The 72089-nt window shown below is 40.0% G+C and overlaps 1 protein-coding gene across 4 annotated transcripts; it reads right to left on the reverse strand.

Annotated features, from left to right (window-relative positions):
• Positions 1 to 27566: 27566 nt before the first annotated feature.
• SINHCAF (SIN3-HDAC complex associated factor) lies at positions 27567 to 55034 on the reverse strand. Of its 4 annotated transcripts, none has more exons than XM_010954117.3 (6): positions 54855 to 55034; positions 41415 to 41562; positions 39772 to 39871; positions 37918 to 38044; positions 32767 to 32917; positions 27567 to 29690 (listed from the first exon to the last, which is right to left on the reverse strand). In XM_010954117.3, the coding sequence occupies exons 2-6, from the start codon at positions 41540 to 41542 to the stop codon at positions 29531 to 29533; spliced, it is 666 nt and encodes a 221-aa protein (XP_010952419.1). In that variant the 5' UTR covers positions 41543 to 41562; positions 54855 to 55034; the 3' UTR covers positions 27567 to 29530. The 4 variants fall into 4 exon arrangements, with proteins under 4 accessions (XP_010952419.1, XP_010952418.1, XP_074214013.1 ...); XM_010954116.3 differs by lacking the exon at positions 54855 to 55034 and adding an exon at positions 53465 to 53611; XM_074357912.1 differs by lacking the exon at positions 54855 to 55034 and adding an exon at positions 52597 to 52736.
• Between the last annotated feature and the right edge of the window lie 17055 nt (positions 55035 to 72089).

Here is a 72089-nt window from a genome sequence, read left to right on the forward strand (position 1 = left end):
GGTTGAGGAAAAAAGAAAAAACCACACACATACAGTAACAATAACAAAACACAAGAATTGGAGCCTAGAATTTAAAACAAAAAGTGGAATTTCAAGCCATACTGAGCCCATGTGGTGTGACCCTCAGGTGGAGGTTGGGGGTGGGGAGGCGGTCCTGACCCATATCCGGTCACTTTGTGTTTACAGCCAATGTGCTCCCTGCTCCTTAGGGTAATTGCACCCACCTGCTTCTGGCGGTTGAGCTCGGCCACCTGGCCTCTGTTATTTCAGGACCCTGTTGCCCCCATGACCATCATGGAGCCCAGGCCTGTGACAGCGTCTCCCACCAGCAGCCCCAGGCCTGCGTCATCACTAAGGTCAATGGAGTGGCCTCTAGGCTCCCATGAAACGCAGTGGCTGGGGGTTTCCTGGTCTGTGTGGTGCCTTCAGTCTAGCAGGCCTGAAAGGGAGCAGGACCCTGTGTCCCCTACCCTCTGCCTCTTGTTTATAGAGAAACTGATGTCCCCTAGGCCTCCCTGAGTCACAGAAGAGCAGCTCAAGCCATTGGTTAGGACAAGCCTGCAGGCGCTGGGGGACAGTGACGACTCTGACCTCCTATCTCAACAATTAACTGAGATTACTCCTCCATTTTCCTTTAAGACTTTCATGGTTGAACAGAATTTTCGAGATTTTTCGGGGGGAGGGGGGATACTGGGTCCACCAGATTGCAGGCATTCTGGTTAAAAGCAACTTTCCTTTTTGGTACCAAGGCCGTTGCCCCCAGGATCAGACCCCGGGCCGCTCCCTCAAATAGAAACCAAGTACTCTTATCTAAGCCTCCAGAGGTAGTTGCAGAGAAGAAAGAAGAACTGGTTAGAACCAACTAAGCCCAAGATGGTGGAGGATACGACTTCCAGGGGGCCCTGAGCCTCATTATACGTTCCCTGTGATGTATTAGCTGCTAAGTGACACACCCACCAGCGCCATGACAGTTGACGGTTGCCATGACAACCAGAAAAGTCCATATGAGGACTTGAACAAGGACTGATTGGCTCCATCACGCCCGGAAGGAGGACATGATGGTGGAAGCCTCCCGTAGAAGTCCACGCAGCCCGACCCGGGCGGGAGCTGTCCCTGCCGCCCGGCTTGGCTGACGGCTCCCCGCAGGGGCCCCTCTCCCTGCTCCCTGCTCAAGCGCTTTCCTTCCTTTTCCTCTTTTGAGAAATAAATGTAGTTTTCACTCCGTCCCTCTGCTTCTGCTCTGCAAATGCTTTCACAGCTGGCAACAAGAACCCACACTTTAGTGGGCTCCCTAATTTAGGGGGTCCTGTCATCCCCTAGCAGGCCCACACCTCTGGATGTTTTATTCCTTATTTCTTTTCTTTTCTTTTTCATTTTTTTTCTGTTTCTCCTTCCCTGATTGCATTGCCCTGCCAGCCCCTGAAACTTTTCTTCTGGCTTGGATGTTTATTGTTTTTATGCACATTTTCATACTTCTCCTATATACGTACGAATCCTTAAATAAGACATGGTACTTATTGTTTTACATTGTTCACACTCTACAAAAATATCACCTTTCATAGATTATTCTGAATTGTTTGTTCATGCTTTTTTTTTGTTGAGTTACTCAGTTTACAATGTTGTGTCAATTTCCAGCGTACAGCACACATTTTCAGTCATACGTGAACATACGTATTTTCGTTGGCACATTGGTTTTCACCGAGAGCTACCGCAAGGTCCGCTGGCCACGGCCGTGCCTCCAGCTCTGCTTCACTTGATGCAGCTGAGACTTTCCCCAGTGACTAAGAGCCACACTCGCAGTGTATTAGCGCCGTCTCCTGGGGCCCTTGCCGAGGCATGAGTCCTAAACCAGGCGAGAATGCTCTCTCCCTTTTCCAAAGTTACATCCCGTGCCCCTTGATTCAGCACCCTCAGCATCCAGCCCCACACACACACACCCCCAATCCCCGAGGGGACACGTTGACCAGGTCCTACAACCACCAACGGAGCCCCTTCCTCCCAGCACTTCTCCAGCTGAGTTATGCTGTTACTTAACCCCAGTTATGGGTCTGATGGCCAAGAAAGGAGGTAGAGATGCAGCCTGAGCAGGGCACGGGTCCTGCCTTGCAAGACTGCATCCCCCACATCATCTGCCAATAAACAAGGGGCTCTAGCCCTTAACAGGGAGGAGTGAATCACTTCTCAGGTTCAGAGGGTCAAAGAGAATCATGGGTTGTTTTAGTGCATCCACCCAAACGGCCCACCCAACGTCTCAGACTCTCACTCCTTCCAAACCAGGGTGCTGACCTGGAAACAGCAGACCAGCTAGAGCTGAGAATTCAACGTTCTCCGCAGTTTGGCCACTCTCACCATGTAGAAGTCTTCAGTTCATTGCTTTCAGGCTGCAGGAGATGGGAATCAATTTTGTATGCAGCCAAGGATGCACTCTGGCTTCACATTTCACATTATACTGGTGAGTAATCTCCCTCAGCCTTTCACCGTCTCTCTCCAGGGCCATCTAATTCCTAACAGCAGTCATCTGCTTCCCAAATTCTTATATTCACTTCCTTTCCCCAGAAACTCTCAAACCCGAGATGTTGCACCTGCCAGTGCGTTGCCTCCCACCAGTATCCCATCTCAGTTTACCACCTGTGAAGGTTTTAGCCAAAGCACTGGATCTGCATGCCTGGGGCTATTAACTCTCCCCCTGCTACCTGCAATGGGGTCTTTGTTCCAGGCAGCCAGGACAGGCAACAAAATCCCGTTTCAGGACCACATTGGTTGGCTTCACCAGGAGACAGACTCTGAGACACTGAGGTTTCCGTGCAGAGGTTATCGGAGAGTCTTTGCAGAAATAACACCTGTGAGCAGTGAGGGACGAAAGACCCATCAGGGAAGTACAGCTGAGCTGCAACGTGCTCGTTGAAGATCCAACCGGGAGCTCTGAAGCTGGGGTGGCCCTTCTGTCATATCCCAGATTTAGGCAAGGTGGACAAGCCTTTGTCCCCCTCGTGAAGCAGTGGTTGAATGTGCACTGCCCCTGGGGAAGGAGCATAGCCTTGGGCAAAGTGTCTTTTTTCACTGAAGACAGTTCCAGAGAGCAGCCCAGCCAACAACCAGCCCGGCCACCGGAAGAACAAGCACCCCAGCCCCGGAGGGGAGTCCGGGCGGCACGTCACAGCATCCATGATGCTCTGCAGCCCTGGGCACATCACTTCACTTCCTGATTCTGTTTCCAGACCTGCAAGACAAGGGAATAATACCTAGCTCACAGAACACTCAGAAGATCAAATGAAAAAGCAAGTATAAGCAATTGGAAACTGTGAGCAAGGTTGTTCTTTTCAGCCTGAATTCTGTAGCAGTCTCGTCACCATCATTCTACTGGGCCCCACACTCTCTTGCCATCTCCAGAACAGTCAGTATTTTACTTATCCAGCGAGATTTATCTTGAAGATCAATTTTATTGTTTCTCCAAAAAGTTGAAATGATGGTGTTGAGACATGGAGAGTTTATTATGTGTGTCTTTGGATTGTTTTTCATCTTAAATTTCTAAAATAAGCCCTTTGATAACAAAAAAAATCTATTCACCTATAATCCAGGATTCTGTAGAGAATAAAATTCAAGAATTTAAAAATTTAAAACTGCTCTCAAAAAAATTTACCAGTTCAAAGGAGATTCAGAGATAAATTATGCAATTTTAATGAATTATCACTAGAGGGAGCTAGTTACAAATAAATTCACACGTAGCCTCAATTTCTGAGTTTAAATTTATTTCAGACTAATTGTGTATCTATCTGCATGGTCAATATGGGTGTATTTCTAAAACTCAGATAATTTCAATTGAAGGTAGAAGATTAGACCTTAAAAGTCTAAAGTGAGTATAAGAATCTTTTCTCTTTCCAAACATTTTGGAACATTTGAAATATCTGTGCACTAATTCTAGAGCATTCACAGACATGTCACTTTTTGTGTTTAGGAAGAAAAAAATCAACTCTAATGATCCGTAACTTCCCCTCCAATGTAACCTTCTATGACCTACAAAACGAGCATTTGGTATAGGAAATGTAACAGCATAGTTTGTATAGGAAATAACCAGAAATACATTAATTTGGAGATACTTTTAAATTATTTGGTAATAAATGGAGCTCCAACATGATGAACTATAGGGAATGTAGCATATCTAGATTTGATTTCACTTATTAAAACCAGGCAAAAATTTGAGAATCGAAGGCAGTAGCAATACTGTGTTGAAACATGATTTATCCTGTTGATTTCATGCCCTCAACAGCACATTAGCTACAAAAAGCCCTTGTTTTCAAAAAGGGACTGGGAGTGAGGGGTTGGAGTGGGCTGGGGACCTAGTTCCCAAATTTTTCCACATGGAACTTTGTATTTTTGCTGTTTTTCTGAACTATCTCAAACAGAATTATATCAGTTGCCTCTTCTCTGCCTCCTTTCTTCAAACTTCATTGACTTCTAAAATATGAAAATTTTCTACTCTTTCTCAGCTTTAGTTTCTTGACGTGGTAACGATTAGGATTAAAAATAATCCAGAAGAAAGCAGGAAATAAGACTCCACTGAAATGTGGTGCAAAATAGAAGCCTTTGACTCAGAAGTCAGGTTCACAAGGGTCTGAATTCAGTTATATTGGTTACCAGCTGTGTGATCTGGATAAATTTCATAACCTCTGGGAGCTTCCTTGTCCTCATCTGTAAAATGGAGACAACTTAAGATTCTTTGCAGGTCTTCGGTGTAGGGAAGCATGCAAAGCACTCAACTTTGTGCCTCACAAGCAAAAAGCCTTTGGAGCACGTTGGCCAGTTTGACATTGGGATGGGCAGGAAGGAAGGGCAGGATCCCAGGCTGCGTTCGTGAACCAAACTCTTGAAAACCTAACCAAGGATTTTGGATGAGGAAGAGACCTCAGAGATTCTCAAACCAAATCCTCTTTTTTTAAATGATGAAAACCAGGACCAGGGTGGGTACGTGGCTTTCACAAGTTCTCACAACAACGTGCTCACAGGATGAGGGCCACAGCGATAGAGCTGAGGCCTCCTCTCTCCTGGTTCCGTGGCTCTGTCAGGGGCTTTGGGTCCATGACCCAAGCCTCTTCTAGGAGGTGGGACGGCTCAGGACCCCGCCGAGCGCCAGAGGAGGGTGCAGCTTTCCTTGGGAACTGTGAAGACCTTGGCCACTTTCTCCAGCTTGTGGCTGAGGCCGGCCCATCATTTTTTTTTTTCCATGGTGGTTTCTGTGGGGCTCATCTCCTCATTCTTCCCTTCAGGTTGTGCGGTGGGAGCTGAACAGGGATGGGGCGGAAGCAAGGATACAGGACCTATGTACTTAAGGGTGGAGGTGTTTCGGAGATTTTGCTAGCTTCTTCTTTAGCAGGGCAGTGACCTTTCCCAGTCCTAAAACCCTGGCGCAGCCATACAGGAAAGGAAGCAGAGGACCTATTAAAGCTCTCGGCTGTGCCTCAGTCTAAAGGCGCCCGGAGTCCCTGTGACCCCGGGAGGCCTGCCCCGGTCGCTGCGGTAACTGGCCACGGCGGATCCGGAGCAGAGCTCCCGGCCAGCGGCAGGCGTGCATCCCCGGGCCCAGCGCTGGGGAGGCGCGAGGGGTCAACGCCTGGGGTCGCGGCTGCTTTCCTCCAGGTGGCGATGATCACGTGGCCGCCTCCTTCTCCTGGCTTTTTGTTCTATAACCTCCACCTGTACCTTTCCCCGACATCGTATGTGCTGCTGCTTTTGTGCTTTAAGCAAATGATAACAGCTGTGTCCGTTACGTTTCTGCCTTTGAGTCCCAGATCCGAGGTGTTTGCAGCACAAATCAGCTGGTGTCAAAAATATCCCTTTTCCTAAGTCTTTCACTTTACACGTTTCATTCAGTGGCAACGGCTTAAAATTGTATTCTCAAAGCCAGCTGGTGTGATGTGGGGCACGAGGGGGCAGCATCAAATAAGTGAACTAAATGACTCAAATTCAATGATTCCTATTGGTTTTCCTAAAATTCTTCTTTGGCATAATTTTGGAAAATTATTCTTAGGGAGGAAGAGGCCAAAAAAGAGTTATTCCACTTTTTTAAAACATAAATGGAGAGAGAGAGATTAGCGATTTGCTTCGTCAAGGCTTCATCTTTTTAAGTAAAATAACATTGAGTCAAAGAGGAAAACAGATATAACATCAAACTATTCACAAAATAACGAAAATTTTTTACATAGAGAACTTTCGGGGTTGTAACCAAGCTAGACTCAATGTTAAATAGCCTTAAGCCTTAAATGCTTTCCTTCTTAAAAGAGAATTTTTTCAACTATTTGACTCATAAGTTAGAATACCTAAAATAAATCCAAGAAAACAGAAAATCGGGATAATTAAAAGAAAGTAAAACTGAGAAACCCAATAACAGGTGTTTGGGGAGGGGGGTGGGAATGCAAACGTCTTCCTGTCAAATTCAATGCACACACACACAGCAGAGAAAAACAAAATAAGAAATGATCAATATACTGGAAATTCTTGTTTATAACAAACATCATGCAGATAAACAGAAATCTCAGTAAATTAGATGATTAGCAGAAAGTATAACGGCCAGAACTGAATCAAAAGAAAACCTGAAACTTACAATGGAAAAATAAAAAGTTATCAAAGGAATGTTTGCAGAAGCTTTCCAAGCTCAGTGAATTTTGAAGTTGCATTGTTTCAGACTTTCCATAGTTTGACAAAGATACACAAAAATATCAAACCAATTTATTGGCCAAACTTTTTTATGCAGCAGAACTCATTCAAATCCTTGCATTTGAGTCACATCCTGACCTCTTCCGTTTACTCAGGGAAGTCTGCAACTCTCACCAGGCTGCTAAAACACTTGATTGGATTTTTCATCTTTTTGGCTCTTAGAATGTTAAAATGTTTTTTCTAGCAAGCTCCACAGAGTCCTGATCTGGATGAAATTTTTCCCTCTTTCATATTCTTATGAGAAGGGCCACCCAACTCTTAAATGTTTCTACATGGTATCTGATTGCATTCTGCAAAGCTCTGTGGGTTTGAGAGACCATGAGGTCATACTTCTTAAGGTCATTCTACTAAACAGTCCTTCCAGTTATTAAAATATTATTAACCACAATAATTAAAACAGAATGATATTGATGCAAGAAGAGCTTTTCAGCGAAATAGAGAACAAAGAAACAGGCACAAGATCTAAAAAACTTAATTTACAGTAACCACTAATTAATAAGAAAGAGGAATATTATTCTATTTATTGAATAAATTGTGTTTTAAAATTAGCTGTATCTGGTGATATAAAAATACAAATTTCAAATGAATTGAAGTTTCAAATATAAAACAAAATAAAAAGCTATAATATGAACATTTATCTTCTCTTTGAGTAAGAAATTAGGACTTTCTAAGCTTAAACATTAAAGATACCACAGTCCATGTGACTGCATAAAAACTTAGAACATCTACATTTCATCAAACATAGACCCAAAAAAGAATAACCAGTGGAAAACATGACAAAGTTAACAAATGGTTAACATCCTTTACACATAAAGATTTCATACAAGTTGTTAAGGAAAACACAAAGACCTTAATAGGAAACTGAGCAAATCATATGTAAAGAGATTTCCCAGAAGAGGAAATACAAGTGGAAAAGACACATGAAAAAATTAACCTAGCACACCACCAGGCATGAAACTTATTGTAAACTATGGACGTTGGGTGGTTATGAGGTATCAACGTAGGTTCATCAGTTGTAAAAAAACATACCACTCTGGTGGGAAATGTTGATAAGGGGGAGGTTATGCACATGTGGAAACAGTGGGTATGTGGGAAATCTCTGTTCCTTTCTCTCAATTTTGCTATGAACCTAAAGTTGCTGGAAAAAAACTGCCTTAAAAAATTAATACAAAATATGTTATTAGTATATAATATATAATAATTATATAATATAATTATATACAACAGTTATTATATAATTATAATATATAATAATTAATATAAAATATTAGTATACAATATTAGCCTCACTAGAGATCAAATAAAAGCAAAATTTTTAAATGGCAAAATGCCTACTTTTTCTGTTGATCAGTATAACATTTCTGGAAAGCCATTTAATACTTTCAAGTATCTTTTTTTAATATTTTATTTGTTTATTGCTGTATTTATTTTATTTTAGTAGCAGGGAAGGTAATTAGGTTTATTTATTTTTAGAGGAGGTACTGGGAATTGAACCCAGGACCTCCTGCATGCTAAGCATGCACTCTACCACTTGGACTATACCCTCCCCCTCAAGCATCTTTAAATATTCTACCTTTTAATCCAGTTTGTCTACATATTACCAATATATTGCTACATAACAGAGTACATCCAAATTTAGCAGCTTGTAGGACAATAACTTTTCTTTATTGAAATATATTTGACATATAGTATTGCGTAAATTAAAGGTGTACAATATATGTTAATTTGATACATTTTTACATTGTAATGTGATCGCCAATTGCGGCAATAATGAGCACCTCTGTCACGCTACATAATTATCATTTCTTTTCAGAGCTTGGAATAATCAAGTTCTAGCCTCTTAGCAAACTTGATGATTATAATACAATATTGTCGTCTGGGTTCGCTATAGACAATACATTCATTGCCTCATGTAGGTTCTGCAGGGGGGAAGCTGAGAGCAGCTTGGGCTGAATGGTTCTGGGTCAGCGTTTTTCATGCTGTTGGCCAGGGCCTTAGTTATCTGAAGGCTCTTCTGAAGCAGGAAGACTTGCTTCTAAGACGACTCATTCACATAGCAGTCAGCAGGAGGCCTCAGCTCCTCACCACATGGACCTCTTCGTGGAGATGCTGAAGTGTCTTCACTGTGTGTCAGCTGGCCTTTGCCAGAGCGAGGGACCCATCAGAGAGAGAACGAGGAAGAAGCCATGATGACGTCAGTGACCTGGCCTGAGAAGCTACCTTCATGGTGTTTGCAATATCCCATTGGGTAAACAAAGAAGCTCTATGTATTTAGGGTGGGGTTGGGGATGGGGAGGACTTAATCAAGGACAAGACTGCCAGAAGAGGGGGACCCGTGGGGAGCACACGGGAGGCTGGTCACCAGAGTCTACCTGTAGGAATCTCATTTAATCAAATAATCTGAAATACAGACAAAACTTTTGGCCTTAAGATATTCATTGAAATCCTATCTATAGTCGTAACAGTTTGGAAATACAATATTGAACAGTGGAGCTGGGTAAGTAGACTATGGCATGTCTATCCAATGGACTGTGATATTCATATGTTCATTGAATGTTTTAAATTATTTTGAAAAATGCCTATGCCCTGGTATTATGTGATAAAAAACGGCTTATACTATCGAGCTTTATAGTGCGCTAGGAACTACTCCAAGTGCTTTGCATGTATTAATTAACTTAACCCTCACAATAACCCTGCGAAGCAGACCACTAGGGTTATTCCATTTGACATCTAAGGAAGCTGAGTTGCAGTGGTAATAGGTAAATTGCCCAGATTGCCACAGTCAGGAAGTGGAAGATCCAAAATTCAAACCTAGATTTTCTGACGGTGTTAACCACGATGCTATATTGCCTCACACTTAGTATCACACGATCATGTAAAACGTACATAATTTTCTATATATATTTATATGTATAGAAAAATGACAAGAAGAAAACACACTAAAATATGAATGACTACCACCTCTAGCTGACGGGATTGTGGTTACCTACTTTATTTTTCAGACTTTTCTCCATTTTCAATTTTTTCCAAAATAAGTGTACATCATGCAGATCATTAGGGGAAAAAAATCCTTTCAAGGAACTAGAAATACTGTTGGGAACTGTGTCTAGATTCTAGTGACCAGAAAACAAAATTCTGAAATTCATTTATCCGGGAGAGGAGGGAAATAGCTCAGTGGTGGAGCTTATGCTGAGCATGCATGAGGTCCTGGGTTCAATCCCCAGGACCTCCGTTTAAAAAAACAAATTCATTCATCTAGAGAGATCATTACCAAAGTGGTTTCATTTTCAGCCCAACACACTGCAAAACCATTTTGTGGAAGGTGGAATATAATGGGTTGTGTGCATTTATTACGTACACAAGTATAAAAAGAATGACAACAAATGTTTTTAGAATGTTGTGTAGCCTTTACAAAGCACTTTCACACAGTTATGCACTTGATAAACCAGCGTACGTCCTTAATTAGCACCCTTCCCAGCTATTTAAATCACTCTTGAGACATTTGAAAAAGGCCCTTTGTTAACTGGAACTGAACACAGCCAAATTCTTCCAGGGTGTGTGGTTGTACAACATTCACTGAGAAGAGCAACCAGTTGTGTGTGTGTTGTGTGCGCGCGCGTGCCTGTGAGTGTGTGTACCCCGGGCAGAATTTGCTTAAGAGCACTGACATATTAGTGATTTTTTTAATCTTTTCCTTATTCGACTAGTGGTTACCACTTTAACTGTGCTCTTTTTAAAGTTTTATTGCGCAGCCTTGAAAATCCCGACTTAAAGGCTCCTGATGAGAAGCAAGTAATCTGTTCTTTAAGGACGTGAGCTCTTGCAGGTCGGCGGGGTCACATGGCAAGATCCCAGGCGTTCGGCGCTCAGTTGGCTCAGAACGCTTACGGTTGGATTTGCCCGGCTAAGTGTCTCGGCTACTCAGTTGTGCTCAGCGGAACTTTGTTGATGGATACATTTTCATTATTTCTTGCCAAATGTTAAAGCATGGCATGTTGTATTGCAAAAAGTAAGTAATTCTCCCACGGGAAGCAAACAAGTACCACAGCACCCATAATGTATCTTCCACTTCACTTATTAATTAAAAAAAAAAAAAAAAACACTAAAAGGTGTTGCCAGATGAGCGAATGTTTTATTCTGAACTTAAAGGACCAAGCAATCTTTCAGAGGGTGCATAATCAAGGAAAAGAGGGAAATTTGGGTGTTTTCCCAAGGGCTGAAGCAATGGTTATGAGTGTAGGGGTAAAGGAAGGAGGCGGCAATTTAAATGGCAGATCTAATGTCTTCAAAACAAAGGGCGCAGTTGACAAGGTATCTGGTTGATGTAATGGAAAAACCAATCATTCAGGTTTCAAAGGAGATTTTGTTTTTATGCTTGAATTATCTGGTTGGTCTGATGTAACCATATAATGACCAGCTTTCCCCTTTGTGTTAAAGAATAACCAGGTAGACCTGTCTCCTCAGGCCAGGGAAGCAAAAGCGAGAAAAAACAAATGGCGCTCCATCAAGCTTTTGCACAGAGAAGGAAACCATCAACAAATGAAAAAATGAAAAAAAAAAAACAGCCTACTGACTGGGGGAAGATATTTGTAAATGATGTATCTGATAAGTGGTTAATAATCAAAATATAAAGAACTCATACAACTCAATAGGAAAAAAAAAAAAAAACCCAAACAATCTAATTTAAAAATGGGCAGAGGCTCTGAATAGACATTTTTCCAAAGAAGACATACAAATGACCAACTGGAAATGAAAAGTTGCTCATTATGGCTACTTATCAGGGAAATGCAAATCAAACCGCAACGGGGTGTCACCTCACACCTGCAGGAGTGGCTATTATCAAAAAGACAAGAAATAACAAATGTTGGTGAGGATGTGTGGAAGGGAAACCTCGTATACTACTGGAATGTAAATTGGTGCAACCACCGTGAAAACAGTATGGAGGTTCCTCAAAAGAGTAAAAATAAAACTACCATGGGGAGAAGAGGGTGGGAAGGGATACACTGGGAGTTTGAGATTTGCAGATACTAAGATAAATAAACTAGATAAACAACAAGTTCATACTGTATAGTACAGGGAACTATATTCAGTATCTTGCAGTAACCTATGGTGAAAAAGAATATGAAAACAAATGTGTGTATGTTCATGTATGACTGAAACATTATGCTGTAATTGACACACATTGTAAACTGACTATACCTCAATAAATATATATATATTAAATATATATATATATATTAAAAAAAAAGAATTACCTTAAGATCCAGTAATTCCACTTCTGGATATTTTTCCAAAGAAAACAAGAACACTAATTCAAAAATATATATGCACTTGCTAATGTTCACAGCAACGTTATTCATAACAGCCAAAATATGGAAGCAGCCTAAGTGTCCATCAATAGGTTAATAGATAAAGAAATTGTGGTGTATATATATGATGGACTATTACTCAGTCATTAAAAATGAATGAAATCTTGCAATTTGCCACAATATGGATGGACTTAGAAGGTATTATGCTAAGTGAAATAAGTCAGTCAAAGGAAAATGCCATATGATTTCACTTATATGTGGAATTTTTAAAAATGAAGAAACATAACAAACCGAAACAGACTCATAGATACAGCAAACAAACAGGTGGTTGCCAGAGGGGAGGAGGGTCAAGGTGGCAAAATTAGGTGAAGGGGATTAAGATGTACCAACTTCCAATTATAAAACAAATGAGTCATGGGGATGTGACGTATAGGTATATAGTTAATGACACCGTGATAACTTTGTGCAGTGACAGATGGTAGCTGGACTTGTCATGCTGATCATTTTGTAATGTGTAAAAATCACAGTGCTGTATACCTAAAGCAAATATAACATTGTAAGTCAACTAAATATACTTCAATTTTAAAAAGTGACCAGGTATGACAGCATGGCAGGGAAAGGCCCATATGCCCCAGAATATGTCCAGTTGGGCTTCGTCAGTGTGATCCACTGATGAACTGCAAAGAAAATGTCATGTGCTTCACTTTACCTTCAAACCATTGTAGTATATGGAAAAAGCAAGAAGGAAGAGCGCCCATCAATTCATTGCAGTATCTTCCATCAAGATGCAGAGTCTATTTCCCCACCTCGTGGACCTGGACCACCCTTGTCACTTGCTTTGGACCAGGGGACACTGGGCAGAAGTTTGAAAAGCAATTGTGCACTGAGACCAGTCCTCTATTGTTGCTTTTGGAAATAAGCTGCTATGTCAGACTGAGATTTCCCTTCCATTGAGCTCAATCTTTCTAGTAAAACTATTGGTTTAATTTAAAATGTTGTTTTTGATATAAGATATTTATATTTAATTGATAAGGAACTATGTAAGATTTATGAAAGTTATAAAAATGAATACATTACTGTCTATGTCCTGGAGGAAAATAAGTCAAAAAGAAATAAGGCAACATGGGTGAGGGCACAGCTCAGTGGTAGAGCGCATGCCTAGGATGCAGGAGGTCCTGGCTTCCATCCCCAGCACCTCCACTAAAATAAATGAATAAATAAACCTAATCACCTCCCCCCACAAAAAACAAATGAAAAACAAGTGTACAAAAAAAAGGGGGAAGTTGCTAGGAAATAAAGAAAGGAAGGAAGGAAGGAAGAAAGAAAGAAATGTGCAGTGGCACATGGTGGCCTGAGACACAGATGACCAGTCACCCAGGACCCATTCACCCAGGAGGGCAAAAAAAGAGAGAAAAAGAAAATAAAAAGGAATATGTATATGTGTGTATATACACACACACACACACACACACACACATATATATATACATACATATATATACACACATACATACATACGGAATTACTGTGTGTATGTGTATATATATATATATTTATATACATATATATAAATAACTGAATTACTATGCTGTGCACCAGAAATTAACACAACATTGTAAATCAACTAAACTTCAATTTAAAAAATAAAATGAGGGTTGGGAAGGGATAGATTGGGAGTTCAAGATTTGTAGATACTGACTGGTATATATAGAATAGATAAACAAGTGTATACTGTTTAGCACAGGGAAATATATATAAGATGTTGTAGTAGCTCACAGTTGAAAAGAAAATGAAAATGAATATATGGATATTGATGTATGACTTAAAAATTGTGCTGTACACCAGAAACGGACACAATATTGTAAACTGACTATAACTCAATACAATTTTTTTAATAAAAAATAAAAAATAAAATAAAAATAGAGGGAAGGGTGAGTGAGCAGGTTGGGCAGGGTGAGCCTCAGATGGCGCTGCAGCCTGACCAAGTCTTGGTCATCAGGAAACCTGGAGCGACGTTTTCCCATTGGAGGAGTCTCATCTTGCGCTGAAGTGACTAAGCCTGTACCCACACTGAGCTCAGCCACTGGCTGAGGGATGCCCAAGATGACTGTGATGTCACCTCAAAATCTGAAGTAGATCTTGAAGGTGCTAACAAGCCAACTGACTCTTTAGGGCTGAACGGCAAGTCCTTTCTTGAGATCTTTCTTCTTTTCTAACTTAACCAGTTAATGTTATAAATTTCCCTCTAAGGGCTGCTTTAGTTGCATCACATAGATTTTATTTTTATTTGTTTTTATATATACATATGTATTTTAATGGAAGTACTGGGGATTGAACCCAGGACCTCCTGCATGCTAAGCACGTGCTCTACCCTCCCCTCTAGAAAATCCTTTCTTGAAGATCCAAGTGCTGTTCCTCATGACTGTCACAATGAGGTAGGTTTTATTATGATCCTCATTTATCAGAAAGAAAAGCAAAGCACAGAGATTACATAAATTCCTGGAAGTTACACAAGTAAAAGGGCTGGTAAATTTCTCCTGTTTTCCTTGTGGCTGATAAGTGGACAGTTTATCATTTATTAGCATTTTTAGAAATGTTCAGCTTCCATCAATGTATCATCAAATGCTTGTTTTATATTAACTTTTTATATTGTTTTAAAGCCTGCAAAGTATGCAAAAAGACTATCATGTAAAAGTTTTCATTTTAAAAAGCAAAATGATAAAAATTTAAAAATAATAATTTTTTAAAAAGAAACACCAAAATAAATAAATAAATAATAAAATAAAATAAAATAAAATAAAAAGCAAAATGATGTGGGAGAATACATTCCAAATTCCAGAAGTGTTTAGCCTTCTTTTTCTTTCTTCCCCAATCAAAAGGTGTTGCTGTTTTTAACAGTTAAATCTCTGGGCTGCAGTAGTCAAAGGTGTTAAGTTTCAATGTGGATGAAGAATTTACAGCATAGTTTTAAACAACTGAAAGCTGGAGTTGCAGGAAACTGCTCAGAGCCCCAGAGTTACAGTAGCACTCCCCGGTGCTGCCTTGAGGAGTTTATTGCCAACACACTGGTCTTTTTTACCTCCTTCACTAGGGAGGCATGAAGGACCAGAGGAAACAGGCAAGCAGCAGGCAGTCTAGCGGTTATAGGTACCATTTGCTTAATGACATTTTCTAAAACGATTTTTTTATTACCTAGAGAGCTTTCTCCTTCCCTTTCCATTTTCATGTTGTTCTGACTCAGGAAAATGCAGCTTAGGGCAAGCCAGAGAGTCAAGGCTCTCAGAGTATGGAGACTCCTCCATCTCAGCTAGTTCTTCCACCATAATCTGCTATGGGAAGGAGGCAATTGTGGGAAAACCAGAGAACACCAGAAAGCAAAAAAAAAAAAAAAAAAAGAGGAAGAAAACTGCCACCTGGGGCTAACGTTATAGTGTATACCCTTCCAGTCTCTCACTCCCTAGTGTATTTTGGTTTTGGTTTTGTCATTTTTTCAAACTATAGGCTCATTCCTTAAATATTAAAATAATATTATATATTATTAAATATATATCTTATATATTTAAATATATATTTATTTTTAAATATATAATTTTAAATACATTTTATTTATAAATATAAAATATATTTTATTTAATATATTATTAAATATACTTATATATTTAATTATATATTTTTAAATCTATAATAATTTAAAATATAATATATATTACATATAGTATTAAATATATGTTTATATATAGTAAATATTATTATATGTAAATAAATAGTAAAATATAACTGTTTTTTTACTCAATATCATGAACATCTTTTCACATTAATAAATTAATTTCTACAAATGTGTACATAGGGCACCAGCACAGGTCATTCGAAGGACACCCCCTGATTGAACATTTTTTTTTTTCTCTTCTTCTTTTTCTTCATATTAAAAACAGTAATTTAGGGAACACCCTTGTAGCCAAATCTTTTTTGTAATTTTTTGAGATGAAATTCACAAAACAAAATTTACCATTTTAAGCACGTTGAAGTGTACAATTCAGGAGTTTTTAGTATATTCACAAGGTTGTGAACCATCCCCATAACCAGTTCCAAAACATTTCCATCACCCAAAAAGACAGCCCATCCTGTTAGTGGTCACTCCCAGTCCCCACCCCCCTTCCCCTAGCAACTGTCTCTACGGGCTTACAAATCCTGGACATTTTACATAAATGGAATTATAATCTAAGTGGCCTTTCATGTCTGGCTTCTTTCACTGAGCAAAATGTTTTCAAGATTCATGCATGTTACAGCACGTATCAATATATCTTCATTCCTTTTATGACTGAATAATATGCAATTATATGAATACACAACATTTTGTTTATCCATTCACCAGATGATGGGCATTTGGGTTGTTTTACCTTTTGATTTATTATGAATAGTGATGCTATGGACATTTTTGTACAAGTTTTTGTGAGGGCATATGTTTTCATTTCTCTGGGGTGCATACCTAGAGGTGGAGTTGCTGGGTTAGGGGGTAACTCTACGTTTAACTTTTTGAGGAAACACCAAACTGTTTTCCACAAGGGCTGTGTGCCATTTTACCTTCCCACCAGCAATGTATTAAGGTTCTAGTTTCTTCATAATCCTCACCAACACTCCTTTTGTGCAGCTAAAACTTACGTACAATCTTAATTATTTAAGTTGAATCGAAGTTGGATTTCTAATTCGAGTCACAGGTCCATCACCAGCGATGAAAGAGGCAACAACACAGCCTCTAACAGAGCATTATATTAATTTTCTTTACAAGCAAAGGGCTAAAGTCAACAACAAGAAATTACTGGATCGCTGCCTGAAACTCATTCGCCATCACTATTTCTGTCTGCTGCGTCTACTATTTTAATTGCCTTTGGTGCTTGTCAGAACCATCGCTGGGAGAATTCATTTAGGACCTTAACTTCTGGATCACTGTGGGCAAGTTTCATCTCTTTTTAAAAATTCTACGTGAAGAGACGACGTGGAGGAGCGGGTGACTCCACGAGGCTCTTCACAGACATGAGAACCTGCAGAAACTACTTACGCGTATCAATCCTTGTTCATCTAAGAAAAGAAGACTTTCCTTTACTCTTGAATTTTCCAAACGTGGAGTACCTCTTCTTTCCCTAAACTTTCTTTCCTTGGAGCTACGAAACAGAAACCACTGAAGTTCCCATCTCTTCTTTCTGCCAGTAGTTCATCAGCGCTGACAAAGTTGTAAGGAAAAAACCTCCTTGACTCTTCCTCTATCTGCTGACTTGGAAACGTGTTTGAGCAGCCATGGAACGTAAGCCACTCCTTGGAAAGAACCGGACCTGGACCCCGAGGTCTAGAGTGGTAGACAAAAGACCAAGGCTGGCGTTGTCCTGGGGGCCAGGGGTGGAGAGTTGGATTCACAAGTGACTTTTTAGTTTGTTTCAAAAAATGTTCCATCATCTTTACAATGAGAATATATATTTTTAAAGCCAGAAGGGTTGGAGGGGCAGGGTACTAGCTCAGTGGTAGAGCACATGCTTGGGATGCACGAGGTCCTGTGTTCAATCTCCATTGCCTCCACTTAAAAAAAAAAACAAAAACAGAAAACAACAACAAAAAATTACCCACAGATGTGGAACTCTTAAAAAATGAAAAAATAAAAAATAAAACTTATAATGCCAGAAAGGTTGGCTTCTTTGCTATGGTTATTTGTGCTGGTGTAAAGGGTCATGTTTAACACACCCATTGCGTCCTACAGAACAGGAGGATAATATCCACCATCCGGAAAATCATGTGAACTTACTCATCTAACACATATAACGTTTAATTAATAAAAGAAGAAACCTGTATCTAACCAAGTAGTCACAGTTCCCTCACAATGTGAAAGAAACAGCTAAAATGTGGGCTTTGAATGTATCTGAGGTCTAAAAGCTATCTCCCTCAGATGAGTGAAAAATTAAGCATCTTAGTTCTCTGAGGTGCCCAGCACTACTCCTGGGCGTACGCACTACAGTAAGAGTCAAGCTGGCGGTGTTTTCTGTTGAGCGCACACTTTGTAGTTTCATTTTATACCCTATAAATCCCAAGCAAGGCTGCTTTTCTGAGTTGCTTTGATTGGAAAGAGACTATTCCACGTATGGTTTTTTCTGCTACTTCCCATCAATGGCAAGCCTCCTTTTCCACTAGATACAAAGTCCGCCTGAAAGGATACCTTGTAGCAAAGATTTTTTTAAAGAGGACATGAAAACATTCACCATAAAGGAAAAAGGTGATACGTTAATCTGCATTAAAATTAAGAACATCTGTGTTAATTCACTTAAATGTGAAATCCTTTCACAATACAGATATATATATATATATATTGAATCATCACGTTGTACACTTTAACTATTTTACAATTTTGTCAATTACACCTCAATAAAGCTGGAAAAAAAATAATTCTCAACCGAGTTATATATATGAAAGCATTAGAAACCACTATGAAACTCAACAGTTCTCAGTTCCTTCAAAGCTGACCAAGCCAGACACACCTTCCAACACAGCACCCAAAATAAAAGTTAAGAACATGTGTTTAAGGGGGGAGGTTATATCTCAGTAGTAGAGTGAATGCCTAGCATGCATGAGGTCCTGGGTTCAATCCCTAGTCCCTCCACTAAAAAATAAATAAACCTAACCCCCCACCCCACTCCCAAAACAAAATAAAAAAGAACAGGTGTTCAAAAGGTGCCATTAAGAGATCTAAAAGGCAGCTTACAGAGTGGGAGAAGATATTTGCAGTAAATATATGTATAGACACAGACACACACACACACCCATCCAAGGACTCACATCCCTAAAACACTTAGAAATCAGTAAGGATAAAACAAAAAAGACAACGCAATAGAAAAAGACAAAAGACACTGCAGACATTTCATAAGAGGGTATACGAACGGCCAGCAAACATATGGAAAGGTAGGTATTTAATTGATGGATCCATCATCAGGGATAAGTGGCTTAAAATTAAAATGTGGCCAGGTGGCCGAAGTGAAAATATCGGAGCACCAGGTGTTGGCAAGGTTGTGGAGCAGCCGAACTCACACACTGCGAACGGAGTGCAAAATGGCACGGACACTTAGGAAAATCATTTGCCAACATCTAAAATTGAACATCTGCATATCCCATGATACAATAAAGGTTATATTACAAGATATTGAATATAGTTTCTTGTGCTATACAGAAGAAATTTGTTTTTTAATCTGTTTTTGTATATAGTAGTTAACATTTGCAAATCTCAAGCTCCCAAATTTATCCCTTCTCACCCCCTTTCCCCCAGTGACCATAAGATTGTTCACTATGTCTGCGAGTCTATTTTTTTTGTAGATGAGTTCGTTAGTGTCCAGAAAGAGCTTCTCTTGGAACAGAATCAAGCCAGAGCATTTTGGGAGAAGTTCTTAGTGGACGGTAGAAACCAAAAAAAGAAAAAAAAATTGTTTCAGGGAAAACAAATGTGATCCCATAATTTAGCAATAAAAAAAGACATTGCAAAGTTTCAGAAATTTATTCAGTCACCTACGTAATAAATGTTGAGTTCTTACTGCACACCAGCCACTGAACGAAGTGCTGAGAAAACTATGATGGATGATGTGGAAAATAGACAGTAAGAAATACATACACAGGATGCTATGTTAGCACATGGAAAGGGCTTCTAAACCAATCCAACTGGTTTAGGAGAAGGCATTAAGTGACCATTTACTGAGTATTTTATTCCCAAGGGAGTTATCAAGGCAGAGGAGAGGAAACATTACAATGTGGGAGAGGAAACAACTGTTTGATAAGCATGTAATATAAACCAGCTCTGCCAGCGTCAGTCCTCCTTCCCCATCCAGTTTAGGAAAGGTCTGTAAACCCACTTTCTCTGCTATTTCACCAAAATGATCCCTTGGACTTGAAAGTAAACAGTCCCCATGCCTAACTCTCCATCACCATCTGGTCTCTAAAGCAGGGATCTTCAAATATTTTAGAGTAAACGTCTTATTAACACGTAATATACATACAGGGGTGTACACAACTCTCCAAACCTTTTTGATCTCTCTCCAATTAGTGAAAAAAATGCGTATACACTACCAACATGTTTCTTCTGTATGTTTATACTGCACATGTAGCACTGTGCTAATATTATGTACATTACAAAACGTAAAAACACAGGAGAAAAATAGATCTTAAAAGTTCTCATCACGAGAAAAAAATTCCACAATTACATGTTGGTGATGAATGTTAACTAGACTTATTGTGGTGATCATTCCACAATATATGCAAATATCAAATCATTATGTTCTACACCAGAAACTAATACAATGTTATATGTCAATTATACTTCAATAAAAAAAAAGTAAGAGACAGAATGAGAAAAATAAACAGAAACAGGAGCACTAATTTTTACTTTGTACACCCCAGTGAACCAACACACTACTTTGGAAACCACATTTATACAGATAGTGGGAACATGCTGCCTTAAGCAGATCAGTCAGAGGCTCTCAGGAGGGACTGGTAACTTCTGGGCTCAGCTGTACGGCATCAGCTTAAATTATGCTGGACTGACATCCAGGCTGCCCTAAACCTTTAGGACCATGGCCACAGCATCTGTAATATTCACGAATGGACTCCCCCAGCAGCATGTGCTTACCCACGATGGCAGTCCCCTGGGACAGGGAATTTGGAGAAGGAGAACACGAGTATGTTTTCTTTCTTTCTCCTTTGTGATCACTTAAAATTAACTGCGGAAAACCGTAAGGGTTGGCTTTTAATTCTTGACAAAGATTAAAATCGTCTTGGTCAAAAGGAAATAGAAACAGATTCTCCAGTTCAGATGTGTTTCTAAGGGTTACATTTAAGCTGAAGTAACTATTTAGATGACTGTGGATGAAACAATGGATTAGCCCCAGTTTCACCTCTACGACTAACGGACTGGGTGACCATTAGGTAGGTTTCATCTGTAAAATGAAGGCGCTAAAGTGGACAATTCAAAAACAGTCTCAGAGGATTGTGTGTGACTGACTAGCACCACCTTGTGGACATTCATATAGTAACGTATGATAAGGGAAGGTAGGTGGCCAGGACAGAAAAGCTGATTAAAACAGCCGCAAAGGGTTTCGTTTAACCTGGCAGCCTCTTCAATAATTCATCATTAACTGGGAATATAGGAAACACTTTTAGTTCTTCAGAAGAAAATGAAAATTCTAATTCATAATCAGGACAGATTCTTTTAACCATTGACAGACTGATATCCCCAGGTTGCTCCAGAAACCGCCAAAGAGATCCCTCCAGCATCCCTCATCACGGGCTTATTTGGGAGAAAGAGAAAACGTTACAAAGAGACCTGGAATCTATCTCACGGAGTTTAGGAAGCAGAGTCTCAAGCTGCTAGAGTCAAAAGCACCCCTGAAATCGTGCACTCCACTGCCCCTGGGGGTGTGGGGAGTGCACGGTGTGTGCCCTTGGAGGTCCAGGAGGCTAGGCTGGCTTAAACTGGAAAGTTGGACCTTAAGGCTGAGGCATGTTGTACTGGTAAAGCACAGCCAGAATTTACCCTTCAAAAATCATCCTGAGAGCCTATCTTGGCCACCCCCCGGATCTCAGTGCACTTTTGTGCAGCTTAATTGTATCTGGCATCGCTTCATGCCCTCTGTACAGTTTCCCAATCCTGGGATTCATGTGCTGCCAAAGCGTAATCATCTTGTAGTGAATACATTTTCTCCTTTAAGCACTGAAACTTAAGAAAGCTTTAGTGATTTTTTTTTTTTTTTTTGGAAGGAGTAGGTGTCTGAATGTGAACTGTTTATGACCTTTCCTGTGTTCAACATAATTACGGACAATAAAAAAAGTTTTCATTCCCACCATATCCAATTAGACCTCAGCGATAAAAAGAACAAACGATGTCACCCTGCACCTCTTATTGGCCAGGCCCTTTTTCATGTACTTCCTCGTTTTATTCTTACTACAGCTCAGTTTGCTATGATTTCTTCCAGTTTACAGAGAAGGAAATGAGCCCGGAGAAAATTTATCAGAGATCATAAAGCCACTAAGTACCAAAGTCAAGATCTGAATTCAAGATCTAATTCCATAGTTATTCATCTAGGCTGCAGTGATATTAACCTGGGCCTTTTTTTTTTCCCCTAGGGAAGTATTTATTATATGACCTATAAGCGCTATACAGAGCTAATATTTACCCACAGATGAGAGAAAACAATATTGGTGAAGCATAAGGCAAGTTTCACAGGTGGATAATGCTCTTCTCCACCTGTCATAATCCTGTTTTGGAAGACGGAGCCGATGGAGGAAGGTGTCTCTCCTGCCCAGCCTAACAAAACCCTACCCAGGTTAACCAGGTTGACTTCTGTGACCCATTTCAACTTTGCTTTGCCATGTGCCAGACGTAACCCCTCCTCCCATCCATCACATCTTCACTTCTGAATGGGAACCCCAGAGAAATCAAGAAAATAAAAGTCAAATGCAATTAAATGGCAAGAAGAAGCACAACCACCTTAGTGAGCTAGGATTCTCAAAGGATGTGAGGATGACCTGACTTCTCAAGCGTCAAAGGACTATTTAGAACACTTAGTAGTGTCTTGGACATAGGTGCTGAATAAACATTTGAATGAAAGTTTGTTTTAAAAGTTTCACAGTTTCACCCCACAGATTATTCATTTACAAAGGGAAAAAAATGTACTTTGAAATGGAAAGAACTGGCAGTCATCATCTTAACCAAGTGATCATGTTGGCATCACCAACAGCGGGCACCTCGACATGGTGTGCCTCTACTGATGCACGAGGAGACGCATCCCACAGCCTCTGTCATACATTCTTGCCAGGAAGTGGGATCTAAATCTACCAGGAAAACACCAAGAAAATTTCAGGATATAGGACATCAGAAAACCAACTTGGATACTTCAAAAAGTGTGTGCATGTTTGAAACAGACACTGAGCATACGTATGTACATAACCTACACGTTTATATCTACCCATGTCTAATTACTACAGACTATAAGAATTGGTGATTAACATGAAGTTACATTTTAACAGACTGTTTTTAAGAAAAATTAAAAATGTACGTACAGGTTTTGAAACGTTTTTAAAAAGGCGGAAAAATGACTGTTAAGAAGAGGCTATTGATGACGTTTAACACTTGACTATTTTATGCCTCATTCCGCCTATCAGTTCTAGCGATCCGTATAAATGCATTTTAGAACAATAGACAGTTACCTTGGACTTACCTTTGATAAGAATACATGCCACTGTACATTCAGATATTATTTAAATTTGCGAACACACTGTTCTATATGTAAGGTACTGTATGTGAAACTCTTCATTAAAACTATTCCACATACACTAAAAAAAAAAAAATTCAAGGTCATGAAGAAAAAAAAGGCAGGGAGGACTGTTCCTGATTAAATTGAAAGAAGAGAGACATAACCAAATGTATGTATGAACTGTGACTAGATCCTAGATTAGGAAAAAAACTTTTAAAGACATATTGGAACAACAGGGGCAATTACTCCGTGCAGATCTACCATACCAGATATTACTGAGCAGTTGTTACTGCACTGACACACCGACAGGTATAGAACGTTCTTCTTCCTAGGAGACTGAACGCTTAAGTATTCAGTAATGAAGTGTCCCATTGTCACAACTTACTTTCAAATGACTCAACAAAACAGATCCAAGTGCTTGGGGCAAAATTTAATATCTGGTGGATCTAGGGGAAGTTTATACTATTGTTCCAGCCTTTCAAATTTTCTGCATATTTAACCATTTTCAAAGTCAAAATGTTTTTTTTTAATTCTTGACATTCATCAAGACCATTAGCATAAATTCAACTCTTCTGTGAACATGACATGAAAATAGAAAATGGTAATCAGTCAATTAACAGATCTGTGGTGTGCTCCTCGTGTACTAATTACCACTGCGCTAGACCCTGGGCGCTATGGTGGTGAAAAGTAGGCATGGTTCCTGCTTTCGTGGAACCTACTTAGCATAAAGTTCTGTGTGTGTGTGTGTGTGTTGGGTGGGTATTGGTTATTCTGGAAGCCTTCCCTGAGTTGGTGCCTAAGCTGATACCTGACGGTTAACCTTGGCCATAGGATGGTGGGGAAATGGGTCAGAAGGAACAAACAGTATGCGAGAAGGCACTAATGATGGAGTGGGCCGATCTGCAGAGTGACAGGAATGTTTACTCCTGTGCCTCCCCCTCCCCCGCCTCCTACCCTTTTCACTTAGCCTGTCTCCTGGTTCCATTCACTACTCCCTTCCCTCAGCCTTCCAGACCTAGAGGTGGTAGCTACACCCAGACATTACCAGCCCCAGTGTTGCCAGCCCAGAACCGCACTCTCCCTTGGGGTTTCCCTCTACCACGTGCATAGCTTTGTAAAAGTCCCTTTATCAAATTTTCCCCAAATTGTCCAATTTCAGTAAGCCATCTATTTGCCTGCCAGCACCCTGATAAATAACAAGTTCTGGAGATAGACTTGGGGATGCCTGCATATTTTTGATGGTATTTGGGACAGTGGGAATGGAGATGGTCTGGGAAGAGGGCTGAGGATGAACCCTGGGCCAGTGAGCCTCTGAAGTAGGAAAGCTGAGAACAGTGGTGCTATCAGCCAAGAATGTTTCAAAAAAGAAACTATTAATTGTATCAAGTACTGTTGAGAGGCTGGCTGAGGGAAATGAGGGCCTTGGAATTCCCCAAGAAAAATCCATCAGTGATCCTTGGGGTAGTGGGGACAAAATTAACCCTGGAGTGGATTGTAAAGGTGGTGGGAGGCAAAGAATAGGCTTGTTACCTTCAAAAAAAAAAAAAAAAAAGATGTAATTATTCAGTTTCCTATTTTAACTCTACCAGTGACTTGCTGAAGAATCTTGAGATTTTTAATCTTAATTTTTTTTTTTTAGTTTCTTTTTGTGTGTGTGAAGTGGGGGCAATTAGGTTTATTTATTTATTTTTTAAATTTTTAATGGAAGTATTGGGGATTGAATCTGGGACCTCATGCATGCTAAGCATGCACTCTACCACTTGAGCTATACCTTTCCCCACTTAATCTTAATTTTTGAGATGTAAGTATAAACCTAAAACAACCACTCTTCCTTGCACTTACAAAAAAAATCAATACCTGGACGGTGTTAAAGACAGTGCAATCTAGAGAAGTGTAGAGAATTGAAGTTCTAAAACAGTAAATTATTCCACCCTCCCACCTCCGTTTCAGACACTGGGACAAAAGACAGGCTTTGCCAAAATCTCTTCAGTCTCTCTAAAGATTAAGCTCTTTTTCTCTGAAGCCTGCAACTCAGTATGTCCAAGACCCCCCTGCTTGACATACAATAACAAGCAGTTTCTAACCAGGGTGCAAGATACTTGAGACCTACAGCATTCTCATGATCACAATGAGTAACCAAACTCCATAGCTCGAGAAATTGTTAGAACCCTCAGATCCCTTTCTTTGCGAACACGAGCCTGTGAAATTATCTTTGATCTGGTTTGGCTTTCTCCTCCCTTCTTAGTTCACTGAACATCACACAGAAATGATAGCCGCGGCAGCACAATGCTAAATCTGAGGGATTGGGAAACTGCGCTTAGGGATGCTGTTCGAGAGGTATCATCCATTCTCCCCTACAGAGGGAGCAGTTCGTTCTGGCTACCTTCATTTATTTTCAGAAGGTCCATTTGTTTTGCTAAATCTCCTGGAGACTATCTTCTCCAGAAGAAGATAGCATATAATATGCACTTTCAACATCGAAATGAGCAAAATTCAATTCACCGACTTAGACAGAGTAAAGGTCATCCTCCTTGCAAGGGTGAAACGTACCCGATTCCCAGCTTTCAGAAGAGCCCCAGGGAACCACCCCAATGCAGGGGAGGATGGGACCACTGCTGTAGTGGGGGCAGGGTCCAGCTTGGAGAGTGAAGGCTTCCGAGTCAGGAAAGCTGATTTTATGTTGCCTGACCGCTTTGCACCTCCACTCACTACCTGTGAACAGGTTTTGTCTTGCTTTCGACTTCGCAAGGTTGTTTAAACACTGTTTAAAGGTGCAGGCCCGCCATGGTAAGTGTTTCATAACAGGGGAGCAGTTTTTCTTTTCACTTGCTACACAAAGTGCTTGTATCACAGGGCGAAGAGGCCCAGTTTCAAGTAGTTCAGTTAGAAAAAAAAAAGGTGGTGTGGCAGACAAAACTCTGCGGTGTCCCTCGCAACCCCACACCCAGCTCCTGGTGTCGATCGTGTAACCCTCTCCACTTGAATGTGGGCAAAATGACTCGCCTCCCTAGCAAACTGGCTCTCGAGATCTGTTGGCTTGATACGGTGAGCACCAAGTTGGGAGACCCCAGGTGGTAAGGAACTAAGGGGTCCCTCCAGCCAGGAAGTCTGGGTTCTCCGTCCCACAGCCACAGGGAATGGATGAATTCTGCCAACAATCTGAACAGGTTTGGAGTGGGTAATTCCCTAGTCACCTGATGAGAATGCCAACAATTTAACACCTGCTGTAGCCTTCAGATCCTGAGCAGAGGACCCAGCCACACTGCACCTGGATGGAAACCGAGATCAATTTAAGCCACAGGATTTACCTTTCCTAGGTGATATACAGCTTTTGATATGAATTACCTTTTTCGATTCCTCATAAATTGATGAAGTAAATAATTCTGTAAAGTAATATATTTTACAGAAGTTTGGAGACTCAGAACGGTCAAGTGACTCAAATAGCTAATAAGGGGGCACAGCCAGGAATTAGAGATCTCAGGTCTGACCCCAATGCCAAAACTCCCCTTTCTCTATAACCACTTTTTAATAGTTTCTTTAAAGCCTCAATGATGCTTCCCACTATGTCCATAGATAGTAATAAAAAGCCATATTAGACATTAAATCACTGGAGACGTCCCATCCTTCACTGTTAAAATCACCTAATTCACCAGGTTACTGTGCACATCAGTTAAAATGTCTTTTACAGCCAATCTCCGACTTACAATCGTGCAAAAGTGATATGCATTCAGAAGAAACCGGACTTTGAATTTTGATCTTTTCCCGGGCTAGCAACACAGTACGATATTCTCCCGGGCAGCAGCAGCAGGGGGCCACAGCAAGCCACAGCTCGAGTCAGCCACGCCCGCGATTGCAGGGTCAGCTTCCCAGACACTTACAGCCACTCTGGTTTTCACTTTCAGTACAGTTCTCAGTAAATTCCATGAAGCAGTCAACACTTTATTATAAACCAAGCTTCGTGTTAGATGATTTTGCCAACTGTAAGTTAATGTAAATGTTCTGAGAACCTTTAAGGCAGGCTCGGCTAAGTTATGATGTATTAAATGTGTTTGTGATTTAACAATATTTTCAACTTGGTTTACTGGGATGGAACCCCACTGAGGAAGGCAGAGGAGGATCTGTATTTTAAAGACTGTATTTCTCAGTAAAGAGGGCTTCTCTCCTTCAGGGCTTGTCACGAGACTAAGGGCTTACACTGAGTATCTGTGAGCACCAAAAATATTACTTCTTCTTACCTAAGAACACCTTTCAAACAAAGCCACAAAACAGCTGCTTTTATTTTCTAATAAGACTAAATTTATTCAATACCCTAGTAAAAGTTTTGATTATAAGTATCCAACAGTATAAAAAGTACAAAACAGATTTGTAGATTTCTAATATATTAATACAAAGTGCATGACTACATACAGTACATCCTACAGGCAAAGAGAGGTGGAAAGGGGAAAAGAAGACTGTGGTTGAGGTCTAGTAATAAATAAATAAATACAGAAGTAGAGATGATCCATATTATAGTATATTCTACCACCAATACTGCAGCCAAAATGTACAAAAAAAAAAAACCATTTCAAAATAACTCAGGAGGAAGATGCTAGTTGGCTGGGATTCTTGTAATACACCTCAGAGTCTGTGGGAGCGCTGACCCAACTCACTGTGTCTGTGCATACGGCAGCTTGGAGTTTTGTTTTGTTTTTTTTTTTTCCCAAAAGGAAGAAATATAAAATTTTAAGTTTAAATTAAGAACTATAAAACTATAGGGTGCCCAGAAAAAGTGGCTCACTCCTTATTGTCACGTATACGATCCAATCTTTCAAATCCAGTTTTTTAAAAAAAAAAAAGCACTGAGTCGCATTATTATTACAAGGTAGGCGAACGATCCTCCCTCCCAGTGAGAAGTCTGAACTGGTGATCTGTTGTTCCTGAACTTGTAGAAAACAGGCAATGATAGTACTTTGGTTTGGGTTCAAGTAAGAGGCTTTTAATGACGATTTGAGAACTGAAGATATATTTAGGATGTCTCATCTAACACCACAGTGTTCAGAAAGCCTGACTAATAGAATCCAAACCAAAACCGGCCCACTTAGCATTGACACACACCCCCTCTTCTTTTAGTAGAATTTTACTTTAATACAGAATGGAGGAAAAAAAAAAAAAAAACACCCACCCAAACCCTAACTGGTCAAAACAAGTCAAACAACCATTCTACACAGATAAAACCTTCACAAAGGTCAACTGAAGTAATCCAGAGCTAGAACTGAATTGTGCAGATTTTCAATGAAGTCACCAGTCATGTAACACAAACAAAGTATTTACACACTTGCAAGCCCTCTAAGAGACATGCCCCAAGAAGCATTAACCTTTGTTTTTCCGTCTGTGCCATCCTGAAGACTTGCACATAAAATGTGTCAGATAATCTACCAGTTGTACTGAGTGCGTGTTCTCTACCACGTGGTAATGCTTTGGTACTATTCATGTAGGATTGCCTACCCTGAAGACTTGACGTCTCCCCCAAGAGGAACTTGGATTCTGCTTTAGAGGTTTCATATAAATTAAAATCTTTATCAGCTATCAATAATGGAGGGAGGTGACACAGGATGCAACATATACAGTCAAGTCTCCTCTGTGGACTTAGAAATTACTCCTGCAAGACATTTGCATCAGAGAGCTTAGTCTGCCCTGCTTCGTATTCAGTAGTACAGGCTTGAATCAACAGAACCTTGACAAGACCTTAACATTTCAAAATTATTAACAACTACCTCTAGGGGCAAGTCCATCTTACTGAGTTATGACAAATTGATTATAATGAAGGAAAGCAAGTGTAGCCAGCCATCTTAAAAAATGCCCCAACCACTGCTTCTCAATATAGAAAGACTAAAACTACATACGTTTATCATACAACAAATCCCATCTCTGTCCCCTGAAATTCCCCTAATTCCATTCATTAGAAGGGGATTTTAAAAAAGACTTAAAGAGCACTTTACAGCAGCATTCAGCTTTCCTATGAAATACTCAGCATCTTAAATATTATGTACACCTTCTTTTTTTTTTTTTCTTTCAGTAAGCTAGACACTGGCTTCAGAGTTTGTGGAACTGGAGGAAAAATAACCCACTCGAAACTATTCTAGAAATCGTCTTTTGGCAGAATAGCAGGGATCCAAGTTAAAAAATAGTAGGGTCATTCTGTTGCTTTGTTTTCCAAAATTTAAATCGCTTTTTGTTCCCCTTCTACGTGAACCTCAGTCACCACTCCTGCGTGGAGATGGGCAGAGGCTCCGGCCCCGGCCCCGCCGGCTTCTCGGCGGCGGCCTTCTTATTACTGCAGCACGGCTTGAATAGGTGTGTGTCAATCAGGACCTCCCCAAAACGGCCTTTGTAGATGATGCCACAACAGATCTTCTGTCTGAAAGAAACAATGGAGACAGACCGAAAGAGATGAGTAACGCAGAGAAGTCGGAGTACCAAAAAATCTGCCCAGCACGACCAAAGGTTTCACTTCCACCATCTCGTCACATTCCAAGTGAAAGGGCGTCGCCCAGGCCGTCTCGATCTCACACTGGAATCATTTCCAATAAATATGAAGGGGGAAGGAGGCACTCCGACACGGCAGTCAGTTTCAGAGGCTGCTCCCAAACTGTCAACTGTTTCCTCCAAAAATCACCAAATCTTGAAGAAAAACAGCCACCTGATACAGCTGATGGCTTTAATACTGGGCAGATGAAAAATATATCCACATATATCATCACTTGTACATGAAAGCATTTTAAAAATGACAACACAACCAATTACTCATGGGTCACACACTCTAGGGGGAAAGATTATTATTTCCTGTGAAGTCCCCCTGTAGAAACCTCTCTCCAGCCCCACCCCACCCCATCTCATTCTTGCCTCCTTAATTTTAATTTATCATTCCTTTCTTTATAGACATGCATGCATCTTTAAACATACTGCTCAGTTATCTCGTATATATACATACTCGTAATCAAAATATATGAACACACATACATGGAATTGCACTGTACGCTGCAGTATTTTTGCTCAACAGTAACTGAGGTACATACGTATTGTTAGTGATGAGTTTTACTTCATTTTAACTTACATACAGTATCCCACTATGTGAACACACCACAATTCACCCACTCTCCTTCTGATGGGACAGTTTTTGCTTTTACAAACATCTCGTACACATCAGTGCACACGTCTATAGCTTTGTTCTGGGTTATGTTGCTGGGATATAGGAGTGGGAACACGAACAACTTGAAAACGCAAATTATGTGTCAATGTGGTTCCTGTCTATTTGCTGAAGGTTTTATTATAAACCTTAAAGGAAAGTTCAAATTTATTAAACAACTTTGATATACCACTAAGGCGAAGGGCATCTTTCCCCTCCTTTAGAAATTGTCAAATTATATTAGTTACTTTTCTAATGCTTAAAACAATCTCACACCCCTAGAGTAAATCTAACCTGGTCATGACATACCGTTTCGGTATCAGAGTTACGTTAGCCTCATGGAACGCTTGGGGCCTATGCCCTCTTTTATCCACCATCTGGAAAAGCCAGCGCAAGATTAGATTTCTTTGTTTCTTCAACGTTTGGTAGGACCCGTCTGTCTAGGCCTGGGATTTTCTTGAGGGAACACTTCTGATGCCTGAATCCATTTCTTTATTAAGAGACTGTTCAGATTTTCTGTTTTTTTCTTGAGACAGTTTTGGTTAAAAACTCTTTTTTTAATGTATCTACTTCACCTATATGTTCAAATTTATTGGCATAATAATTTTATAATAATAAACATAAATAAATAAAAATAAATTTAAAAATAAATAATAAATAAATTAAAAACTGGCATAATAATGTTTATACTATCCCACAGTGGACCCTCCCTCGTCTTGTCCAAGATGCTGGCGGGTACCATCTCTTCTTCCTGACCTACTTCATAGCTACTACTAACTTTTTTGGTCAAGTCTTTTTCAAGAACCAACTCTTGGCTTTACTCATACTATCCATTCGTATTGTTTTCTACCTCATTTATTTCCACTCCTATCTTGAGGATTTCCTTGCTTTTATTTTTCTTTATATTGGATGCATATCTGTTCATTTCTTGTTCATCTTTCTGTTATAAGAAGCATTAAAGGTTAAGAACTTTTCTTCCATCTGCCTTTTTAACTTCATACCACATGTTTTGATTTGTTATATTTTTCAGTTGTTTTCTAGTTTACAAGAATTCTCTAACTCATACCTTCTCCTTGGACTCATGGTTTCTTAATTTACAAATATATGGAGGTTTCCTACTATCATTTTATTTTGCTAGGTGTATTTTAAAATTCTCTTCCCTTCCCTTCTTCTCTGAAGTTTCACACTCTAATCTTTATTCTTTGAGTGATCACACAGTTAATTAATCAAATTCTAAAGTTATTCAACACATTTTTTCTCAATAATGCAAAGGATGTTAGGACATTTTAACTCCTATCACTCTATTACTTTGACTTCTATGTTACTGTTGTCATGTAATTTTTTTAAACTTCCCACAACTATTGTCATTTTAAGCAGTCAGTGTCTGTTTCAATTTACCTAAATATTTGCTACTTTCTTTATTTATCCTTCTCAGAATTTCAACCTTGGATCTCTTTTCTGCCTGTACAATTTTCGTTATTGAGTCAACTTGGTAGCAAACTCTCAGTATTTTTTTTCTAGTTGAAAAGTCCTATGCCTTTGTTTACAAAAGATATTTTTTGCTCTCTACATGTAATTCCAGGTTGAGTGTTATTATCTCTTGGCCACTGAAGATACTAACCTATTGCTTTCTGGCCTCCTTTATTTATGCTGAGAACTCCGCTTGTTTGTTGTTCCTTTGAAAATAGTGTCTTTATTTTCTCACTGCTTAAGATCTGTTTTATCTTTCATGTTCCACAGGTTCACTATGACGTGTCTATGGGTGAATTTCCATCATCCACAAGATAACTGCTTATTACCTTATTTTTAATTTGTGAGTCTTCCCAAATCTGTGAACTAGAAAATCCTTCATCACTTTCTTTTTAAATATTCTCTCTTTCCTAGTCTGTTATCTCTTTTTTGACTGGGGGGTGGGGGAGTTCCCACGTTCACTTAGCATTTGGCCTCTGATTATTCCTTATCAACTTGTCCATTTCTTAATGCCATTGTAAAAAATGCCATTTAAAAAATATATATATATTTCTAACCCTTTAACTTTTTCAGTGGGAGAGTTGTTCATAATGAGTACCTACCCTGCTCAATTACAGGGAATTTAGGTTCCTTACTGGAGTTTTTATTTTAAATCAATTTTTAATAGGAAAAAACACACAAAATCCCAACTCTCAGCTCAACTCTTGCCTAATCCACCTCCAGCCACATATGCCACCAGCTGTTTGCCAAATGCCATTTAATTGCTAAGGAAGTGGGAAACCGTTGCCTATAATTAGGAAGGTTTGCTGGTTAGAGGGATATTTTCTGTTGCTCTTACCTTTTCCAGTATGTGAGATCTAAAAAGGAAAAAACGGGCGTTCTGTTCGAGCCGGACGCCATCTCTGTGTCCGAGCCGTCATCTGACTGGTTACTGTAGCAAGGAGACTGAGCTGGAGAAGCACTTGAGGTGGTACTGTGAGCATCGGAGTCTGCAATAAAGAGGAAACAAATTAAAACTCCGTCATATGCAACTGCAACTAAGCCTCAGCATAAAACGCTTTGAACGAGTTAGTAAAAAGGAAAAAAGAGAATTTATTTTCTATTCACTACTGACATTTAAAAACACGAAAGTGTTTCTAAAAGCAAGCGAGGGCTTCAGCTTCCAGAAGTAGACCTACTTTTTCCTATTCCTCCTGCTAATAGTGAGTACAACTAAAAATACGTACGGACACCACGCAAACAAAACTACAGACTCTGAGAGCTGGCAACACCAGGAAGCTCGACTTAAGGAAGGACGTGGGGGTGAGCGCCCTAGCTTTTACAGGTTTTCTTTGTACCCTGTAAATCCCCGTCTTGGAGATGAAAAAGCCAGCAACTCAGAAATGCCAACGGGTGCAAACGCACACACACAGCAAACAAAAGCCTGCTCTCTCTAGCCAAGGGGCCAGGGAAGGGACAGCCTAACAAGATAGGAAACCTTTATTAGATGATAACCACTCCACTCCAGCCGAACACCACAGAAAAACTGGGTCCCCACCCCCACTTACCCCAGCTAAGGCCAAGGGGCAGCCTAGATTTCCATCCTCCCAAGTGTGTTATGAGGCCCCCCGAACACCTCCACCAGGGTGGTGTCAGTGGAAGCCTGTTGAAGAGGCAGGGCTCTCACCATGGCCAGTCAGGAACCAGAGCACCCCCACACGTGGGAGCCTTAGGTCCCACTTACCGCCACCCAGCCGCAGTCAGGAGCTCCTCCCACGCAGATGCCAAAGGACGCTGAGCGGGGAAGACTTTCAACACCACTGGCAGTAACAAGGTGGCACCCCTCCCCTACTCTCCCTCTTAAAAGGGTTCCCCAAAACAGCCAGTTTAAACAGACTCAGGGTCCCAAAACATAATTTTAAAATGTCTAGGTTTCAATTTTTTAAAAAATCACATCGTATCCAGAATCAGGAAGATCTCAAGACTGAATGGAAAGTCAAGTATATTGTTAAACGAAGATGACAGAGATGTAGCCATGACAAAAATGCTTCAATGAGCCATTATGAACAAGCTTGAAATAAGCTTGAATAATAGCCTCAGTTAATAAAAAAAAAAAAAAACAGCTATAAAAAAGAATCAAGGAACTGGAATCCAAACTGAAAATAATACAATAAATGAAATAAAAAGCTCAGTGGACAGACTCAGCAGCAGAATGGAGGAGACAGAGGAAATGGTCGGTGAGCTGGAAGCAAGAACAACAGAAGTTACCCAACCTGCGCAACACCAAGAAAACAAACGAACAGCGCCTTAGAGACCTGTGTGACTGTAACAAAAAAATCTACATTCATGTGATTGCAGTCCTGGAAGAAGAGGAGAAAGAGGGCGGAGGTGAAAAAGTACTCAAGGAAATATAATGGCTGAAAACTTGCCAAATTTGGCAAGAAACATAAACCTATATAGATTCAAGAAGCCAAGCAAACCCCAAACAGGATATACTCAAAGAAATCAATGCCAAGACACACTATAATTAAACTCCTGGAAACTAAAGACAAAGGAAAAAAAAATCTTGACAGCAACCAAAGGAAAAAAAAAAAGACAAACCTTACCTATAAAGGGAAAACAATAGATTCTGATTTAATAAGAAATGCAGGCATTTCATCAGATACAGCTAAACATGGCTTAGTGTTTTTGCCCTCAGAAGACATCACAAAAGTTTACAAGCCAGAAGATAAATCTCTTGGTTGACAGTCACTGTGCTGTAAGGCTGTCATACTGCTGTTCCCAGCAACGGCAATGTGACAGGGACTGGGCCCACCACACGTCTGACCTTAAGCTAAAGATTCCCTCCCCGTTCCCACGACAGGTGGAGAGAGCAAGCCTTCAATTCAGAGAAGCAACCAAGTATTTATTAAGTACTTTCTAGACACCAAACCCGCTGTCCTGTCTCGCATGGGAAGAAACAGACTGAAGAAAGCTTTTTTGAACAGAGCTCATGAGTGTTTTCTTAATAAAACTTCACGTCAAGTAGCATTAAAGCTAAAATAATCTAAAACAAGGAAAGCACCATTCGTGTTATTATGTTCATTTCCTTCCAATATGCGAATAGCTTAACTTTATGAAAAAAACAACCAAATGAAATCCTCAAGAGTAGCAGTTCTTTAAAAGAATACGTCTACTGGGATGTTTAAAGCCTCCCCTTATACTCAGCAGCGACAGCAGTCAGCTCTGTGCTGCTGACGGAAATTCACTATCCTAGGAAGTAACTTAATATCTGTGACCCATTTGAAAGTGCACTTACCTGACCTGACCATTTCTACCTATAAAAATGGTAATTTTATATGGTGTAATCTAATACCTGGGAAACCATTAACTATATATAGAAACACAGTGGGAAAACACTCTTCTGGAATGTAGGTGTGGAAATTCTTCAAAGAACTGAAATTTTTTAAATCTTAAAACTTAGGTAGGAAGCACAAATGTACTGAATTCCTTTTTTGGAAAAATAATCTTTTCCCCTGAATCCTGTTCTGTAGTATATACAATATATGGATTTTTGCTAATACGTTAAAAAAAAATTAGGTAGGATTTGGAAAGGCACAAAGGCGTGGCTGGATAGTAGGGGTGATGAGCAAAGTTGTGGAATTAGAATACCCTGTATACACGAAGGCAACTGACTGCCTAAAATAGAGCCTCCAAAGATTTGCCAGGGATTTGCAATTTTATTCTATAGCAACCAGAAATCATTGCAGACTTTAGGAAGAAGAATGACAAAAAGAATGCCTAACATGGATATGGGAATTTATTTCATTTTGTTTTGTCTTACAAAACCCCTTTTTACTTGGTTATCCTCATTTCTCTGGTTAGGAAATTGTGGTTAAATGTTAAGCCACACCAGGGTCACATACTTGTAAGCATCAAGAACTGTAACTCAAATCCAGGTCTTCAAGCCCTGGGTTCATTGCCTTTCCAGTACACACCACACAGCAAAGAATGTCCCAGGAAGAGGAATACAGGTCAGGTATGCGCAGGATGCACGGAAGCAAATACATAACCAGAGGCAGGGAAAACATCTAGTGGGTGATGTAAAATTCAAATATCTAAAAACTGCTATGCTGCACAAAGCAATTCACAAGGTACCTGGTAAAACTCTATTTTACTCTCAGTCTCCAAAACCCACTTATTTTCAGTCTTGAACCCCTCCACAACACAGCTTTATCACAAAAATCTAAAATTACATTGGACATACTATATTCCCTTAGGTAAGGCAAAAGCTAGTCAGGTATCACTTTCCCTATAATTAAAGGGAGGAGCTAAGAATATACATATGAATATCAATTCCTCTAACCCTCAAGTGATAGAAGAAAATTACTATTTCCCAAATGTTCATTAAAACATCTAGCGAGAACGAAGGGTCGAATCAGTCTTTTTGTTTTTTCCCTCAGTGATAGCTTAAGAAAGAAACATGTCTAATCAAAATACATTTGATGTTGCCTAAATATTTTACTCTAAGCGTATTAAAATATTTTAGCTGAAGACTAAATATATTACCAAAATAACTACGGACTGGTAACACCAAGAGCACAAAGTAGCAGACTTGGGAAGACTCTGGAGTCTGGGGTTGGTTACACTTCCCCAGAGAGCAGGACAGTATTGTAGAAAGAGCCTGGGGCTTTGAAGCTGGACAAACCCAAGGTCAAATTCATCTCTACCACTTACTAAGTGATCTGGGTCAAGGTTAAATCACTACTTTGCACTTCCTATCCTAACCTCTAAAACAGAAATCATGGGGGGTGGGGTATAACTCAGTGGTAGGTCACATGCCTAGCATGCATGAGGTCCTGGGTTCAATCCCCAGTACTTCCACTTGAGAGGTTAAAAAAAAAAGTGAAAAAAAAAAAAAAGATAGTTAAAAACTAATGATAAGCAAATTAAAATTATTTATTAAAAAGGGAATCATTAAGGTAATTATCTATTTAAAGTGCTCAGTACATATGTTGGAACTGGTCAACCTGAGCCATGCTGGGGTCCTAGCTTGGCCAAGACCCTCTGTCTCAGCCCGAGAGGTTCTTTTTCAAATTGGATTCATACAGCCACTAACAAAACCAATGCTAAGCCTGGAACAGCACAAGCTTTATTTGATGGCCAAAGAATGGAGAAACCGGAACCTAGTTTGCAAATCAACTTGTCAGCCCAGTTTGGGGGGAGACACCAAATACACAGGAGGGTCGAGGTAAAAGGGAGGGCACTGGAAAGAGTGGGAGGAACATACATGAGTTATCTGAGAACAGGGGTGTGGTCTGGACCACAAAATCTGGCCTGACCTGAACCATAATTAGGTAGGCAAACCTGACTAGCTTATTTACAGTTAGTTGATTCCACCTATATGAATGCTCCTACATGTTTCCCGCAGAAATACTAACGTGTTTGATTCAATTGTGCTGCCTCAGACTCCCTCTGGAGGGTGATGCACATGTTACATAACATAGCACACAAATATAGCATTATATGCCGTGGATTTCCTTTTCAAAATCTAAATTCCCAAATACAGAAGTACCAGAACAGGCACCCTCCCCACAATGACTTCCTATAAGAGTAAATGAACTTGGTATTAATTTGTCATTCCTTTCCCATCCTATCACCCCCCTCACAACACACCAAGCCCCTTAAACCTGAAAGTCCTTAGACTGGCTTTACCACAACATGTGAGTTATGGTTTCTAAAGTTACTCTCCTGAAAAGAAAACCTGGGCTTTGGTCTTGGATTGTCCACTAAGCATTTATACACCTTTCGGCAGATCTTCAGGCCTCAATCTCCTTATGTATAAAAATCAAGTAAACAAAAGTGAAAAACGCATCTTCTACCAAGTTAACACTGTCTTCTACTCTTTTTTTTTTTTTTAAAAAAAAGCAATTAAAAGAAAACATGATCCATACATAATACCACAGGCCATCCTCAGACAAAATAAAAACAAGACTATTCTTAAGTAACCACATTTCAACACCAAACTTACTGTGACGTTTAAATTCCTTCTGCAGTTTACTGATCTGGTTGCTTTTTATCCTGTTTCCAGATAGAGTCTTCACTTTCTTTGGTTTCAGTGTAGTCTTAAGACTGGGTCCTGCCCTTGCATCTACCACCTGGAAGAAAATACTGAATATTTAATACCACTTAAAAAATGACACCCCTGTATTCCCTTGGTTCAGACAAATGCTTACTTGAAGGAGCCAAATTGGAGAACCACAGTTTTCTACTCAGTGTTTGACAGCCCATGTGCAGTTTTAATCATCACATGGTATTAAAGAATAGTTTACCTAGGGTTTTTTTTCTCCTTTGAAGTAAGGAATAGCAGGTGTCTGCTAGACAAAAGCATGTATATAGCTTTACATACAAATGTAAAGGGGTGAAAATGACCCAAGGATTTAAAAAAAACCAAGCCTAACAACAGCCAACATGCGTACAAGAGTGATATTGTGTAGTTTACAAAAAGCTTTCAGGGAGGAGGGTGTAGCTCAAGTGGTAGAGCACATGCTTAGCACACACAAGGTCCTGGGTTCGATCCCCAGTGCCTCCTCTAAAAATAAGTAAACCTAACTACCTCCCCCACAACCAAAGGGAAAAAACAAAGCTTTCATGTACTTTTTGATTTCACTTTCACCACAAAGCAGTAAGGGGCTTTTTTGTTACTCCAGTTTTAGAGTAAAGGAAAACAAGAGTTATTAAACTATGCATTTTGCCCTATTTCACTAAGCTAGTAAATGGGCAAGGGTGGGCGGGGGAGGGGACCAGGTTTTCAGACCTGCGCTTTATGCTCTTTCTACTGCGCACCGTCATCCCTGAGCTAAGCTACGCGAGGACGATGGCCACTGGTCTAGCCCCGTGTGGTCCCAGTTCTCACGCATTCATTCACATTTACTATTTGCAGACTTCTACCCTTTAGTAAAACAGTGGACAACACCGTCAAAATCATTAACTTGGATCTTCTCCAGATAATCTTATTCATGAAAGAAAAACTCACATTTTTATAAATTAACAGACCCACAGAAACCTATCAGAGTAACGTCACTGTCACCAAAGCACAGTGTAAGTAAGGCTAGTCTAAGAAAAAAGGTGAAGAATAAATGTCTTCCTGCTTAAAAACAATTATTTTGTATAAATGTCATAATCTTCTGAAAGTCAGCGATTTGGAAAAATTAAATACTATGTAACAGTGTTGTTCTCATCATCGAAAATATTTTCTGAAGGTTTCTAGTGACTCTGTAAAGTGAGATGCAAATAACACACATTCACGTATCGGTTTGATTTCGATTAGATTTAAATACAGAGCATTAACAATAGCTTCTATGTGAGTGATTACTATGTGTTATATATAATTATCTCATTCAGTTCTCACAACTGCTCTGTGAGATAGCTATTACCTTTGCATCTGCCCAATATATGTCACTCACCCAAAGTTCACAGCTAGTAAGTGGTAAAGACAAGATTCAAATCCAGCTCCAACTGCAAATCTATGTGCTCATTAGTACCAACATGAGTTAGGATAAATGTTTATCCTAAGAGAGGAAAAAAGGAACCACATCTAATCACTCTAGGAATTTCTGGATTAAACCTAAAATGTGGAATGTATTCTGTGAATCTGCAAAACGGAGACATTGGATCCAGCCTCAGGGAAACGCCACGCCAAGCTATTTTGCTCCCAAACATGCCAAAATGTTAAGTGATTATATCTGAGAAGCAACTAGTGTTTTTCTTTATTCTTTTCAGACTTTTTCATCCTAGAACATATTATTTCCTAAATTAGGAGAGGAATTAATGTTACTTTAAATATAACAGAGGTACAACTGAGAAAGACAAAAGATGAACTCACATGATTCCAGTTTTTTTTTGATCCTGCGGGCAATTTCTTCCATCTTTTCACAAGCAGGACACAGGCATTACAGATGTCCCCTGAACGAGTCTCGTGTAACCTGAGAAGAAAGCAATCAAACCTTTATTAGTCTCCTTTACATTAAAGAATGCCTGCAAATACATTTCTTTTAGAAAAAACTATCTATTTATAGTTTACAGACGTTATTCTAATCGCCCTGGGTGATGTAGCTCCATCGCTTCTGTAGTGTATTTCAGAAATATAACTAACTTTAGATTCAATGAACCAGTACCATGTGTTGCAATTTGCTCCTTTTAGAATAAAGAACTTTTTTTTTAAATTAAACGATAATAAAACTTAAGACCAAGAGAAGATCCGGTCACCATGGTTTTAAACAACGCTGTCCAATTAATCTTTCTTGAAATGTGTAGATATTTCGTAAGCAATAAAATGTCACCCAAGTAAATGTGACATGATATTCTAGTTTCACAGCAAACAAAACCAGAGAGGCACTGTAATTTAAAAAAAAAAAAAAAAAGACTATATCTGTAGAGGGGGGAAAAAATCTATAATTCCCAAGGTATTTTTCAATTGTATTTCTGAGGAACTTTTCATTTACTACATTTTTCCTGTTTTATAAATACATATAAGAAAAATACTAATAACATTTATTATATATACAACTGGAAATAAAGACATTAAGAGAAAAATGTAACTTTAAAAGGAAAGGTTAGTAAAGACTCTTTGACAACCTTCAAAATAACTACAAATTCTAGGATTAACGATCAATAACAAATGTTCTAATAAGAAAAACAAAGTGTAAAATTAATTTCTAACATGGGAAATGGTTCAACATTAAGTATTTCATTTTAACCAAGTATTTCTTGGGAAAAAAATATTCCACTCTATTAAACAGAGGCTTACTGTCAGAAGATAAATAAAGAACAAAATTATAAAATAAAAGCTACTGTACCCTGACAAGTTTAAGGGCAGAACATTGAGTCCTGTTAGTATCCTCAGGAGACTGGAGTGAAATATATTTCTATAATTTAGAAACACAATGCAAAGGACAGAGAGCTAACTAGCGGAAGACGTCTACTAGAAGAAATAAGGTTAAAATTTTTTTAAAAATCTCTTTGTACATCCTCAAGTTAAAAACAAAAGGATATGTTTGGTTTTAGCTTACAAGGGGGCTTCACAATTAATTTGTATCTCCTCATTATCTGGAAAAAGGTAGGCTGTCAATACTGTTTGATTTGTTTTAAGAGCAAGTGCCTTGTAGATTAGAATATAAGTGATTTTTTAAAATATTTTATTGAGTTACAGTCATTTCACAATGTTGTGTCAAATTCCAGTGTAGAGCACAATTTTTCAGTTATACATGAACATACGTATATTCATTGTCACATTTTTTTTCGCTGTGAGCTACCACAAGATCTTGTATATATTTCCCTGTGCTACACAGTATAATCTTGTTTATCTTTTCTTCATATGCCTGTCAGTATCTACAAATTTTGAAATCCCAGAAGAACATCAGTGATTTTAATTACTAGCACACTGCTCTGATCGCTTTGCCTAGAAATCCTTCTGTACACTGTGATCTTTTCTACTCTACAGGTGGTACAAACATCAGGTGATCTTACCCAAAGCAGCTCTGGAAGTCCTTTTCATAGCGTTTACTGTCCGTGAACCGGGAACTGGACGACTTGGCTCTGCAGATGCAGCAGCCCTCTATACTTCGGTACATCTTTGGCTTGTGAAAACCAAACATCTTTCCTTCTCGGCAAGAGTCTGTAAAGCCAAGGGAATGGACACAGCTTTGCTGAGGGCTACAACCAGAAACTATTACAAGGGAACTCTCTGCTCCACCCCGCCCCCAGCAACTTGGTGTTAGACAGGAGGGCTCTGGGGAGGACCTCCTGCATCTGGGCTCTTGGCACCAGCTCACTTCACAAGGTCTCCCTGCTACCTCCTTCTACCCTCCCGGCAAACACTCATTCTCAAAATTGCAGGATGGAGGCTTTTTTTTTTTAAGTTAACATTTTAAGCAGAAAATACAAACTCTTCCCCACTCCCCTATGAAATAATGGAATCTTAAATATCCTAAAATTTAAGCTAAGTCACCCCCTTTTATTTTGCACCTTTGCATTACCGTGATTCCCCTCTTGGAAAGTTTTAAGCATTTACCGCAGGACCACTATTTGATACTAAGCACACAAGAAGCTCAATACACATCAGCCTGCACTACTCTGCCCTGTGGGAAATTAGAGGGGATTTCTTCTGTGATAAATGGTAAGTCGTAAGCAGGCAATTTGGCCCTGAACTGAAACTACTGAAAGGAGGATGTAAAATTCACAAAAATCCAGGATTATGATTTAAGCATAATAACTTCATAAACCATGAAGACAAATTATGAAGGAGCTCACGCTGCCTGGCCGTCGGTCTGCCTTTCAGCTGTCAGAGGTAGCTGGAGCTCCTCCTTGAGGTGCTGTGCCTGACAGCAGTAACAGGAGGGGGCAGATGTTCAAGAAATGGAGAGCGAGAGAAACTGATTCTCATGATCAAAAAAAATCTCAACATCCAGCAAGGAAGGAAAAAACAGCTCTAGGGCTGGATGCAGCCAAAATGCAGCTGGAAGTACATATACAACTTAGAAGTAATTTAGACTATCCAAACCAAGGACCAACTTGACCAGAACATCTGGACTAAGAGGAGTGGGCAAAAGGCAACAGATACAGAAACTAAACTCCAAGGGACAAATTCGTATGTGTGTGTGTAAGGGTCCAACTACGAACCGTAACAAAAGCATCACATAAAGCATCAATAAGAGAAAATTATTAGTTAGATTTGTACTCATCCTTTTAAAAGGCTTTTTAGAAATACACTCAAATATATGCGTAGAACAAAAACTGCAGTATTTGTCTTTGGATGATCTCCTGCCTGACCTCATTCCATTCCAATTCCGGTTAGCCATCCCAGAGCAAGTATTTATGAAAGTGATTCAGAAAAATAACCAAATATCCAGGGTGTGTGTGTGTGTGTGTGTGTGTGTGTGTATAACTGACGGATTCTGAAATACAGAAGATTTTTAACTTGCTTTTAAAAAAAGTATTTTCTTAGCAAATAATTAGCTAAAGACTTTTAAGCTCTTTTAAATAGCGGTGATTGTTCATCAAGTGTTGTTTAACGCTTCTGTTGGTGAGGGAGGCAGGCAAAAGGGAGATGGGGCGGGGCAGAAGGCACTGACACAGCTCAACAGTTAAATCTAAACCAACAGTTACTTTAAGAATCGTTAAAGCAAGAAAAGAAAATACTCTTAGTTGATGGTGTTGTTTTCATTAAATGACATTTTTGGGGAAGTAAAAAAACGAGGAAGCTGCCCTATATATAGTAGGAAAAGGCCTAGCGGGGCCTGTGATACGAGGCAGTTGTTTTTTTTCCCAATCTAACAATAAACCTACATGAAAAATGAAAATTGCCTAAGTGGTCACGTGATGCTTGGGGGAAAACAGTGTCCAATGATACAGGCTCACAGAAAGTTTAAAAGAAGAAATGCTCAGAAAGTAGAAGTTCCTGCTTTCATTTGTGTATTCCTGTTTTGAGGCAGAAATGTAATATAACTCTTTCTACTCCTTACGCCAATCTGTGGGCCCTGCAAACTCCCCTAACACCCTCCCCATCACCATCAAGAAGGTCAAGAGTCCACAGTTCGTCTTAGAGTCGCCAGCTTCATCAACTGCTCTAGGAAACTCGGCCTCCCTTCTCAGCGAGGACGGACGAAGGAAGCACGCACGGCAAGAAAGGCCAGTTCATCCATTAACACACAGACCAAATCCTGTTACAACAGACAGATTCCTATCTCCACGCTTACAATCCCCTTCTCCCCCAACAAATAAACATGGCAACAAAACTATCCAGAATTCAGATCATCCCCAAGATACGAACTGCCTTCACCCGAGGCTGGAATTGACCAAGAAGCCATGGTTTGTGTCAAGCTGTTCCAGAATACGAGGGCAAGAGCTAACACTGAGGTTTTCCCTTTTCATCGGCAGCTGTTGTGAATCCAGTGTTCACCTTCAGTGTGATTTCTCCGTCGTTGGTAGGGATCTCCACAAAACTCACCCAAGAAATAACACCCAAGAAACAATCCATTCTTGAGGGATGTTCTTCTTAGACACCAGGCAAAATACAACAGCCTGACGTCCTCTGCCTGACAATGTTTTACGTAGCTCTCTGATCTTTGTCCTGACAAAATTCTTCTGCCTACACATCTGAGAAGGATCCTTAAGTCCTAGGGGTCACCCTCTTCTGGGCAGTGCTAAACGCAGGGAGGAGGCATGACTCGTCCTGATGCAACACACAAGGCGCGCATGAGCCTTTTAATGGATGGTTACTTAATAAACCTATTAAATGTTTTCTGAGCTTATTCCTGCACTTGAGAGGCACCTGGGAATCTGCAGCAAATACACAGGGGTTTCATTCTGGGCTTTGTTTACAGCAACCCAGTTAAGCTGTGGTTGTTTTAACCATTTTGAGTTTTGGGGAGCCCCGAGATTAACTGAAAGTATTTTCACAAAATCTACAGATCCACTGTTAAAAAAAAAAAAAAAAAAACAAAAACACAATCCTACTTAATCTCTGACAAAAGACCAAGAACACAAAATGGCTCTGAAACCAAGTTACTTTATGTATGTTGAGAAGATGTGGGCGGTGGAACATGGCACAATTTGATTTTAAGCTTGGGATTTCTGTTATTTCAACAAGCTGGGTGGTTCTTTACTTCTTTCCTATAAAAATACTGAATCACTGTGTTGTACAAAACTCATACAATAGTGAATCAACTATATTTCAATTTAGAAAATATTTCTTTCCTACTCCCATATTTCCGCAATGTTAAATAATTCCTCCAGAACAATCTATTTATTTTTATTTAATTATTTATTTTGACAGGATGTGGGGAAGGTAATTAGGTTTATTTATTTTTGGAGGAGGTACTGGGGATTGAAAGCAGGACCTTGTGCATGCTAAGCATGAGCTCTACCACTTGAGCTGTACCCTCCCCCCTAGAACAATCTATTTCATTTGTTCAAATTCTTTGTGATTGCTACATCTATTCTTATAGACGTCACATCACTTAGCACTGTTTTAATAGGAGGAAGCTAATGCTGCTCCCTAATTGATGAACAGTTAGTTACACATGAGTGTGGACCCCAAACGCTCACACTTACCGCATGTTTGAAAAAAGCAGGGAAAAAAAATAGCTTTGAGATAAAGGCAAAAATCAGCAAAGACTTAACATGCTGATTAAAAACTGTCATTTGTCTTCTAAAATTAGACAGTGGTGATGGTTGCAAAACTCTTTTAAGTTCTAAAAGCCACGAATTATACACTTTAAAACAGTGAATTTTATGGCGTGTGAATCCTATCTCAATAGGCTTGTTGTTAAAAATAAAAATAGACTGGGTTGGGAGTTCTCCTGTCCTTATTCATCTTTGTCATCTCAGCATCTAGGATAGCGCCAATCACGCAATATGTGCTCAATAAATGTGTTGATTACACTTCTTTAAACAGCTGTCATTGGTATAGCCCTTCGTTGTATAAAGCACTTTCACTGACGTTTCTTTGTCTGCTGTCAAACAGCCACAAATTTTTGTAACAGTTAAAGACAAATCAATCATGCTGAAAGTACTGTTCTGTCCAATTTGATCCCTCAAAGTTAAAAAGATTAAAGTTAATAACTAAGTCAGCAAAAGCCCTAAGAGAAGTAACTGTAATTACAGGAACAAAATTTGCATACACAGACAACAAAAAAGTGAATTTTTAAAATGCAACAATCAATTCTAAACATTTGTTTTGACTGATTTATTGGGGCTTCTTCTATTCCAAAGCTATAAATTTCATGTAAATTCAAGGATCGGTCAGTGAAAGGATGGGAGTGTTAACGTCTCAACTTTAGTGTTGAGACAAGGAGAGGGTAAAGTAACCACTGTATTTATCAAAAATATGAAAGGGCCAATTCTAATGTAATCTAATGAGATATATGAAGCCAAAGAGCAGGGGTGATGTCTTATTGCACTAATTCAACACACATAAAGCGTGCTTACCAAGTGCAATGTAATACAAATGGGAAAGAAATCTTCACAGCAATAGACAATACTAAAGAGATACTATTTAAGAAAAGTTTTCTGATAAATAATTCTAAGCTTAAAGATGATCTCTTCGTAATACCAAATACTTGATTTTCAAGATCCAACCAAGAAACAGTATGAGAAGAGAAATGCAAAATTTAGGGCTTTCAGTGCCCTTTTTAATACGGAATTAGAAGACAGTGGGATGAAGAACTTAATTCTGCAGAGTACTTTTTTTCTTGTATTTCAAATCTTTCAAGGCTGTGACTTAACATTTAAGAAAAGAGAGAGGGTTGTTATTATGATAAATGTAACATCTATCAGGGTTACCTTAGCTGCTATGCTTCGAAGGACACCAACAGTCCCCTCGATGTACTAACCTCCCCAGTTCCACCTTCTAGATCCCTTCTGGGTAGTAAAGGCTTTCTTACATTCAAAAATACCTTTCAAAACTCAAAATGTCACTGGATGGACTAGACAGAGGAAGACTGAGAGAGAAGTAAGTATGAAGTATGCCAAGAGTGATAAATCAGTTGTTACCTTCACAACTTGTGTGTGCCATCTTGGCAAGTGAAATTCTGATATGCACAAATCAGGGATACAATTTCTCAGATCAAAACACTCCGAAATTAGAGTGTTCTCAGTTTTCAACAGACCAAAACTCTATAGCTTCCAATCATCACTTTTTCTTTCTAAAAACAAATGTTCTAGACCTTTAAAAAAAAAAAAAGATATTGGAAGCTACATAAATGTCTATGGATTATCAGGCTGGTTAAATTATTGTGTCTTCATACTACAGGACACCCCCTCAGCTCTTAAAAAGAATGCAGCAGATCTATATGTGCAGGGAGGAAACTGTCCAAGATAGCTTGTTCTGTGAAACAGCACACTGAGTAACAGTTACACAGTATCACCCCATAGTCTGTTTTTAAAATTAGACCTTAAATAACACAAACTGGCTTTTTAAAACAGATTTTTAAAAACTAGTAACTAGTAGTTGCCTCTGGGGGGTGCAAGAATGAAGGAAGCTTACTTTTAATTTATTCCCTTTTTTGGGGAGAGGTAATTAGGTTTATTTATTTATTATGGAGGTACTGGGAATTGAACCCAAGACCTCATGCATGCTGGGCTTGTGCCCTACCACTGAGCTATGCCTCCCCCTTACTTTACCCCTTTCTATATACTATTTTTTTTAATCAAGAGAACCACAACCCAAAACTTTAATTATCATCACATACCTTAACTAAAGAGGAATCTGAAAAAAACCCAGAGAGTTTACACTAACTTCCTCGAAGACACAGAGATGACGAGATACACACTAGGAAACACATCCCACAGGAGAGTACAGAATAGACTAATAAGATCAGAACAGACATGGAGCAGAATGGGAAGGAAACTGCAGAGGAGAGACAGGCAAAAGATTTGTAAAGTGGGAAGGAAGCAGTGGTAAACAAAGACAAAAGGAACCAAGCAACCAAAGACAACTTTGAAGTAAAAGAGATGCATTCTTTAAAGCTGAACTTTAAATGGCAGGATGATGGGAAAGGAGGAGAAATAAACACGAGAAAACACTTGGTGATGAAAAGCTAGGAGCAGCGTCCAGCGCCTGTCGCTGGTAACGCCGCCCTCGACACCGCTTTCGTCGATGGTATGCTATCTGTAATCACCAGTTAAGGACAGGATCCAGCAAACACTAACAGTGTAACTGGAGCAACACTCTTCACAAAGGGTCACAGAGGACTGGGTGATTTGTGTTCGCCCGCTGCTAGGACACTTGTTTGCAGTATCCCCCACAAGAAGTCGTGTTTCTGCAGCGCAGCAGGAAAGCCAGGGAGCGATTAAAGTTACTAGCTCCTCTTACCTGCTTCTAGTGGATACCCACATCCCAGCACCCAAGGTTCTGCATTTACTTCATTTATTCACTTTTCAAAGTGAAATTTAAAAATTTAAACTTGCCCGAGAAAGGGGTGGTGTGGACTCCTACCTGTTTGCCTATAGCTTCTCCAGACATGGAACCAGCCTATGAGAAATTATGCGGTAAAAGTATTTATAACTGTGCCGCCTATGGGACCCACACTGAACCTAGGACTCCTCCTACAGGAAAGGGGTCAAACTCGGAAATAACTCTTCAGCTGAAATAGCACAGGTTAAAAATACAAATCACAAATCCAAGCCTCTGAGTTTAAGATAATGTAAAAAAAAAACAGTTAAGTCCTCCCATTTTGATAGTGTTAAAAAAAAAATTGCTCGGTACCCCAATTCCAGATTAAGAATGATTCCAGTGGATGAGAGCCTTAAAGGTTGGGGAAATAGTATTTATCTGCTTTTAAGGGATGACTACCAGGTAATGTAACTATTGTGAGTGTGGTGAAAAAGACACTATAATGAGTCAAGTTGCAGTCTATTTCTGCTTCTGTCTTCACAACTGAATAGGAAGTCACTTCTAACTTTGTCTCTCTGTAATATTAGGGTGGAATCTCCCTTCTACTTGCCAGGGAGGCTGCAAAGCAAAAGTATGAAAATATCAGTGTGCATACCTCGTGTGTTTCCTTGAATTTATAAGACTTGCACATTCGAGAAACAGACACTGTTTGTCCCAAGACACACCCAACAAATTAAAATGAAGGGAGAAGCCTGATTTCTGAAGGTTTTCTTTTAAGACCAGGTCTGTGGGAAAAGAGGAACTTAGCACTTTCAGAGAGACTTTAAATTCATGAAACCAGACCATTATTCCTTTCTGGGAAGGTGTTCTCCCATTTTCCAGCTTGACAAAAATGTTAGGAAAGCAGGCACCTGGTCCAATCCAAACCTCCAGAGTGTCCCTTAAGCTCTCTGAAGCACCGTCCAAGGACTGGCAGCCCTAGATTTTACATGCCCTAAACTGACTCTGCGACCTTCTCTTCTAAAAATGCTCTTCCCGGTTCAACTATCTTTATTATTATCCATACAGTTCCACAAAAAATCTGGGCTCTCCCTTCTCATCCTCTGCATGGTCACCACCACGCCCACCATCAAGTCCTTAGGGAGTCTGCTTTTTCCGTCACTTCTCTGGTGTCACTTCTCTGGTTCGTGTCCCTTCCATCCCTGTTGCCTGTCTGTCCTTCATCATGGTGTCTGAACTCCAGTCAGAGCCTCATAACTGACTTCCTTGCATCCTTCAAACAGGTGGTTATCTTCTTAAAGTTCAAGTATTAACATCCCTTCCAAGATACCAACACTGGCTTCTGGGTAATATCTAAAACTCCTTTGCCAGACATTCAAAGCTCTTCCAGATCTGGTCCAGCCTACCAGCTGCTCTTAACTTAGAATTCTGATTATTTCAGGAGTGTCAAGCCAACGTTAATAACTAGCCACATCTCTACTTAAGCTACTACTTCTGTCCAAGATGATTTCTCTTCCATCCCCTTAACGTGGGAAATTCTTTAAGAATTGTATCTTTTTACAAAACCTTTCCATACCTTTCGGAGAACACCTACCAAACACAAGATTTCAGGTACTTAACTGTTGCAGGGCAGGAACTAAGTCTTATATTACAACCAGGTGCTGACTGTACACAGTACACAGAACCAGATGGAACTTGCTAAGAGTGGGGTAGCCAAAGTAGAGGTGAACAGTAAGTCTATTTAAGGGCATGGAACAGAAGTGACGTCCCCAATAAGAATGTGTATTAAAAATCTGATGTTTCGAATGTCATTTTTCTCTTTAATGTTTAGCCCGTAGACTTTTGTAGGAAAAAAAATGTGAGTCTTAAACATTTCCAGGAAATGGGAACCAAATGAATTACTTTAATTAGGAAAGATTAATAGTAAACAAGTCAATGCTTTCATAACAATTGGCAGAAAAAAAAATATCCCTTGATGAATTTAAGCAGGCACGTGGGGAGGAAGAGACTAGGAGAATAGCATGGGGAGAAATGAATCTCAAAATGAGAGCTATTTAAACTCGGCATACATTAACATCAACCAAATTAAAATAACATTGAGCCAGATCAAATTTATAGTAGGTGGAAACAACTAAATATGAAGCTAGAAATGAATTATTTTAGTTCAACTGCAACTTTTGTACTTGAATATGTAATAGCAAATGTGCCTGTGACTTCTGTATTTCTAGTACAAAAAACTTCCCTCCCTTGAAAATAAACTCCTTTGTTTGCAATTAAGTTACATTTCCAGAATATCCACAATACAGAAAACCTCAGTTGCAGATTCAATTATAAGAGAAATTGAAGAACCAAAAGATAACAGTATTTTCAATTCAGAACCCCCAAGAGTCAAAAGCGAAGTGTGGCAAATCCAGGGCACTCTTGTGAGCAAGAGAAATCAGGGGAAAAATGGGCATTTTCTAGATTTCCACAGCACTTTTTGATGTCAGGTGGTTGAATGAGAATTGGATAAGCAAACAGGAATTGAAGGCCGTGTCTTCCCAGAACCATTAGTTTCTGAAGGTGGGGAAGGGGACCAAAAACACTCATTCTTTCCACTCATCATTTACTAAATATTTCCTCCAGCGAGAAAACTGACCCAGGCCTCAGTTTTGTCTTCTGTAAAATGTCTACTTCCCAAAGTTGTGAGACAACAGCAGCCAGTACGTATCAAGCACATTACTTGCTTATTTACATCCTCTATGAACTAGGTATTTTTGTGGCTATTTGGCAGGTGAGAAAATTGGACCACAAAGCTAATGACTTACTGAAGATGATCACAGCTTTGGATCCTAGGCATTTCAACCCCACAGACTTCTGAACAACTAACCTAGTGCCTCAACAAGTATGTTCCCTTCCTTCTCAGCCGATTATATTACTAGCATCACTTAAGGAAAAAAAAAGAAAATGTCATATTTTTAAAGCAACCTATTATATGCCTGGTATGGTAAATTAATTTGTCTTTGTAATGACTTATGAAGTTGGTTTAGATTTCAAATAAGCTTATTCCTTCCCCAGTGAAATGGGGAAAACCATTCTCAAATTGATTTTCTGACATAAATCTGTCTGTGTTTGAGCCCCATGAGCCCAGTTTTCCCAGGACCTGATTACAATTCTGGGGGAAAAAATGGATCATCCAGGTTCCACATCTACAGAATTAATAATGCTGTGCGACAGCAGCCCTGAGACCCACCAAGGTTCTAGAATATAAAATATACTACCTATGGCACTTTTATCTCCAAACTTCTGCAAAAGTCATGCAAAAAGGAAAGGCAGCGGAGACCTGTCTGTGTGTCCCACTCTCAACTCTACCTGGATAAACCGAATCTCCACTACATATATCATCTGATCTTTAAAACAAAACCATTAAGCTCTATATATTTTATTTGAAATTTTCCAGGATACTGAAGTCCTAGCTGTAACTCAGCTATCAAATACTACTTAAGAAAAACAACTCAAAGAATCTCCCAGTGTATTTGCAAAGCATCTCATATGCATTTTAAATACATGATCCAGAGAAATAACTGCCCAAAGGGAAGCCATAAAGTTATTAAACCCAAAGTTTCTCATTCTCTTGAAAAGTTCTTTCTGTTCCACTTCAGAAATGTACTGTTACTAATATTGGTAGCCTTTAGACATTTGTAATTTGGTCAACCAAAACTTAGGAAAAATTGTTTATTTAAAAACAAAAGAATGAAAGCACAAAACTGATTTCAATTTGTATGGATTTTTTTGGTTTGTGTGGGCGTGGCATCTAAGGATATTATTTTTCGGTAATGACCACTTTTAGATTCCAACCCTTAAACATGATCCAAATGCAGGAGAAATCAGGAAAGAAGCAATGGACGTGGTGCTGCTTATCGAATGTCTAGACTGCAGGCAAACCCCAAATACCAAAGAAGCACCCATGTGTCAAACCAGCATAATTTCTGAGCTATGCCTGGGGCCACATACCGAAAAAAAAAAAGTTAGCTTGAAAAGAAAATCTAAGAGGGGTAACCAGAAGGTCAACCCCAGTTCACAGGAACTCTGAAGCAGCTAGCAGGGCTAGCTAGCCCTTACCCTGTCATCCTCCTGAGCAGCTTCCTCCCCAGCCCCCAGAGAAAATCTCCAAGAAAGGCCTAACTCCTATGTGCTAGCTTCTTCAACGTCGTCCAGCGATAAGGCAGTGAACACTGGGCAAGCGTTACCTCCAGGACCAAGCAAGATCCCCCTTCCCCAAGTCATTATATAAATACTTTAAATGCCACCAGGCTTTTCTGCGACTCCACCAGAAACTAACTCGCACAATTTAATTTAGATTGAGCAACTAACTAACGTGGTCGGTTTTGCAACGTACAAATTATTAAAAGGCTTTTCGAGTCCGGCAAACCCCAGTTCAAAAACAGGTGCTTTCAGGGTACGTTTAATGACAAGGTCAAATTCTTTTTTTTTTTAATTATTAGAAGAAAAATGGGGGTTGGGGGGCTTCTTAATCTTTCTTAGGACAACGTGAGTGAGGAGTGCGTGGGGGAAGGAGTGCTGGGGTGAAACTATCTCGCACAGGGTCCACGTCCGGCTAAACAGTCATTCCTGGGCTTCCGAGTGCCTGCAGTAATCGAAGGTTAGAAGGAGAAAATAAAAACAAAGAAACCCACTAGGGTCAGAGTTGCGAGAACAAACTCTGCACCGCCCTACCCACCCACCCCCAACAAGCCACCCTCCCACCAAAACAGCCCTCGCCCCTCCCGGCCCCCCTCCCACACGTACACACACAAAGAAAAGGGCTGCACGCACGGTTCGCCCACGGTCCTCACTTCCCTTTGTAGGACAACGGGAGCCCCGAAACTTCCCCGCGGTGGTTTTTCGGGTGTCGTCGGGGCCGGGGCCCCTCGAGCGCGCGGGCCGCGGCTCGGCGGCGGGGGAGGGGCGCTCGTCGGTTTCCCCGAAAGCAGCAGAACGCCTCCCCGTCCCGCCCGGTCCTCCGCGGCCGCCCCAGGCGGCGCTCCCCCCTCGGGCACGCGGCGGCGGCGGCGGCGGCCGAGGTGCCCGGGCGGCAGACAGAACTACTCCCCGGGGCCGCGGCCGGGGGCGGGAGGAAAGTTCCCGCGGAGGGCTGCCCGCCCGGGCGAGGGCGGCGGGAGGGGAGCGCGTCCCTCGCCGCCGCCGCCTCCCTCACCTGCGCCGGAACAACGGGCCCCGCGCCCGCCCACCCGGCCGGCCCGGCGCCTCCCGCAGGCCGCGCCTCCCGCACGCCGCGCTGCCGGGGCTTGTTCCTCCTCATGGCTTTGCCCTGACGTAATTCAAACATGGCAACAGTTCGACTTCAAAGGCGGATCCACAGACCTCCCAGACGCAGGCTCCGGCCCCGGGGAGCGGGCCGAGCGGCCGCGGCCGCGCTCTCCGGGGCCCTCGGCGTCGCGGCACCCGGCGCCCCGGCTCCAGCGCCCTGGGCCCCGACTGCCGCTCCTCGGTCGCCCGCCGCGCGGAAGCACGCCGCCTCCCCGCGCACCGGCTCCGCTCCGCGCACAAGTAGCGCCGCCAAAGTTTTCCCGCGAGGGGCCGACAGACAAAAGCCCCTCCCGAAACTCGCTCGAACTTCGGGGGGCGCGGCCCGCACGGCCCTCCGCCCGGCGGCCGCCCCCAGCGCCGGCCCGGCCCGCACCCGCACATGCAGCTCTTTGTTTTCTGTCCAGCCGGGCGCTGCCTACGTGCAGCATCGGGGACGTGGGGTTGTTGCTCAGGGGGAGACACTTGACGATCGCCCATGGGAAGGGTCGGGACCCGCGCCCCGAGAGTCCAGAGCCGGCCCTGCAGTCCACCCCTAGCAGCAGGCCCGTTTAATCAAAGTTTTGCAATGTCCTTGATGAGAAACGCCCGGATTCCCCGCCCCGCACCGGCCGAGAGTTGGCGACTTTCACTCTGCTTTTTAAACTGGCAAGACGCCATCATCAAGTCACATTGTCCTGCCGGCCGGCCCCGACAGCCCGCATCTCCCGGCTGACCGCGATCCAGACGCTCAGCCGGACCTCCAACCCAACCAGGGTCGCGGCCCCAGCACGTGGTCTGTCACGCTCGGCACAAAAAGCAGTGCCCTCCCGAGTTCGCGCACTCGGCCGCAGACAACGCCGCCGCCTCCATCCCCAAGTCAACTTGGCTCCGACTGGCCATCTTAAGCCGCACACGGCCGCCCTCGAGAGCGCCTCGGCGCCCACATCTCCGCTACAGGTGAACAAATTGCGAACCAAACTTGAGGCTCCACAGGACCCCCCCCTCGCCGCCCCGGACGCCCGCGCTGCCTGGGCGCGGCCCGGGAGAGGCGTCTGCGAACCGGGGCGGCTGCCGAGCGGCCGCGTGTTGCTCATTGTCGCATCCGCATCCCTCCGGAGTTGGGCGGACAACGCCACCCGCGTGCACCCCGGCCACGCCGGCACCGACCCCAAAAGCCGATTTAAACCCCCTCGGCCCGCCGGCTTGCAAGGAGACGGCAACTTAGTTTTCGAGCGAGGGGCGTTCATTGTCCACCCTCATCACAACACGCGCGAGGGGCCGCAAGAAACTAAACCACGAGGTCCAACAACGGCGCCCGGCCCCTCCCGGGCGCGCGCCCACGCGGGTGCACCGACCCGGGGCCCCTCCGCAGTCGCCAGCGAGTCGTTTTCTCTCGGGCCTTTCGGCCACCGGGCTCCTTTTCGCCAGAGAACACTGCGGCTGAGAAAAGTCATTGTCACCTTCAGCGTGGGTCCTTCAACTCCGGCGACTCCTCACTGCTCTCACTTCCCCCTCCCCAAGACTTTCGGTTTGCCTGAAATCCCCTCCCCAATTAAGAAGGACACACTCAACAACCGGATACAAAAGAATCTGGGGTCTGAAGACCACGAAAACAGCGCTCCCAGCAATGCCATCTCCAAGACAAAACTTCCTGTGTGTGTGTGTATAAACGTGTGAGTGTGTCTGTGGAACGGCTGGGGGAGGTGAAAAGAGAAAAAAAGCCGCTCTGAAATCAAAGCCTCGTGAGACAGTTTTGCACCACCGTAAGGGCCAGGGTCACTCACCTTCCAAAAGCAGCCGTTCCACGCGCAGTAACGTCCCCGAGGTGCGGAGTGCACGCCAAGCCAACCCCCCCTCTCCAGTCGCTCCCTCCGCCTCAACTGCCTTGTCTAGAAAGATTGTCTCCTATAGTTCTGCAGTTGCTACCGCAGGCGGGGAAGGTGTAGATTCCGCTTTCCCTCTGCGCACGCGCGGCTCCCTGTACAAAATTCTCCTGAATCGAACTTATTTGCATACGGGCGCGCGCGCGTCGAGGGCTGGGAGGGGAGAAGGCCCGGCGGCCGCGCGCGCTCCCGAGGCTTCTATTGTCCTTTTAAGGGGAGAAGCGCCGCGGCGCGGGAAACGCGGCGGCCAGAGGGAAACGGGGGCGGGGACTGCTTACTACGGCTGACGTCACGTAAACAAACGCCCCCTGGCTGGAGGCCGGGCCGAGGGGGAGTGGCGGGATGGGAAAGGCGGAAAGGTTAGCAGCCCAGGGAGAACGCTCGGCTGCGAGAGTTGCTTTCCACTCTGGAGCCCTTCGGGCACACTGTTTCGGGTTGAAAATAGTTTTGAAGCCTGTTTTTGCAAAATTCTCACCTATGCTCAGTTTCTGGCCAGGGGAGGTGGTCTTGCAAGCGCCCAGAATGAACTTATACGTCTCCAGCGTTTCCTAAATTTTGTTTGAAAATGGGTTTTGAACCTTTTTTTCTTTTTTAATTATCCGGGGTCAGCAGAGGTTTTCATGCAGTTTTAATGAGTCGTTTAATAAAGTCCCATTTTGACACCCTATCCAATTCACTAACTCCCTGTCTGCCCTCCTCAAATAGTAACCCAACCATAACAATCCCCCCCCCCTTTTTTCCCTCCATTTCGACCTTAAGATTTCAAGCCTGTCCAAGTTGAATGGTTGTTAATTTCCGTGGGAACGGTGTCGCTTTCCAAAAGACTGGTCAGTGGGAAACCAGTAATCTAGGGACGTGCTTACCACCTCCAGCTCCTGGTTAAGGGTGTTCCACTCACCCAGAAATAATGCCACTAACTGGTGGTCTTGGGAATTGAAAAAGTAGCCAGTGAAGGGGAGACTTTCCCTTGTGGAATATATAATAAAGCAACAATGTAAGCGCTTCTTGCCCCGGGAGGGGAAAAAAATAAAGCCTGAAAAACTGAAGTAACTCTTCTCAGCTTGATAAGTGAAAAATGGAAGAAGAAAAAAAAAGATTGTGATACACCTTTATTCTGAGAACACATCTAACACCAACAGGCTGACACCCTGATTTAATGATAGAGGGAAGTGAGAGGGAGGATGTTTTTCCCAGAAACTTGATATTCGTCACAAGATACAGTAGTGTAGACATCAACCATAAAACGTAATCATCTGCTGACAAGTTTCACTGCTTTCACTGTAGTGTCAACAATATGGACTTAAATAGATACTTCTGAAATGCTAATTTAAAGCAACAACTAATTCCTAAAACGTACAAGACAAGCCCATTTCTGAAGTCTTCAACTATTGCTTCTTTTTTCTTTAGGTTCTGTAGCATACTATTTCTCTAACTGTATATGAAAACTACATATTAAATACCTGCAAAGGAGAAAAGAACTGACACCTCTCACTAAAATGTGAGCTCCCTAAGGGCAAGAATTTCATGTTGTATTCATTTTTGTACTTCAGTGCCTAAAACAATGCACAGTGCATATTGAATTCTGAATAATTGCTTGTGAAATAATAAAATCACTGGGCATTTTGAAATTTATTATAGATTAATCTCAAATAAAAAGAGCTTTACTTTGGTTTAGAATTTTTGTATTAACCTAAAACACATTTGGAAGTTACAGTGATCACCTTAATTGATATGATGCTTGTCCTTATCATAATAAGTAAAGCAGAAATAATTTCACATTAGCATATGTTTTTGAAAGTATGGAAATTGCAAGTATAGTAATATATTTCAAAATTCAATTATTGTTTACAGGATGTATCTATATTTTTATATAAGTATAAAGTGTATAAAATATAAATACGTACCTTGAATGCCTTTTCTCTTGAAAGTTTATGTAAAGGATATGTATTATAAGTCATTATTTTGTAGTAACTTAAAATGGTGTATAATCTATAAAACTATTGAATCACCATGTTGTTCAACTATACCTCAATACAAAAAACAAAGAATATATATTGTAATCCAGGGATGGAATAGGTCCAAATGTGCAAGCAATGCAGGAATTACAATATTTGAGATATACTGTTCAGGTAAGAAAGTGTATGGAAATGTCAGAGCTACTGAGCTAACACCATACAACAAGACTTCCTCTACTCTCAAAGTAGAGGTCAAGAAGTATTATGGGCAATTTTTGTAAGAAAGGTAGCAACAAAATCCTTAAAGAGGAATTTGAGTTCCTTAGAGTCTTAAAAAAACAAAAAAAACAAAAACCACCTGCTGTTTTTGAACAACCAGGTGCATTCCAAAGGTTCTTTTGTTCATTTCATTGCTTGAACATGTTGTTATAGCTGCCTCTATCCAGGGCAATCACTTCATTTATGGACACTTTAACATTCTATTACCTAAATAGCCCAAGTGAAATTTTCCTTATAAGAGAAAGAAAGAAAGAAAGAAAGAAAGAAAGAAAGAAAGAAAGAAAGAAAGAAAGAAAGAAAGAAAGAAAGAAAGAAAGAAAGAAAGAAAAAGATAGGTAATTTGTAACATACAAATTTAGATTATGAGATTGAATTACTCCATGTTAGTAAAATTTTTGAGTATTTTAAATATCTGTAGTGCTATTCTGAACTCATACTGTGTTCTCAAAAATACTGAAATTACAAATGTAGTAAAAATTGAAATTGAAAATAAATTGCCAGATATTTTGGTTAAGCTATCTTGCTTACAATATGTTGTAGAATTATTTCTATTGCTCAAATGCTTTCATCATTTAGCAGACATTAATGAGCCAGATAGTAAAACCATTTCAAAAGTAGGGAGGGGCTGAAGCCCCTCACCTCTTCTAATTTATTTCTGTATTATTTTATTTGCTACTTTTTCTTCTGGAGCATTTCTTGCCTTGTTTTGAGGCTCAACTATTGTCAGCAGCTTTACAATTTATTATAATCCTGAAATGTAGGATAAATTATATGTAAAGAACTGAAAAGGACAATTTGTGCTTGGTAATGGATATTATCAGCAATTTAGAAAGGATTGCAATGCCAGCTCAAACTAATGATTGTTTTTTAAATGAAGACTGATACCCTCACTAGAGGCTGGTATGAACCACATCAAAACATTTTTGTTGGGCCCAGGAAAGAGCTGATTATTATTATTAAACATTGGGTTTGGTTCCTTAGCAGGTAATAGCTGTAAGACTAAACCTTTTCCTCACTCCAAAACAAGCATAGCATTTTGTTACTTATTTGTTTAAATCCTTTTGAAGTTCAACTAGCAAGTGGTCAGAGCAAGTCAGATAATTTTAAGCTGTAAGTATAGAATTGGTTATGTGATCTAAGCAATCCTCCAGCAACCGTTGACAGCTGCCAGAAAAAGGTATTTATTACTTAATCAAAATTAACGTTTCAAATTTCTGAACTTAAAGACTTGAAGAATTGTCACAAATTTATTCTTAGAAATATTTTATTTATTCTTAGAATTTATAGAAATTTTAAGTCTTAATAATACTGTCTTAGGACATTTGAATGGCACGCTTCAAAACAATAAAATCACCGGTAACAAAAGTAATTTTATTTTAAGAAGGGCATTGACAAACTAGAATGAGTTCACAGGAGAGTAAAAGAGGATGATGAAAGAGTCTGGAAACCACAGGATAAAAGCAGTAATTGAGGGAGGGGCTATGTTTTGATTGAGCAAGAGAGCAGTCCTTTAACTATCTGAAGAATCATCATTAGAAGAGTGAATGAGCTTGTTCTGTTACGCTTAGGAACCAAATTAGTCTTAAAAGTCACAAGAATTTATTGCTAAATACCTGCAATATTTCTAAACATATGAATAGTCCAAGGATGGTTCAGAATACTTCAGAAGCCAATTCCCGGATCATTAGTAATAATATTCACAAAAATAAAACCAAGAATTTTATTTCAGTGAGTTACATGATTTACAATGTAGAGCGTGCTACCTCTAAACACCTACTGAATTCTATGAACCTATGATTCCATGGGATAAATGAGTGTCATTAACAACAGGAGCATTAAGTTCAGGAGAGGGATCTCCACTGTTGCTGGAGACAGTAGGAATGTCATTTTGGAGAGAATGGGATTGGAGCTTGGACATGAATTCATTCATTGAACAAATACTTACTGAGTATCTATTAACTGCCAGGGCTCTGACAATAAAATGATGAGCAATGCAGAAACAGTCTCTCATGAAATGCAGGAGGCAAGCATTCCGAATAACCACACAGATTTAATTACAATCAGTGAGAAAGAAAAGGAAAACGTTCTAGGAGCCTAATCATGTACGGCAAGGGGATCTGAGCTAATATGGAGGTAAGAGAAAGCATCTTTGAAGAGGCGAAGTTGGATTATCAGCAGAATTAGAACTGGAGGGTGGAAAGGGTGTGGAACCAGTGGTAACTTCAAGAATAAGTTCTTAAAGACAGCCAAGTACTTGGGGTGGTGGGCAAAGACATGACTAAAAGAATCATGACTTGGATTGAATAAAAGTCATGCATGAATCTAGTTTGGGAGACAAGATTGTGTCAGGTGCTGGAGACTAAGAGAAACCAGGACGTAAGCCCTATGGATTTGGAAGCATCTGTACTGAGTTGGTAGTCGTTGCACCACAAAAGTGAAGACACTCCAGAGACTGACCCCCATGATTAGATTACAATTGGTTTAATCAATGTATGTTTCTTCTGTGAAAATTTATTTTTCTAAATGTTGATAAGAAATTGATCCCCTAGCCATAGAATCCACTTCCTGGAAGAGCCCCTGTTCTAATTATTCAAATTATTACTGAAGGCAAACATGCCGTGTCACCAACAGATGAACAAGTGAACAAGTAGGCACATAATACAGGAAAGTCAAAGAAACAGGCTGGGTTGCCATGTCTGAGAACTTTGGGGATAAAATATCTATGAATCTAGAAGAATTTGATATTTTGCTGAAGGTTAATTTGTTAAACTTTTAAATATTTATTTTGAAAAATTTCAGTTTTTGTACACAAATTTTAAAAAATAGAATGCAATCTCATAGCTTAGGTCAGCTAAGGTTTCAGATGATACAATGGTTTATCTAGATATATTGTTAATTTCGCAGTGCTTTAGTGTTCCAGAAATGGAAATACACATAAAGGCAGTGCAAATGAAACACTCGATCGATGTATCACCCTGCTGCATCTGTGGCAAAGGTTAGAGAACATTGTATCAACAGGGAGTAAAATGTATGACATTCTGTCTTCCTAGCAGGTAAGGCTGAGCATATGAACATAATTAAAATTTCTTTACAAGAATAGAATTAAAACATATCCTCAGGCTTGTTGAAAATAAGAAAGGATGTTAAAACTCAATTGTTGACAACTAAAACACTACTGTGACGCCAATAATGTAATCTACATTTAAACTAATAATTTACAAAATAAGACTTTGTGGAAGAGAATAGAGGACTCCAAGATCTTTGACACTCTTTCCGATAAAATGACACAACATTGTAAACTGACTTTACTTCAATTAAAAAAAAAATTCTTTTTAATGTATTCTTTAAAATTTTACCTGTGTCATTTCTTCAAGTCAAAAAAATTGTCACTCATGCTAGAATAAATTTCATGTTTAAAATAATTAAGTATTGTTGTCTAAACTCTTGATTTGGAAAAACTGAACATAAACAAAACATATTCCTGTTAACTTTTACCGCAATTGATGTGACATAATCAAAGAGAAAATTTATAAACTTTTCCCTATTTCTGTCATATATCATGAATATTATTTTAAAAGAATGTTACAATGAAAGGTTGAAATTAAAAATTCATATCAACTAATTTTTTAATCCTGGAGTGAGTGAACTCAAAAGTCTTGAAAGATTAACAAATTTAACTACATAAAATTTAAAAATCCACACAAGGCAGAAAATATGGTGTCAAAGAAATAAATCAAACTGAAAAAGTTTTGCAAAATAAAGATAATTTCTTAATATGAGTAAAGAATATAAAAAGTTAATTCACCCAAAGACACATAAATGGAAATAAGCACTTGGAAAGATGCTGAACTTTAGTCATACTTTATAATAAGATTTTTTTAATGTTTTTTATTGATTTATAATAATTTTACAACGTTGTTTCAGATTCCAGTATAGAGTCCAATTTTTCAAGTATGCATGAACATATATATATTCATTGTCACATTTTTTCCTCTGTGAGCTACCATAAGATCTTGTATATACTTACCTGTGCTATACAGTATAATCTTGTTTATCTATTCTACATTTTGAATTAAGATCATTTATTTTTTAGTTTTATAACTTAATTAATAATTTCAATGTAAATAAAATCAACTACTTTTTGTCTAGATTTGATTGTAAATAAATTTGTTGGATAATATCTAGGGTTGATGGTCATGTAGGAAAACAGAAACTCTCATAATGTTTTATTGGGAGTATAAATTATTCATTCCATTAAGACACCAATTTAACATTATCTACTGAAATGTAAAACTTCTGTTTGATTCCACTTGTAGGAATTTCCCATAACATGTATTCACACGGGGCACACAGATATATCTAAGAACATTCATACCAGTATTATCATAATGAATATAACCCACATGTCCACCAATCAGTAATAGATTAAATAAATGATGAAATATAGATAAAATGGAATTCTATGCTGCTTTTACAAAGAATGAGTTTACTTTATGCATACTAACATAGAAAGAAACTAGCTTTCTTTTTAAAGCAGATAAAAGGCAATTTCCAGAACAGTAGGTAAAGTATGATTTCATCTGAGGGGAAAAAAGGAATATGTATATATATATAATATTAATATAACGTGCTTGTATATGCATAAAAAGTGATTGCAAGGAGATGTATGACAGTGCTCATCGCAGTTACCTCTGAGGAGGATAGGACTGAGAAAGAAGGTGGGAGGTGTGCTTTTTAGTTTATATAATTTTTTCTTTTTTGAGCTTCTATGGACATCAATTACTTATAAAAGATTTTAAGGTGGAAAAACACCCACTAAAACACCTGTAGCACATTAGGAATACAAGAAATATTACTAAAAGAAAAAGTGTCCGTGTAGTTTAACAAATGAATGACCGAGTAACTGCTGGCCTCTTGAACCCAAGGTCTGTATCTGGTTTGATTTGAAAGCTTCCAAAAATGTTTTTTATGGTACGCCCGTATAAATGGCAATATATCCGTGCAGCCCATAAAAGTGCTCCTTTTTCCCTTCTACCTGGAATCATCTTCACTCTCATCTCTGAATGTTTAAATCCCACCCATCCTTCAAGGCCTGACTCAAATGCTGGCTCAGGTTCAGACAAACACCATTTATTGGTTGCCAGCTGCAGATCTCTCATTACTCTATGCGCTTCCACATGTTTCCTCTCTCTTCATTGTTTAAAATCTTCACAATAATTCTGTGGCATACGTGTGAGTCTTTCTCCCTTTTGTTTTCTTTTTTTGCGTGTTAAAAAAGTAGGCCTTAACAGTTTCGAGGCTTGTTCAGTGTCTCCTGTGTCATAGTGAGTGATGGAGGTGAAAGAGGAAACCGGGTCTCTTGAGTCCAAGTTGTGGATTCCTTCCACTTTACCCTTCCATGGACTGCTCCCTGATTTCTCAGACAAGAAGTAGTATTTTCCTCCTCTGAAGTCCTCTAACACTGTTAGTCTATCTTTTTTTTTTAATTGAAGTATAGTCAGTTATGATGTGTCAATTTCTGGTGTACAGCATAATGTTTCAGTCACATATATACATAGATATTCGTTTTCATATTCTTTTTTACTATAGATTACTACAAGATATTGAATATAGTTCCCTGTGCTGTACAGAAGAAATTTGTTTGTATCTGTTTTATTTATAGTAGTTAATATTTGCAAATCTTGAACTCCCAATGTATCCCTTCCCACCCCTTTCCCCCCAGTTGTCAGTGTATCTTAAGGCACACATCAGTTTCTGCTTTATATTTCTGTTATTTTCATACAGTCTTGTGTGTCAATATGACGAAAGATAAATCTAATAGTTTCCATCCTTAGAGGGCATGAAAATCACCTATGAACATTTTTTCCCCAATTTTTAAAATTGTGGTAAAGTATACATAACATAAAGTTTATCATCTTAACCATTTTAAGTATATAGTTCAATGGTATTAAATACATTGGTTTCTATCACTTGCTGTTGATTTCATTTCCTTGTGATTCAGATAATATATTTTTCAAGCAGCTGATCTTTATTTGTTTAGTATTTTAACCTGATAGGGCTAGAAAAATGTTAGAAACTGAAGCTAGAAAGCTTGTTTGATTTTCTACCATCCATCTACCATCTATCATCACTACCATCCATCTCAACCCTTTTCATCTCATAAAATGGAAATTCTATATCCCTTAAACAGAAACTCTTCATAATCCCTTTCTCACAGTTCCTGGCAACCACCATCCTACTTCCTTGTCTCTATGATTTTGACTACTGTATGTGTTTCATATAAGTGGAATCATTCAGTGTTTCTCATTTTGTGACTGGCTTATTTCACTTAGCATAACGTCCTCAAGATTCGTTCATGTTGTAGCATGTGTCAGAATTTTCTTCCTTTTTCAGGCTGAATAATATTCCACTGTATGTATATACCACCTTTTGCTTATCCATTCACCCATCATGGGTTGCTTCCATGTTTTAACAATTGTGAATGAAGGTGGGGTGGGTACAGCTCAGTGGTAGAGTGCATGCTTAGCATGCATGAGGTCCTGGGTTCAATCCCCACTACCTTCATTAAAATAAATAAGTGAATAAACAAACCAAATTACCTCCCTCCAAAACAAAAACAATAACAAAAATAAATTTCAAAAAATTTTCAGATGAAGCTGCTATGAACATGGGTGAACAAATATCTCTTCAATACCCTCTTTTCAATTCTTTTGGGTATATACCCAGAAGTAAAATTGCTGAATCATGTGGCAATTCTATTTTTTTTTTTTTTTAAGAAAACACCATACTGTTTTCCACAGGCATTACACCATTTTACATTTCCACCAACAGTACACAAGTGTTCCAATTTCTCCACATCCTCACCAATATTTGTTATTTTCTGTCTTTTTGATAGTAGCTATTCGAACAGGTATGAGGCGGTATCCCATTGTAGTTTTGATCTGTGTTTCCCTGAAGATTAGCGCTGCTGAGCATCTTTTCATATGCTGATTGGCCATTTGTATATCTTCTTTGGAAGAATGTCTGTTTAAGTTCTTTGCCCATTTTTGAATCAGGTTGTTTTGTTGTTGTTGTTGAATTTAGGTAGTTCGCTTTATATACTAGATATTAATCCTTTATATATGATGTGCAAATGGCTTCTCCCATTCTTTGGATCATCTTCTTATTTGTTGACATTGTCTTCTGATGCAGAAAATGATTTAATTTGTATGAAGTCCAATTTGGCTATTTTTGGTTTTGTTACCTGTGCCTATGTGCCTTGGTGTCATATCCAAGAATTCATTGCTAAATCCAATGTCGTGAAACTTCTGTCCTATGTTTTCATCTAAGAATTTTGTAATTTTAAGTATTACATCTGTCTTTGATCCTTCTTGAGTTAATTTTTGTGTATGGCGTTAGGGAAGGTCCAACTTCACTCTTTTACATGTGGATATCCATTTTTCCCAGCACCATTTGCTGCAAAGGTTGTCCTTTCCTCAGTGAATGGTCTTGGCACTCTTGTCAAAAATCATTTGACCATATATGCATGGATTTTTTTCTGGGCTCTTAACTCTTTTTCATGGGTCTATATGTCTGTCTTTATGCCACTACCACACTGTTTTGATTACTACAGCTTTGTAGTAAGTTCTGAAATCAGGACATATGAGTCCTCCAGCTTTGTTCTTTTTCAAGATTATTTGGCTTTTCAGGGTCCTTTATGATTTCACATAAATTTGGGGATGGGTTTTTCTCTTTCTGAAAAAAAAACTTTGGCATTTTTATAGGGATTGCATTTAAATTTGTAGGTCACTTTAGGTAGACTTAACATCTCAGCAATATTAAGTCATCTAATCCAGGAACATGGGATATATTTCCATTCATTTACATCTTCTTTTATTTCTTTCAGCAGTGTTTTGCAGTTTTTATTGTACAAGTCTTTCCTCCACTGGTTCATTCCTAAGTATTTTATTCTTTTTGATACTATTGTAAATGGAATTATTTTCATGATTTCATTTTTAGATTTTTCATTTTTAGTGTATAGAGATGCAACTGACTTTTGTGGGTTAATTTTGTATACTGCTACTTTGCTGAATTCATTTATTAATTTTAACAGTCCTTTTTGTGGACTCTTTAGGGTTTTCTACATATAAGATCATATCATCTGTGATCTGATTCAAAACCTGCTACTCCAAACTAAGGCACCTTGGCATATTGGATATTTTAAGCTAAAGGTGTTTGAGAAAATGGCAGAAGCAGGAAAGTCATTCTGATCTTCCCCCCAACCCTTCTTCCCTGAAACAGGTCATAAAACTCTCATGTGAGAAATGTCCTCCCTTTACCCAGAGGAAAAGAGCATCCTTATCTCCAAAGATAAAGGGACAACAAGAAGAATCCAGACAAACAGGCCTTGCTAAGTTCCCTTCAGTTTGCTACACTTCCCTCATACCCTTTGACTTATCATATTTCTTTACCACTCTCTATTTGTCATCAAATCTGGAATAAAAAAACCTCAAGCTTAACTGTTTCTTTGAGTCTTCATTTCCTTATGAAAGGTCTTGTTCATGTAAAACAAATAAATCTGTATCCTTTTCTCCTGTTAATCTATTTGTGTCCATTTAATTTTCCGATACAGCCAGGGATAAGAGGGTTGAAGGAAATGTTTTTCTACCCTATACCTGCAAAAAGAGATGGTTTTTCCTTTCCTATTTGAATGTTTTCTATTTATTTTTCTTGCCTATTTACTCTGGGCAGAACTTCCAGAGCTACCTTGAAGGGAAGTGGTAAAAGTGAGCTTCTTTGCCTTGTTCCTAATCTCAGAGGGAAAACTGTCAGTGTTTCATCACTGTGATGTTCACTGTGGGTGTTTCATACGTGGCTTTGATTATGTTGAGGCAGTTTGCTTCTATTCCTAGTTTGTTGGGTGTTTTTTATCATGCAAGAGTGTTGACTTTTCCTGAATGCTTTTTCTGCATCAATTGAGATGATCATATAGTTGGGAGGGTTTGTATATTGAACTATCCTTGCCTTCCAGGAATAAATCCCACTTGGTCATGGTATATAATAGTTGCTGAATTTGTTTTGCTAGAATTTTGTTGAGGATTTTTGCATCAACATTCATAAGGGATGCTGGTCTGTAGTTTTCTTGTAGTGTCTTTGTCTGACTTTGGTATCAACAAATGTGTTAACTTTTATTTTGTTTGCTTTTTGTGGGGGGAAGAGGTAACTAGGTTTATTTATTCATTTATTTTAATGGAGGAACTGGGGATTGAACCCAGGACTTCTTGCATGCTAAGCAGGCACTCTGCCACTGAGCTATAACCTCCTCCCTAGATGTGTTAACTTTTAAAAGGTGTTCAGGCCACAGACCAATGGAATCAGAATTTCTGCAGTTGATGCCTGGTTAACTGCATATTAAAAACCTGCATAGGTCATTCTGATGAGGATTGCTAAGCACATCCAAACCTGATTCATCTTTGAATTTCCACAGTGCCTAATAGATATCTAATAATATGTGTTAATTTACTCATAACCATTAATGATTTTTGTAAATCCAAATGCAGAATCAGAGACACCTCTATAAGAATAAAAGTCCAAATAATTGGATGATAGGAACACTGTGAAGATCAGGTGATGGAAGCTCTAGGGAGATAGCAGACCCTGAGGTTAAGAGAGGAGACCATTAGGGTACAAAGGTGTGCTCAAACACACCTCACATGCTAACATGGAAACAGCCATAAGGAATGAGGAGAACGGGCTTATTAGGTCGTTCCCTGTGATGGTAGCCCTGCTTTTTGTTTTCCTTTCAAAGAAAGCTTATTTTATCGAGATCACACTTGCATTGAAACGCTTATGCTAAGGGGAAGGTATAGCTCAGTAGTAAAGTGCATGCCTGGCATACACAAGTTCCTGGGTTCAATACCCAGCACCTCCTCCAGAAATAAAGAAATATATAAAACCCAACTACCTCCCCTGCAAAAAGCAAACAAAACCAAACCACAGAATGTTTATGCTGTATGGAAAGAATAAAGAGCTTGCCTTCATGGCAGGTCCCACAGATCTGTCTCTTGCTTCAACAGTGTTTGGACAGAACAGACCCAAGGCTGCCCTTCTTCCAGGCTTCTACCACCCTTCAACCTCTTTTTCAGTCGCCACCTTTGGAACCAACCACTCAGCCATCCTCGGCCTCTGGGACCAGCCAACACCACGTTTTGTTTTGTTGTGTTTCTAGTGGGAGGTAATTAGGCTTATTTACTTAGTCTAATGGAGGTACTGGGGATTGAACCCAGGACCTCGTGCATGCTAACCATGTGCTCTACCACTGAGCTATGCCCTCCCACCCCCAACACCACTTTTTGAGCTTCGCTCCTTATTGCCAGTTAATCACAAGCTCCCAGATTTGTCAGAATTATTCCACCGAGTTGGAGGCTGTCATCAACCTCTGGGCTTCTGTTTTGATGCAACATGTGGCTCTGGAGGGTGTGGCCCACTTTTTCCATGAATTGACCAAGGAGAAGCACAATCTCTTGAAGATGCAAAACCAGGAGAAAAAGGCGGATCCCTTTTCCAAGACAAGCAGAAGATGAGTAGGGGTAAACCTAGGTCACTATGGAAGCCACCACACTCATGGAGAAGAAGCAGCACCGGGCCTTTTGGATCTGCGTGGCCTGGGTTCTGACCATGCAGACCTCCATCTCTGTGACTCCCTGGAGAGACACTTCCTAGATGATGAGGTGAAACTCATCAAGAAGATGGCCACCACCTAACTCAACTCTGCAGGCTGGCAGCCCCCAGGCTGGCCTTGGCCAGCACCTCTTCAAAAGGCTCACCTTCATGCACCACTAGGAGCCTCTGGAACAGAGCCCAGCAGCCTTTGAGAAGCCCCTCGGCCACCCCTCCTGGTGTCAGAGCTTCTGCCTAAAGACTCTCTCATGAGCCACTAGGCAGCTTTTTAACCACCCTGGAACCCTCTCCCAAGCCATGGACCAAACAGAAACTAAAAAGATTTTTACAACCAAAAATAAAAGTTTGTCTTGGCTCCTCTGAATTCCCTTGAACTTGTAAGATAGCAAAAGAGGACTAGTCATGCTGGCAGTGCTTTGAAAAAGGATGAATTTATCTGGGACAGGGAAGGGGACTTCCGGAGGACCACAGCAAGAATGTGGCTGAACAGGACTGACTACATATGCAGCGTAAAATATACTGTTCCTTACCTGAGGAATTACCTATCAGGGGAGCCCAATTTTCACAGGGGGTATAGCCAGGGATGGGGGTAGAGCTCAGTGGTAGGGTGTTTGCTGAGCATGCACGAGGTCCTGAGTTCAAGCCTCAGTGTCTCCATAAAAAACAATAATAAAATTTAATTTTAAAAAGGAGCCCGATTTTGTTGATATTGCTGACTGTTTACTGGATACTTTTATAATAACAAAAAAATTGTGTGTGTAGTATTAACTGATACTTCACTTTTGAGAGCTTTTTTTTTTTATTTTGAAGGGAAGGTAATTAGGTCTAATTATTTATTTTTTGGAGGAGGTACTGGGGATTGAACCCAGGACCTTGTGCATGCACTCTACCACTTGAGCTATACCCTCCCCCCTCACTTTTGTCAATTAAAGATAAAAGATATAAAATGAATCTTTTATATTAACTATTAGTATAAATTTAGAAATCTTGTTGGAATCTGTTGTAATTAGATTTTACCTGAAATGGGCTGCTCTTATTATGTAGGGATGAGAGAGCTGACCCACAATGAGTAGAGTATACGTTTGAGTTGTTTCTCATAATGTTCACAAGAATAATCGACAACAAGTATCGTTATGAACTTAATCTGCTGTATGATAAGGATACACAGTATCATGAAATATACTTCCTCCTTTTAATGGGCTTCCAGCCTCACAAGGGAGACAAAACAGTTACATAAAGAGCAAATAACTTGCAGCAACATGGATGGACCTGGGGAGTGTCATTCTAAGTGAAGCGAGCCAGAAAGAGAAAGGAAAATACCATATGATATCACTCATATGTGGAATCTAAAAAAAAGACAAATTAACTTATTTACAAAACAGAGACAGACTCACAGACATAGAGAACAAACTTATGGTTACCAAAGAGGGGAAGGGGTGGGAAGGGATAAATTGAGAGTTCAAGATTTGCAGATACTAACTATTATATATAAAATAAACAACCAATTTCTTCTGTATAGTGCAGGGAACTATATTCAATATCCTATAGTAACCTATAATGAAAAAGAATATGAAAACAAATATGTGTATGTATATTTATGACTGAACTATTATGCTGTACACCAGGGACTGACACAACATTGTAAACTGACCATACTTCAATTAAAAAAAAAAGTAAGGGGGCAGGGTATAGCTCAAGCAGTAGAATGCATGCATAGCATGCACGAAGTCCTGGGTTCAATCCCCAGTACCCCATCTGAAAAATAAACAAATAAGTAAACTTAGTTACCTCCCCTCCAAAAAATAAAAATAAATAAATTTAAAAAACAACAACAACAAAAAAACCCAAAAAAGTAAATACCCAAACACTCAAAGTAATACAAATTCTGTATTAAATGAAATATACTCAACCATTATTGCTGCGTGAGTTCACACGGTCTGTACCCTTAAGGAGTTTGTAAAGACACCAGATAGGTAAATAGATAAATTTAAGCATAACCTGGTAGAGTTTGTACAAGGTACTAAGGGCACACAAAGCTGGAATATTTAGCACAGTCTGGTGTTCAGAGACGGCTTGGAAAATATGCTGCTTCCGTAGATCTGGAAGGATGAAGGTGAGGTTGACGGGGGAACGAACACAGGCAGGGCTTTCCACGTTGCAGTAACAGCATAAACAAACGCTCTTAAGCGGGAGAAAGCATGCCATGCTTAAGGAAGACGCAGAATTATTACAGTGTCAAGTGTGTGGTCAGGATCTACGGAGGATAAGTCTGGTCGGGTCACGGAGGGCCTGGGAGCATGCTAATAAACAGCTTGGACTGAGCTGTAGGCGATGGAGCTGTTAAAAGCATCTAAAGAGGAAAATGACATAATTAGACTCATGTTTTTAAATATCTAACTCTAGGCACTGTGTGGAGGGATCAGAATGGAGGCTGGCTGACCACTTACGATTGTCGCGCTATAATTTAGGCAAAATATCATCAAGGGCCACAATTGGATATACATGAACTAACTGAAGAGGACAGACTGGGAGATTTCAAGGCGGGAAAATAAGTACTCGGTTATTTACTAAATGTATACGAAGGAGAGCGTGAAGCCTAGAATGCGTCTTATGTTTTAAGTTGGATGATGGGCACATGAACCAAGATGGAGAAAACTGGGAAGTGAACAGGTTTAGTGGGAAAGATGAACAGATCTGATCTGAGGAAGGGAGAGAGAGCAAGCTGAGGCCAGAGAGGAACGGAAGTTCAAGGACAGTTTTCTGTGTATCTGTTTTGTCGTGTTTTAGTGCATGAGCAACTTGACCACACTCGCAGGCTGAGACCCAGGATTGCATTTTATGCGGCAGGGTAGGTACTCAGTAAATATTTGTTGCAAAAATGAAAAGAGTGAGTTGAGAGGAAGACATTGCAGCCAAAGAGAGAGCATGTCTGATAAAACAAGGTCCTGGGGAAAAGAACACAGAGGAGACTAGAGCCAGTGCTGGGGGTGGGGGTGATTAGGGGGTTGGTGGATGAGTTGGTCCAGAGCAGAAGGATCTCTCATCCTCTGAAACTCCTGGGAAGCATGCAGCCATGGTGGAAAACGAAGCTGCGTTTTTAGGAGTGAGAGAAGGTCAAATATCTGTTGTTTGGTGACCTTGATTTTCTCAACGAAAGGGAAGCAAGTTTGTCTTTTTAAGAGGGAAAATCAAGGGTCTAAATGGATAGAGAATTGTGAGGGAACCACTGCTGAGTGGAATGGAAGAGAGTGCTTTCAAAGGACAAATGAAGAGGTTGCTGAGGGGAGTTGGGGGCTCAGCTGAGATCGGACAACATGAAATTGTAATGGTGATGATCTGTACTTGGCTAATTACTCCCCCTTGGATGGACTCAGGTGTTCTGGAGACAGTGGCTCACTGGATACATGGGAGAGAAGACATGAATGCAAAGAGAGATGTAGAAGATGTTGGAGAGAGAGTTTAAACAATTAACCATTTGCTGGCTGACATTAAGGAAGTAAGAAAGATGGGGCAGAGTGTTAGGCTGGATAATGGCCCTCAAGGATGTTCTGATCCACAGAACCTATGACTGTTACCTTAGTGGCAAAACGGAGTTTGTAGATGAGAGTAAATGGAGGTGCCTTAAAAAACTAAAAATATACTTACCCTGTGACCCAGCAATCCCACTCCTGGGCATATGGCTGGAGAAAAATACAATTTGAACAGAAACGTACACCCCAATGTTCACAGCAGCACTATTTACAACAGTCAAGACATGGAAACAGCCTAAATGTCCATCGACAGATGACTGGATAAAGAAGCTGTGGTATATTTATACAATGGAATACTACTCGGCCATAAAAAATGATAAAATAAGGCCTTTTGCTGCAACATGGATGGACCTGGAGATTGTCATTCTAAGTGAAGTGAGCCAGAAAGAGAAAGAAAAATAACATATGATATTGCTTATATGTAGAATCTTTAAAAAGGTGACACAAATAAACTAATCTACAAAACAGAAGCAGACTCACAGACATAGAGAACAAACTTATGGCTACTGGGGGGTAAAAGGGGTGGGAAGGGATAAATTGGGAGTTTGAAATTTGCATCTCTTGGGGAGTGATGGAAATGTTAGGTGTCACGATCGTGGTGGTGTTTTCATGGATGTATATATACATCTGTCAAAATTCACCAAATTATGCATCTGAAATATGTGTAGTTTACACGAATCATAAGACAGTAAAAGTGTTAAAAAAATTTTTAA

This window comes from Camelus bactrianus, chromosome 34, assembly GCF_048773025.1.
Source record: "Camelus bactrianus isolate YW-2024 breed Bactrian camel chromosome 34, ASM4877302v1, whole genome shotgun sequence".
Lineage (NCBI taxonomy): Eukaryota > Metazoa > Chordata > Mammalia > Artiodactyla > Camelidae > Camelus > Camelus bactrianus.

What these genes read in the sequence shown, in the direction of transcription:
- SINHCAF (XM_010954116.3), bottom strand. Translation starts at nt 53,519, where the DNA reads ATGCTGCACGTAGGCAGCGCCCGGCTGGACAGAAAACAAAGAGCTGCA. An exon ending in ACAAAGAGCTGCATGTGCGG is followed by an intron (nt 41,563 to 53,464) that starts GTGCGGGCCGGG and finishes TTGGCTTTACAG; the next exon opens with ACTCTTGCCGAGAAGGAAAG. An exon ending in GACTTCCAGAGCTGCTTTGG is followed by an intron (nt 39,872 to 41,414) that starts GTAAGATCACCT and finishes CTTTCTTCTCAG; the next exon opens with GTTACACGAGACTCGTTCAG.